The sequence below is a fragment of the Echeneis naucrates genome, chromosome 19, assembly GCF_900963305.1.
Source record: "Echeneis naucrates chromosome 19, fEcheNa1.1, whole genome shotgun sequence".
In the NCBI taxonomy this organism is placed as follows: domain Eukaryota; kingdom Metazoa; phylum Chordata; class Actinopteri; order Carangiformes; family Echeneidae; genus Echeneis; species Echeneis naucrates.
In genome coordinates this window covers 12,445,103-12,516,551 of record NC_042529.1, presented here as the reverse complement: position 1 = coordinate 12,516,551, position 71,449 = coordinate 12,445,103, and the positions used below count along the sequence as shown (strand labels likewise).

General features: G+C 41.1%; 5 protein-coding genes across 6 annotated transcripts; all 5 read left to right on the top strand.

Moving 5' to 3' along the window:
- Positions 1–13,444: 13,444 nt before the first annotated feature.
- On the top strand, positions 13,445–18,422 carry gdf10b (growth differentiation factor 10b). Of its 2 annotated transcripts, XR_003842241.1 has the most exons (4): positions 13,445–13,825; positions 15,300–16,225; positions 16,519–16,870; positions 17,123–18,422. XR_003842241.1 is itself a non-coding variant. In XM_029527843.1 (3 exons), exons 1-3 carry the CDS (start codon positions 13,531–13,533, stop codon positions 16,708–16,710), a joined length of 1,413 nt encoding a protein of 470 aa, XP_029383703.1. In that variant the 5' UTR covers positions 13,445–13,530; the 3' UTR covers positions 16,711–17,064. The 2 variants fall into 2 exon arrangements, 1 of the variants encoding a protein (XP_029383703.1); XM_029527843.1 differs by lacking the exon at positions 17,123–18,422 and having other exon boundaries at positions 16,519–17,064.
- A 1,589-nt stretch (positions 18,423–20,011) lies between these two features.
- gdf2 (growth differentiation factor 2) lies at positions 20,012–22,331 on the top strand. Its single transcript, XM_029528195.1, is given in 2 exon segments — positions 20,012–20,471; positions 21,412–22,331. Coding segments are annotated over 2 exon segments (1,380 nt in total).
- A 4,538-nt stretch (positions 22,332–26,869) lies between these two features.
- On the top strand, positions 26,870–29,653 carry irbpl (interphotoreceptor retinoid-binding protein like). Its single transcript, XM_029528401.1, has one exon. The coding sequence runs from the start codon at positions 26,870–26,872 to the stop codon at positions 29,651–29,653; it is 2,784 nt and encodes a 927-aa protein (XP_029384261.1).
- Positions 29,654–31,124: 1,471 nt separating this feature from the next.
- Positions 31,125–34,217, top strand: rbp3 (retinol binding protein 3). Its single transcript, XM_029528400.1, has 4 exons — positions 31,125–32,318; positions 32,617–32,807; positions 33,202–33,344; positions 33,880–34,217. Exons 1-4 carry the CDS (start codon positions 31,125–31,127, stop codon positions 34,215–34,217), a joined length of 1,866 nt encoding a protein of 621 aa, XP_029384260.1.
- Positions 34,218–37,038: 2,821 nt separating this feature from the next.
- On the top strand, positions 37,039–69,029 carry antxr1c (ANTXR cell adhesion molecule 1c). Its single transcript, XM_029527411.1, has 18 exons — positions 37,039–37,204; positions 46,161–46,232; positions 47,486–47,557; positions 48,230–48,311; positions 48,453–48,483; positions 48,582–48,655; positions 48,801–48,869; positions 49,706–49,786; positions 50,503–50,563; positions 51,832–51,930; positions 52,261–52,330; positions 55,974–56,052; positions 58,212–58,307; positions 58,461–58,499; positions 58,727–58,825; positions 58,916–59,083; positions 60,414–60,494; positions 65,790–69,029. The coding sequence occupies exons 1-18, from the start codon at positions 37,047–37,049 to the stop codon at positions 66,051–66,053; spliced, it is 1,695 nt and encodes a 564-aa protein (XP_029383271.1). The 5' UTR covers positions 37,039–37,046; the 3' UTR covers positions 66,054–69,029.
- The last annotated feature ends 2,420 nt before the right edge of the window (positions 69,030–71,449 follow it).

The following is a 71,449-nucleotide window of genomic DNA, read 5'->3' as shown; positions in this document are numbered from 1 at the left end:
CAGAGGGTGGAAGGTAGGCGGGAACAGGCCGCTCGCTAGGCCTTTGGTTTGTTTTTTTTTTTGTTTTTTTTTTTTTTACTCCCAAACCTGTATGAGCGATGAGATGAGGCTGATCTGGCTGTCTCTCCTTTTCTGCCTTTGTCCATCTTCTTGGTTGTTTTTGTCTCCTTTAGTTCTTCTCCTTACCTTCTGTCTCTCCTCCCTCGCTGCCTCCACTTATCTCTTGAGGAGCTTTACTTCTATCTTTCCTCCGTCTCTTCCCCAAGTGCATTTAAACTGAATGACCAAATCCTTTTTATTCGTGTGCAAGCCTGGAAATCAATCTTGCTGACAAATCAGAAACACTCCTGTTATCTGAATCAGTCTCTTTCTCATCTTGCGCCCATCACAGAGACATTCGTACGAGCTCAGATGTCGGGTTTTGGGATTCATTTCAGACGTGTCTGGGTCATTTCCACACGGATGTTGGTTTTGCCCGCAGAGCAGCACTTTCACATCGATATCTGATACATATTCTGTCATCTCGGATGTTTTTCTAACCCCACTTCTACCTGTCCTCATAAATAAAAATAAGCCGGGGATTTAACGGGGCAGCAGCAGACACTGATGGCATCCCACATATCTTTAGTTTTACGACTCAGTTTCACATTTTACGATGTGACTTGTGTCACCTGGATCCAAAAATAACTTCTTTTGCCCAGAGAAAGGTTTAGCTTAACCAAAGTATTACATTTTTTCTCAAACAAAGGCAAAGCTGTGACCTGATGAGATTGACTCTCGCAGGCTTGAGCAGCTAAAGAGAGTGACTTTTGTCCCACTATTGAAAACGTTTTCATTAAATGTTGCATGAATACATAAGACGCTGTGATGATTTCAGTGTGTGCTCACAATTTGATTTGTTTCCACTGTAAATATTTTCAAATGATGATCTGCTTTTTTAATAGCGACTGAAATCCTAATTTCCTGTTGAAAAATAACTTTATTAGTGTTGTGTTCTGATTACACAGTCTTTGGAAGGCTTCACAGGCTGTATTACAAAGGGCAGCTGTAAAACATTTTTTGTTTGTTTTTTGTATTTTCTTTTTTTTTTTTTGACATTGATTAACACTTCAGCCAGAAGCTTTTCTGGACCATCAGTTTCTGGAAATAATTTCTATTCAAAAAGTGATCAATAAAGCACAGCCAAACCATAAATGTTTATGACCTTTCCTTTTGATATTATATTGTCAGAACAATCTGAATTTTCATTCATCTACAAGTGGCCAGTTTTACCGGTCACATTTCTGTTTGGCATACGAAAGCTCCTATTTCACATCAGAGCAAAACCACACTGCTTGAAATCAGGCATTCATTTCTGTAATCCTCTTCACATTCTTGATAATCTTTTGAAATAACTGGTTATCCCAACAATGTAAATTTCTATTTGTTCAGTGTTGCTGATTTACGACACTGCCAAGTTGATAATGTGTCATTCTCATATTATTTATCGTTGTATTAAAGGGTTTTATTTCAAACCATTCCAGTTTGAAATTTCAATATTTATGAGTCCGCTGACACAGTTTCCACAGATGTCACAGGGCAGACGTCAAGGTTAGTTGTGAAATGACACATTAAGCTCAGTCCCTCTTGCCTCTCCCGCAGAATTATGAAGTAGCAGTATCGAATATCGCACGGAGTTTGGCAGAAAGCAGCAGGCTGACTTCACTTCTAAACACACATCTGTTGCGCAGAAAAACACATTGACTGACAGGAAGAGTGAAAAAAAAGAAAGTGGGGTGTGAGCTGGGAGTTCCGTTATGTCACTTTATGATGAGGTGGGGGGGGGTTCACTTTGGGTTGATAAATGCAGCAGTCCCCTTTTTACAATCACATCATTCTACATTTGCAGTATTTGATGTCAGAGGTTCAGGACTGGGTCATATAATCATTAATGGAAATCTGAGAGTGCACATCAGGTGGAGGAGGGCGCTTTCTGAAATTATTCAGTCGGAACCAGAAATGAGCCCGACTCATACCAGTGCTGAATTACTGACTACGCTGTGTGTGTGTGTGTGTGTGTGTGTGTGTGTGTGTGTGTGTGTGTGTGTGTGTGTGTGTGTGTGTGTTCGGCCTCACTGGGCCTTCACATGCCATTTACTCTGCAACAATAGAAATATGGGTTTATTAGTGCCAGTGAAAGGGGAGCCTCCACAGTTGCAACTTCACAATCCAAAGTCATTACAGAAGCTGACAGAGCAGCACCACAGCAGTGATGCCCAACGGGATAAATCTGCACATAATTGCGATGAAGTAGATACGAGGCACAAATCAACACCTTACAGACCGACAGAATTATCACGAGGTAAGGATCTTATTAAACATTAGCACTTAGGCATGTGGGCTGCCAAAAGGTCAATTTAACTGCGGCTTGTGAACGGCGTAGATTGCAGTTATAACCCAATTTGTCGACTGACAACGACACACTAACTAAGCTGAGACTGAAACCAGGAAATCAAATAATCTATGACTATATAATTGGAAATGAATGATTTGTAGCTACAGCAGAAACATATAATGGCACATAATCTCATTTAAATATAATTTGAAGCAACTGAACAGTCACCTCTTTGCACACTGTCAAACAGCACCAAGCAAACATTGTCGTTCATTCCTTTCTCTCTTTCTTTTTGGTCTAAATCAATTCTCCACCCTCACCTGAATTTTCTTCTCACTTTAATTCAGATGCAGAGAAAAATATAAGTATAGTAACCTGCTCAAAAAATAAGAAAAAATGCACGTGTTTTGAGTATTTCAACACATTACCTAAAAGTAATGGAATATTGTTCACATAAAACATTGAATATAGCAGCTTTAACAAATTAACAAAGAGCAGATACAAACAGTTAAAATCCATATTACTCGACAAAAGAAAACAAAGAAACTCTTTGGAAATCCTGAATAAAAAAGTAATTCATCAAAAACTAACCTGAGGCTGAAACATGGGCAGGTAATTGTTGTCTTTACTTTGCTTTCACAGTTGTGTCCGTGGTAAATCTAGACCTTTTTAAGGCATGGACAAATGCCTCAACAATAGCTCAGCACTTCTGTTAAACAATTTTTCATTCCTGGGAAATTCAAATATACCTCCTGTAGGGATAGGGGGTAACTGTGCATCAACTGTAAATGATGAAAAACATGAAATTCCAAAATAATTACGATAAAAATAAAACATAAGCCCAAAAATAATAGCTGGGAGAAAATATAATTTTGCAAACATTTCTGGAGTAATCCGACTGCTTGAGTTAAATGCCTGTGGGTCAAGTTGAAGACAGACAGACTGGGTAACTTAATATCACCTTAGGTTTTTCCCTCTCGGAGAGGAAGAAACCCCCAAAACCTCCAAAACCACCCAAACTCAAATAGCTGGTCAACTTACCATTGAAGAGCCTTAATGTTATATCAGTTTAGTTTGTGTTTGTACGGAGGGTTTTAATTCCATGCAAACGGACATTTTCAGTTTGATCAGTCCCAGCAGGAATCAGACCATATGAAGTATTAAGTTAGTTTTTCCCAAGGGAAAGTTTACAGCCAACAGCACAGCACTAAGCCTAAAGTTATTGTTCACCGGCGGAACAAGAACTAAACTGGAATACAACATTTCTGAAATGAACCAAGCAATGTTTAGCAATTTTTGAAAATACGCATATTTACTAACTTTAAGAAAATTAGATTGGAGGTTTCAGAGCTGAAATTTCATTTTAGTGTAAATATGGAACTAGTCCCAGTATCCAGTTAGCTTCCTCAGCGGTCGGGATACGAACTGGAGGAAACAAAATCTGCCACCAACACAGTTTAATCTCAGTGATGAACAACTACACAAACCCAGCAAGTAAAAAAAAAAGACCCAATATCTCTTCCTGGAGTCTCTAATGGTTTTGCTTATCTTAGCACAAAGTCTTCAGTGCCAGCGTCAGACAGCGATCATGGCTTCATGGCCTTTCACTGCAAGCGGAGCCCAGTTAGCATAATCCTCTCTAAAACCACCAAGTCGTGTTTAAACAATTCCGTTTTGGGTGAAACGAAAGTATTACTATGCGTATAACATGCAGCTACAACCCTTTTTTTTTTTTTCGCATGTATTCTCAGATCACTCCAGTGGTTTCCTTTATTTCCCTGCTATCTGAGCTCAGAGCGGCTGTTCCCTCCTTTTCTCTTTCACTCATCAGCTCGGAGAGACAGGAAGCAATTCACTAACCCCTCTCATCACCACTCCAGTTGTTCCCGTCTCCAGCACTTTGGCAAGCCATTTGATAAATACCATGACAATTCATATACAGCAAGTCCAGCCATTCCATATTACCCTCAATATGATAGAGTGTGTGAATAAGGAGCACAAATCTAGGGCCCCTGACTGAGTATGGTGCAGTATCCTCTTAAATCCCTTCAAAAAGCAAGCAAGCATTCCCTCATGGATTCATGAAAAGAGCCCATTTATAGACATGAAAAAAAGACCCGTTTCAACAGACTTTAAGTGCGGCGGCCAAGGAAAACAATATGCCTGGCCAGAAAAACTGAAGTCTGTAATGCACCGACTTAATTCCATTCTCTCGCATGAAAAGAGAATAAAAAGTTCAGGGCTGGCTGGAAAACTCACTGTGTCCGAATTGTGTGCGACTGACAGAGGCACTGACATACAAAGTATCACTCTGCACGAAAATCAACTCGAGTCTAAATCACACCACAGGCTGCCTCAGCGGGGCCAGAGTACGTCACAGTGATTTGACAAGTGATTTATGGACAGCACGGCCAAAATGCTGAAAACAGGATCGAGAGAAAACGAGAGAGGGAAGTGGAGAGACAGAGAGAGAAATAAGCAGGCGGGGGCGGGGGCAGAACTGGAGTGGTGGGGTGTGTGTGTATGTGGGGGGGTGGGGGGGGCTCGGTGCCAGTCGTCGGTCCATTTGGTCCATTAATGTGGAGAGTAACAGCCTCACTGAGTGAGGGATGATGGGAAAATGGCCCTTCCTGTAGGGTAGCCCTTGAAGTGATGTATGGTCGGGGTGAGGACAGGGCGCAGCACTCGACGGCTGATTCCTCCTTCCTCATGCCTTCTCGGGGGCATAAACAACAGGGGGGCCTTCACTGTACAGAGGGGGCACTTTCTCAGAGCGGAGCCAAACTAACCTCCAGAGTACGGCCTGTATTGCTTTCACACAATGACTTTTTCAATTTGCTCTGTGCCACCTCAAAAAGCAGCTTCCGCTTTGGACTGCGCTTCGCGAGTTGCATGTTGTCTGTCATTCATACGCTTGTACACAGCGCCATTCCTACGTTGGCAGGGAAAGATGTGCAATCATGGCTGGCTCTTAAAATCCAGCTGTTCCAGAAGTCTGAGACGCGAATAACAAGCGCAATTTGAGATCGTTGTCAATTTTTCAAATAACTGACAAACACGTCGGGGATGATTGTTCTCAGACGGGGGCCTCTGTGGAGGAATGGCCAAAACAACTCGCAAAGAGAAAATTGCAGTCGTGAAAACACTGGAGGAGAGTGATCATCATTTACTAATGAAAGCTCTTCTCATGGGGGACATTCAGACTCATCCGTCACGCAGTCGCAAATCGACACTTTATATGTTTTGGGCCACAGCTGTGAAGGCCCCCCACCACATGTTTCCTTATGACTGCTGAGAGTAAGATCTGAGTGAGCCCGTCACTCGGCTTAGTGGAAATCTGCCATTGGATGGCACAGCACACTCAGTTTTCAACAAGTTCATGTTGGTGTATCTTCAAGTTTTCAAGGCTTTCAGCGCTTGTCTGTCTTTGGTTTCTGAATCCACCACCTATAGCTTCAACCTTAAGATCTGGTTTCTCACTTTCCCTTTGTGCAAAGGGATTTCCCCAACTCCTTGTTCCTGACCATAATGAAACTAAATTTACCCTTTAAAGTCAATCCATCTTCTGGCCAACAGTGCGCCACATCAACCACTGGGATCAGACACTAAGACACAATGAGAACCTAGCTTTGTTATAGAAAGAAAAAACAACCCGCAAAACTATTTTCCTAATTGGGCTGCTTGAGAAAAAGCGTGTCGGGACTGAAATCCATCATGCTGATTGCTGGCCTTGTCTTTGTGGGGTGGTGCTGTGTGGGGTTTGTTGGGGTTCTTGTGGTTTTGGATTCTGCACATGCTAGTTGGATCTCGGGAGGGAAGCCCTCGCACGTCCGAGAGCCACTCATTACCTCGGTTAGTCATCAGCCCCGCTGTCTGCAGCGGGATGATAAATGAGCGGGACCTCATGTGTGGCTCTGACAGCCCCGTGGCAAAGGGTCAAGCTGACATCCATCGCGGGGCATAGACAGCGGAGAGAGACCAAGCGAGGAGCAACCACACTCAGAGGATTTGAGAGCCTTCTGGGAATTTAAACAGCCACCAGCAGCTACACTGGCAGTCTTCTCGGGTTGCCGTGGCTGAACAGTCCATATAGCTTCTAAGAAGAACTCGACCTGTTGTTACAGTGCATTCAGTGATGGCTGTGCTCACTTTTGGTTTTATCCCCAAATCTACAGCTATTTTGATAAAGCTGTAAACCTCTCTGATAGGTGACCACTTGTCTCCTTGTCCAAGCTGTTTAACTCATCCCAAAGTAATTTTGTCATAACACATAGAGCCACTCATCTTAAAACAAATGGAGTTTTCCCTAATTTCTCTCTTTCTGAAATTAGCCGAAACAGATTAAGTACAATGAGTATCAACTCCTGAGCTTTCATTTCCATTTGCTATTTCTTATTGTTGTTCTTGTTCTTGGTGACAGCAGCAGGAAAGGTGTTTAAACCATCCAACTTCTTTCTTGGGCTGCCCCGATATTTACATACAGGTAATTAGCAGCTTTGACTGGCTACTTGAACTCGTCTGTATGTGAAAATTGTTGGATGTCAATTGGCAAAATCTGAAGATTTTTTATCTTCCATGTCTAAAATGAAAGTTTGTTTTTTTTTTTTTTGCCTTCCAATTTATTAGACTCTGTTTCTTGTTTCACTCTGGCATTTTTTCCTTTTCCCTCCCAATTTGCACGACCACAAGGGAGTTCGTGTTTGTTCCAGCTTCTAGTATTTGTTCTTTCACACACACAACAGTAGCAGGACTGTGGGATTGTGGGGCACTGTGAGTTGTGTGTGTTTGTGTGTGTGTGTGCCGCCATTCGTGCATACACACAGAAAATGTCCTCACCAGACTCGTACGTCCTCTCAGCCACCAAGCCGGTGACTCTTCTACTAGTGAGCCGCCCAGGTGCCACATGAATGAGTAACTGTGGTCTCCTCGTGTGTCGGTTGTTGTTTTTTTAGCAATAAAGTTTGGCAAATTGCGGTGATTTGCTGTCATAAATTTGCCATGCATCAGTTTCCTCTCTGACTCCAGCAGACATTCCTCTCTCAGCTGGCACTCCTGCAGCTACTTGCAATACTAATGCATGAGACAACCGGATATCTCCTGGGGAGAGCCGGAGGGGTGTGTGTATGTGTGTGTGTGTTTGTGGACCTGTCATTCTTGCTTGAGTGATGCTGATGTGAGCTGAAGTGCCATGACTGTGGCTCTCTATGAGGGAGGTATGGCACAGAAGCCAGACTGGTTGTGTAGTGGGGTGTGTGTGTGTGTGTGTGTGTGTGTGTGGACGGTTTGGCAGACATCAGATGAGGAGATGTCATGGCCTTCACAGTCTCTCACACACACAAACACAAACATCCATATCCAACAGCAGTGTGCATGAATGGTCATTCAGCTCCAGCCAGCAGTATGAAAACAAGTCAAAAGGAGGAAGAGGAGGAGGAAAAGGGGGGAGGATGAAGGATGGGGTCTCAAGCCAAAAGAAACACGGTGGGCTCGTCTGTCCTCCTCCCTGTCCTGACGAGCACCCCAGGCAAATATTCTGTGAATGAGCGCATATTTTGGGGGGCTACGCTTCCATTTCACTCTGCAGAGGAGAAGGAGGAGGAGGTGGTGGAGAGGTGATTCATCCATGATGTCATACAAGATGAAAAATTTTAAATGAGTCTCAATGTGCAAAAGAGGACGTGATTTTTGGTCTGGTACTTCTATTACTGACCTCTCGTACTGTACAACAGTGCGGATTCTCAAGCCTTTTCAAGCTCAGTGCTGAAGTTCTCTGTTTGTTCACGTCTTTAAAGGCTTTAACAATACTCCAAGTGCAAGTTAAACCGAAACCTTGTGCTCATTATTTTGAATAATGTGTATTTAAATGAATTAGTTGTACAGTAGTAAAGAGGGGTTTTGGGGTTTTTTTTGTATATTTTTGAGTGCTCACTGTTAGCGGTTGAGTCAGCATCTGAACAAACTGTTCAGATTATATATTAGTTCTTTCATTCATCAGCTTCTTTCTTTATTTTTTAAGAAGGTCACAAATAAACAAGGTGCTAGTTAATTTGCATATTTATTTATTTCAGGGTATTTACATCTAGATGTGTTAAACATTTTAGGGCATACTACCTTCTGTTTGGCCCCCAACCATTTTTCAAGTGAGCAACACTCACCTCAACATGTGACTGACAAGTGTTTGTTGTTTCCCGGATGTTGTCTTTTGGATTTATTGTTCGAACATAGCTCTGAATGACTACGCTTGGTTTTAGCCTCATTTCCCGTTAAAAAGGATCAACCAACCAACATGAAGATAAGAGAGCTGTCTATCGGAGAAAGGCAAGCCATTTTGAAGCTGAGAAAAGAAGGAAAATCGATCAGAGCCAGTGGACAAACATTGGGCAAAGCCGACATAACAATTTGGAATATCCTGGAAAAAAGAAAGAAACTGCTGGTGTGCTGAGCAGCAGACATCGAACAGGTTGGCCAAGCAAAACACAAGCAGCTGATGACAGAAACACCGTGAGAGCAGTGAAGAAAAACTCCAAAACAGCAGCCGGTGACATCACCGGCAACCTCCGCAGTGCAGGCATGGTGGTATCACAATTCACCGTCCGATGAAGGCTTTGAGAGTATAAATATAAACTAAGGTGCAGAACCCTTATCAGCAGAAAGAATCGGGGGGCCAGATTTGAATTTTCAAAGAAGTGCAGAGATGAGATTATTATCTCATATCAAGATTAATCTCTACCAGAGTGGAGAGGAGGAAAATCTGTTTATGATCCGCAGCATGGTGGAGGTAGTGTCATGGCTGCTTCTGGAACAGGCTCATTAATATTTATTGATGATGTAACTCATGATGGTAGGAGCAGAATGAATTGAGAAGTCTCAACCAAAAGCATCCAAACTAATCGGCAGGAAGTTTATCATGCAGCGGGACAATGACCCGAAACCACCCAACAAAGGACTTCATCAGGGGGAAAAAGTGGAAGTCAATCACCGGATCTTACCCCAATAGAGCATGCATTTCACCTCCTGAAGGGGAGACTGAAGGGAGAAACCCCCCCGAAACAAAGAAGAACTGAAAGAGGCTGTGGTAAAAGCCTGGAAAGGCATCACAAATGAAGAATTCAACAGTTCTGTGATGTCACTGGGCCGCAGGCTTGATGCAGTTACTGGAAGCAAAGGTTACGCAACCAAATATTAGACGTTATTATACTTTAAGATCGCCTTTTCCTGTACTTTTGCTCATCTAAAATTGGGGTGTCCTAAGTTGTTGGACATGTGTAAATGTAAATGTGGGAAATACTGTAAAAGCCGAAAAAAGCTCTGACCTCTTGTCATCTTAAGGCAACACCAAAAACAAAGGTATTGGCCTTGCCGTTCCAATACTTTTGGATTTGAAAGCACTTGAAGTATTTCTTTAATTTTCTTTAGTTATCTGTAAGGTTTTGCTCGGGCTGTGCTGCCAACTTTAGCACTAAAGGCGGTTGAGAAACTTTGCAAGTTCACCATCAAATTCAAGGACTTTATTTACAAAGAGCTGTCTCCAGCGCTGGAAAACATAACCTGGGTAAACTCTTGCTCTCTGTCACAGCTTTTCTTGTAGCTGAAGTTAGCGTGCTCAGCGACTCGGGGTGGCCTCTAATCTGCCCCGAAGCCAAAGTGCTGCTCAGAGGCCGAATTACAACCTCTGGTCTCGCAGATAAAACACCTAAAACTCTCCTCAAGCAACAGCAGCCGCCACCCACTCCTGGCAAGAACATCTCATTTTGCAGCAGAGAGAGTGTACAAATACCCCCTTTAAAATATTAAGTACATGATGAGTTGAGAAATTTTGTGAGCTAGCAGAGAGAATACAACAAGAAAAAACGCCTTGGTTCCAGTAGTTCTTTCATAAGACTAGTTAAAAGCTCTTCGTGGCACATAAAGCCTTGACTTGTTTTAATATTTGTACTTGAACACATAATAATGGCTATTTTTGCTACGCTCACTCTCTCTCTTTACACTTTCCACCTTGTTTAGGGGCTATATTGGCCACCGGGCTGACGTGTGTGGGACTCTGGGCCTGGACACAGTCCTTTGATCACTGGAAGTAAATCCACCATAATGAGGTGGCTCTATGATCCCGGAGACTTTCTGCTCATTGGATAACAGTTTTCAATTCAACAAATTATGGGCCTTGTCGTTCTCAAGCTCGGGCCTGACATTTCCTCAACTTCTCATATGGCAGGCAAGCTGTTAAGTGAAGGCTCTTACGAAGGGTGCTGGGGGTGTGACGCGCACTCCCATGGGTTTAAATTACCTTTGAAGTGGCAGGTAATCACCGTGCTGGGGCGGTCTCGGCTCGGGGGATACAGCTGGTGAACGAGAGGAGACGATATGGAGCTGTGGCCGTCTACCTGACATATTTCCACAGGACAGGGCGACGCAACAGAGTCTGATAAGGGAAAAAGACAAAACGCAAAGGGTAAATGTTCCCTCGGACGGGATGAGCCTGGGCCTCTCTTCGCACCGCTGTGTGCCAGTGACGACAGATCACAGCAAGAAAAGATTTGGGTAGAACAGCCGTCGCCCGTCAGCTAAAGCCAGCTCAGCCTCCCTGGGCTGCATGAACAGATGCCACGCTCCGCTTTCTCAAGCTGCAAAAGACCTTGACCTCACATCTCTGATAACACCCACATACGTGGCTGAAGATCATGCACAGTAAAATTATTCACGATCAGATCAGAATTATTCAGATGAAAGATAAGACTTATGGCAGAATTAAGAGCTGATATCTAAACCAAATACTCCAAAGATACTGTCACCGTCATCCAAAATTGTCCATGTGGATATTTTTTGTCTGTCAGCAGGTTTGATAAAATTAAAGGCCATGGAAACATAAAAGTTAAAAGAAGGTTGTGTTGAACTATCCAAAGTCATGACCTTGCACCCTGTATGTGCAGCCATCTTGTCCGACTTTTTTTTTTTTTTTTTTTTTAGAGGTTTTGCGGCACAGTCACAATGTCAAGCTTCTGATTACAGCTGGTTGAAAAATACAGTTTTAACCATTGCTTCTAAAACAGAGGGGTCATTATTCACTGACCGCAAGATCCTGTGTTTCGGGAAAACTTTAGAATCCATCATTTTTCAGGTTTGATCAAATGATTAACGGCCTTTCTTTTATTATTTTTCTTTTTTTTTTTTTCTTTTTGGTAAGGACACTCCAGTTTGACCACAGCCTAAATGCAAAAGCATTATCCCATCAAAAGAAAACACACAGAGGCAGCATTAGATTTTCTAAGTCCATGAAAGCCAATTAGACAACCTCATGCTGAGTGATAGCAGCGTTTGATTACTCCCTGGGAGGGGACAGATGCTATCTGGCTCTTTCCGTTGAAGCTGTACGACCTTTAAACACACCAGCGTTTTACTGAAGGGGATCCCAGTCCCAGCAGAGTTCTTTATCTCTGATGTAGGACATGGTGGTGTCAAAGAGCCCCTTGTGATCCCCCCGAGGAGCAGTAGGAGGTATTTTAATAGCTGTCTGACCCATGGTGGCTCGAGCCCGCTGCCATCTCTCACACAGGGAAACTATTATGCTGCATCAGAAATTGAAAAAGCAGAGGAGACAAAAAACGTCAGGCGGCTCTTCTTCTGCTCTTGGCCGCTGATTTCTCTGTAAATGAAGCTGTAATGCTGCGAAATGACAGTGTCTCACCTCAAGGTCGGACTCCCTCCACACCCATCAGTCACTGGAGAGAACTCCCAGCGGTGCTCCGGTTGGCTTTTTGGGATCCCTCAGAGCTGATGTGAATCCAAGGCATTTATTTATATGTACAAATAGTCCTGTCCAGCCACAGCATTGCCAAATACACACTGTGTTTTAATCTTAACGGGCCGGCTCATTCAAGGTACAGAAAGTTTGTTGAAGTTTATTCTGTCAGTGTTTGAAAACTTGTACAATGCAAGCTGGAGAGACTGAGACTGAGGTTGCTACAGTCACTTCTCATTGTTATGATCATAGCTCTGGATGCTGCTTCTATTAGTTAATGTTAATATGAATATCATTATTATTGTTTTCATCCCCCTGCGCTCTCTCTCTCTTTCGATGATGATGGTCTACACTTACGCTCTTATTGGGAATGGCTGGATTTCTCTAAATAAGATTTTAAGGAAATAAGAAGTAAAGAAGCGCCATGAAATAGCTTAAAAATAGCTATGATTGGGATTTAGAACAATATGTAAAAAATAGAGAATAAAAAAGGGGATGATCTGATTGTCCCCAAAGGTCAGTCTCCTTGTCCTCTGACTAGATAACTTGTTTTCTTTTTCTCAATTTAATCATATATTTTAGTTTTTTTTTATTTGTTTCAAGGGCCTGACCACACAGCCCTTGTGTGCACGTTGGGCATGATATTGTTCTGTTAGTATATTTCTGGGGGAGGTCAGCCTTAATTATCATGCACGCAAATACGTTTTTCTCATCTCCCAGTTGCCAGTTTGATGTTGTCTTGAATTTGAATGTATACACATTTCTTCATTTATAGTTGAATGTCTGCATAACTATACTGGTCTTGAAATTAATACATATATTAGTACTTTCATTTCTATAATTATGTATGTTTATTTTCCTATAAACAATTATGAGGGAGGGCTTTTTTTATTTCTGATTTTGCCCGGCCTTGGAAAATAATCATTGCGCTTGAAAGGACATTTGAAGGATGATTAAGTGACAAACATTAAATGAGTAAATTATACGTGTTTATTGCAATCTTTCTTCCTTTGTTTAAAAAAAGGATTGCAGCTTGAAAACTTTCTGCATGGCCTTGATTGCTCCATAAAACAACACCTGACCCCCCAACAGTTGGGGTTGGTTCGTGTTGCATTTCTAAACTTTCTTGCAGTTCTGGGGGAAGCTGTTGGCTTTCTAAACTCTGATCAATAGTGCGCTTGGCGCCTGGTTTCTCGTTGGCTGCGCCTCCGCGGCGTCATCGGTTGTCATCCAGCGGGAGCTCTTCACGTCCTTCCCCGATCTCCTCCCCATTGTAGGACCAGCTGTGGACCGTGAGACCAGCAGCACACGGATTACCTGGATACCGGCCTGGAAGTCTGTCTGAGCATCAACCAATCTAAAAGCGAGCGTCCTCGGCTTCTCCAGATACACACAGCAAGTTTCCCAAAGTTTCATTTGAATGGGACTATTTCCTTGGACCCCAGCCATGACCAGCCGGCTTTTTCTCTTGCTGCCTTTGTTTGTGATTGTGGAGTTAAGCTCGGGGAAACTCGCATCTGTGTCGGAGGACCTCGGTGAAGTCGCGCGTCAGGCTGCTGATGGCGCGCCGGCGGTGGATCAGCGCGTCCTGACGCGTGAGAGCGCAAACCGGGACATGGTGTCCATCAACATGTTCAAAGTGTACGAGAGGTACAGCAAAGAACCGCAGAGCCAGAGGGAAGGAAACACCGTGAGAAGTTTCAAAGCTGTCCCGAGTGAGTGAGCTGTGTGATCAGGCTGAGCAAACCAGGGAAATGTGCTCACCATAACTGCTGCTGCCCTGCATGGGGAATTACGATGATGTCCCAAAAAAGCATAAATGATAGATTTACTAGCTGCTTCATTTAAAACCCCCTTTATTCTCAGACTCGTTTTTTCTTTTTCTTTTTCTTTTTCTTTTTTTTTTTTTTTTTGTAGTTAAGTTAGTGATCATTGATTGGGCAGGTTGTTAAAAAGGCTAAACGAGATCATTTTTCATCCTTTTTAAACACTAACATCCTCTTTTCCCACTGTGTTTTAAAATCTTCGTAACTAAAATCATAAAAATTCAATTGATACCCCAACACAGGTCATTGCAGTTTTTTCTTCTCCAATAAAAATAGATTTTATTTTATATCGTTCCCATTTTGTAGAAGTTACCCTTCAATGAAAATCTGGATGTAGACTAAGCCGGTTGTGTCACCTAAATTTCTCCCATTTGAAAGAGCACATAAAAAAGTACTGATTTGAATTAATTATTATTGTTTTTATTTATTCGTTCATTCTTTTGCATATCAATCTTTTACAAACCTTTAACCAGACATTAAACTCAGGAAGTAAATTGTATGCTTGAAATAACTTCTCACAAAAATGAAAAAAAAAAAGGCTCTTAATTATTTCGACAGTGGCACATCCTGAATGCACATGTTTTGTCAATCAAACTGTGGCTCTCGATCCGCTTTGGGCTCAACATCTTCGCCTCCATGCTCTGTCAGTGCTGTGATTTACTGAACGTGGGGACTTAAGACGCTGTTAGTTCCCCGGTAGCTCTAAGAGCCGAGGTGTTAGACAAGAGCCTATTATCACACCCAGACAGCGGCTGCACAGCGAACAGCCTCGGAGGAGCTCCTTCTCCTATAAGCATTTCCATATGCTTACTGCAGACCTACTGGACTGATCCAATGTTTGTCTTTCAGGCTGTGGTGGAAGTGTGGGAGACAAGGTTCAACTTCAAGAGTATAGCAATCTAGGATGAGGTTTTTGGTCATGCGTGAGGCAGCCACTTTACTGTGCCGCGCTTAATATTTTCCATGAGGCCACTTATGTCCGTCAGATGTGTTGAGAAACATTTTGTGGAAGATGAATTGGCTTCTGTTATTCATGTCAGTCAGTCGTGCCGGACTGAGATGATAAAGCAGAGAGAAGAAGAGGAGAGGGCGAGGAAAGGTTCCAGGCAGCAATTCGATCGCTGAAGTCGTCTTTTTTTTTTTTCGTTCATTCTGGAGAGAGCTACTCCTCCACGGTTTCAGCATCTATTTGACAAAACATTTGTATGATGTCTCCTTTTATAAAAGCCAGCAGACATTTCAATAAGCCTGGAAGACAGACTAAGAACAGTTTTTTCAGGTTTCTCTGGCGTTTAACAACTTGCACTTATTTTTCTTGCCTTCCTTTTCATTTGTCTTCTGATTTCTTTCTCCAACCTTCCAGGAGTCTCACATGGAAAAGAAGTGTTCCAGTTCAACCTGTCCTCCATCCCAGACTCAGAGCTCGTCATCTTCGCATCGTTTCACTTCCTCTACAAGCGGCCCCGCCACAACCAGCGGCTGTGGCGTTTCCGGAGGCCCCGCCACCCGTCTGGCGGCCTCCACTATCCACATCTTTCCTCCCCACAGCTCCTCTTCCATGGGACATCCCCAAATTCAGCTCTTGCCACACCGCTAGGAAACATAACTGGGGTTCCTTTCAAGAAAGGCTCTTGGCAGTCGAGGGACGTAACAGCAATAGTGAAACAGGCCAGAGATGTCCACGCACTTGTTGTCACGGCGGAGTTTGATTCTGAGTTTGGTATGGCCCGGGTGCAGCAGAGGAGCCCTCACGGACAAGAGCGCCTCTCACCAGCCAACCTGCCGTATCTTCTGGTGTACGCAGACGATCGAGCTATCGATGAGCCAAACAGCGTGGCCATGTCACTCCAGCGGTACGGGCCGTCCCCTCTAGGGGACGACGCATCCCCCTCAGCTTCAGCCTCAGCCTCACCCTCAGCCTCGAGGATCCGGAGGGAGCTCCATCTCCAGATCCAAACAAATGACATCCCAGAGGTCCATTTCAACACCTTGAAGAATCATGAACTGTGGCAGAACACGTACTTCCCGGCTAAAGCCAAAGCAGCCGCCAAAACAGGAAGGAAGCAGGGTCAGGAGAGCAGCGAGGGCCTGAGCAAGCCGCAGGTGCTGAGCTTCGACGAGAGGACAATGAAGAAGGCCAGGAGGAGACAGTGGAGCGAGCCCAGGGTTTGCTCCAGGAGGTACCTCAGGGTAGACTTTGCTGACATTGGCTGGAGCGAATGGGTTCTGGCACCAAAGTCGTTCGATGCCTACTACTGCGCCGGGACCTGTGGCTTCCCCATCCCTAAAGTGAGCAAGTCTGGATTCATGTTCAGTTAACCTAAATCATTGAGGTCGTGTTGAAATAAAACAGCATGCACCACCCTCACATCATTAGTGCAGGTGTCCCCGCAGCGTTTATAACATCAGGGCTTAAATAAACTGTTACTGTGAAAGATATAGTTGTATGTATTGGAGTGTGTATCCACATCCACAACAAATGCTGCATCATAAAGAAGGTTTTGTGTTGTTTACCAGTTAAATGGCTTTAAGCATTCTGCAACAGTTACTGCACAGCCTCTTGCCGTCTCTTATTTCCTCAGATTGTGAGGCCGTCCAATCATGCCACCATCCAGAGCATCGTCAGAGCTGTGGGTATCGTTCCCGGCATCCCCGAACCGTGCTGCGTCCCGGAGAAGATGAGTCCCCTCAGCGTGCTTTTCCTCGACCCAAACAGGAATATGGTGCTCAAGGTTTACCCCGGCATGTCTGTGGATACCTGTGCCTGTCGATAGGGCCGGAGCCGAGCGACGTAACAGCAGACTGAGCCTGCAGCGGGAAGGCGCTTTTCAAACGGGAGGCCAGTTGTGGTCAGATGCTGAGGACACACACCAGAAAATCTGCAGCTGAAGTGATACGACTGTCCAGGCTGTGCTCCCCAAGTCTCCGGCTGAGGTCTTATATTGACTTAAATGACTTTTTCCTGCTTATCTAACAAATGTCATAGTCTGTCTTTGCTCAGTCCACCAACACCTACTTGTTACCTTCTAAACTAGCCTGTATTTATAACTCCCTGTATCAATAAGGCAGAGCTCCTGTACATACATTTCTATTGTTTCTTAATGAGCCTTTTTCTGCTTTTTAGATTTGAAAAGCCCTATGTGGCTTTTTTTCTTTTACCTGTTTTTTTTTTTTTTTTTCGGAAAGGACTTGATTTGCTCTGGTCTCAGTCTGGACTGGATGATGTGGGATTCAACGATTTCTGAAACGTCCTGACAGCAGTATTATCCTCTGCAGATTGCCTCCGTCTTTCAAATTCAGACAAAGGTTTGGACAAACTGATGGGCTGCACATTGACTCACAGACTCAGTGGGAATTTGGACACATGGGCTGAATGGCAGCGCATTTACATTCCACCAATTTAACCAACCTTAGTCATGTACAGCAGCTACTAACACAAACTAAATGGTATTCGTTTGCAAGTGACGTGTCACATTCGACGTCGGTTACACAATGTTCATGTTATTCATGCATGAGAGGTAATATCGTCTTTGAAATATATTTCCATAGCCATTTGTTTATATCTTGTACATAATGAGTGTATTTTATCACTGAGAGTTTAAGTAACCGGTCCACTGTGCTGCATTTTCCTGCATTAAACAAAGATTAAAAATGGCGCCTTGCTGCCATCTCCTGGGCATTGTGGGAAAGTTAAATGGACACAATTCAAAAAGTTGAAAGCTTCCTTCGGCTATTTCCCCTCAATACATAAAGCCGTTTATCAAATTGTACAGTTTGTAATATACACAGAATATTTCCATCGTTCATGAAACTATATAATGTGTCCAACCCTCTATCGGTTTGTCTCAAGGAGAATTGGAGTAGTTTGATGCGTGTTTTAACGAATCACAATCATGATGTATGTTTGGTACAGAAATGAACTGCATTGTACATAGAGCCAAAATTCTTGGTGGCTTTATTGGCTTTTAAAAGTATATAAATCATAGACATAGATGTGTACATTTTTACATATACCTTACCATGACATATTGTATATATACATCACATATCAATACATGAAATTACATTTATTTTTATTTTAAGGCCGATAATTTGTTGTGTTTGTTGCTGTACTGTGCTAATTGTGATCTTTTTTTCTTTTTTCTTTTTTCTTTTTTTTTTTTTAAATAGCCGGTTTAATTAAAATGTGTAAAATTACTGTGGTTCTTCCAAGCGAGTATTCTAATTCAAGAGGAATGAATGAGTATCTCGGTGATGAGCTGAATGAGAATAACCACTGAGCAGTTTCACTCAGCCATTGTTTTGGTCGTTTGGCTTATAACTTTGATGTTCAGTGGTCAAATGTTGTCGGCCAACCAGCTGGTGAAGGGGACTTCCAGTGTTTGTGTATCTTTGTGTATCTGGGGTGAAAAGGTAACTGTTTTTTATATATCTCCTTTTCCACATTAACTTTACAAGGTTTGTGCCTCCTCTCAAATACCACCACCACCGGAGCTCTTTGAAATAAATGATGAATTGATTGTTTTAATGCTCCAAGATGGTCTAATTTCTGTTTTTCACCCCGATGTAAAAGATCTTTTTGACTTTATACATAAGGAGAAAAAACTGGCACATCAGCCACATCTGCCATCAACAAACATTAGTATCATCACTAATGGCTGTTGGACAAACTCTAACATAACTTCATGGGTTTAATACTTTTACCTCATATTTCTTAACCACATAATGAGATGGCCAACGTTTCACAACCTGCTGTGTTTGTTTTCATCCTGCATGCCTGCTTTATTTGCTGTATCCATGCCAGTAGACTTTGTTGTTGCTGTTCATCACTGATTGACTCCACCAAAGCACAGTGAAATGAAAGCATTTTTATGAAACGTGGCATGAGCCAAGCGCTGGCTGCATGGGTGAAAGACAAAAATTCCAAGATAGGTCAACGTCCCCCCCCCCCCCCCCCCCCCCCCCCCCCCACTATCCCATTATCCAGCCTGCCATCTTGGACTCACAGGGTGCAGTTGTGATGGCCACCACCTTCATGTCTTTGAATAGAAAGCCCCATTATAAATCCTTATCATTTATCTTCAACTTTTTCCATGTGCACTTCCAAACATTTTCTTTCTGGTTGTTCTTTGCTTTGAGGCATTCTGAAGTGGGACATGAAGTGGAATATCCTATGTTTCCTGTTTATCTGGAATAAACAGAGGGAGAGCTGAGTAGTTGGTGATGGATATCATGGATAAACAGAAAACTGAAAGGCATTTGCCCACATAAACTCAACTGCGCCCCTTGTAAAGAAAAAGGAGAATCATGGGAGCGTACCACCCTTACTGCTTAACTAAGGGTCACAAGTGTAGTGCAGAGAAAGGACTAGAACTTTCGGGGATCCCCTGACGTCTTTCATCGCACTACCAGCAGGTTTACATTTGAAGTTTTGAATTTAATTGTGGATGTATCCCGTGACTTTTCATCAAATCCAGACTGACACTTTATTGATGACAGAAATGCCTAGTGACGGCTGTTACACTCCTTTGGTGTGTTTTTTTCCTGTTTAACATGCCAGCATTTAAATAACCTCCTCTAAACCCAGTCAGTTGAGATTTGTTCTATATTTGACTGCTCCAACTAACTGATTGAGAGGCTTACAAAATGCTTCCCTCTGAAAATTGGACGGTCCTATCTGGGCCTCTCAAAGAAATAATCTCCCTTATCAGTATTAAAAGTGTGTGGTCGACGATGTTCAGTGGTTGGGGGCAAGTAAAGAATGCAATGTTCTGTTTTGTTTCTTTTCAGCAGTTTTGTTTCCACTGGCCTCAACATTTTCACCCTCTAGCTGGGAAAAGGCATTTTATGGAAATGTCTGCTTGTCAGTAATCTCACAGTTTCCACTGCCTCCCTCATTATCGCAGTCAAGTGTTTACAGTGTCTTCATTAGCAGCCAGCCCTCAAATGATAACAAAGCTTAAAAGAAGGCATCAATGACAGTGATAAGCGTGGCCAAGCTACTATTTTGGTTAACACAAGTCCCCCTGTTTACTCTGGGAGCATGGGAGCGGACCTCAGGACCGTTGTCCTTGCATGGGGGATCTCCATTTTCAAACCTTGCCACCGCAAAGTGTGTTTTCAAGCTGAGTAGAAGGTAAAGTTTGTGCCAGCTCAGTGGTTTGGGAAGGATATCATTTCAAAATGCTGAGCTCCAGAGCATTTTTGTTGGAGGTGTGTTTGAGCCTGGTGGTTTCTACTGGCTCCTGCACCTGTAAACCTCTCAACAATGATGTGCAAAGTGAGGACACTGAGGGATTCTTCTCGCAGCTGTCAGAGGTGGACATTCTGGAGGAGGAAGACACAGACTTGAGGATGGAGAACCTCCTGGGTAACATGAAGGAGAGCTTTTTGAGGAAACTCAACTTGTCAGATGTTCCTCAGGAGCAAAACAAAATCTGCCCTCCACAGTTCATGATGGAGCTCTACAACAAATACGCCTCGGACAACTCGGCAATCCCTCAGTCTGATGTCATACGAAGTTTCACCATCCAAGGTGAGCAGCATTTCACTGATGAGAATCAGCGAAATTAGATTACTTTCTGTCAGGTTGACGGAATAGAGCCCTTCTGAGTGACTGCTTTTATTGGAGGTTGCAAGTTGTATGCCGCCTCTGATCAAAGACCTGAGAGCAAGACATTATGAGGAACATAAAAAAAATGTAAAAGCGAGAAGAAAAAAAAAAACAAAACATAACTCAGAATTATCTTGCGCCTCCATGTGTTGGTTTTGACTGATTTGGGAGCCATTGCTTTAACATATCACAGAGCATTTCTTTCATTGTCTTTCTTACAAATGAACATGTGGAGTGAAATATAATGGAACCTGAAAAAAATGAATACATTTAGAAAACAGTAACTGAGCCACAGGCTCTTATGTCAAAATGACCATCAATTCGTTTGTTATGTGCTGTTAGCACTATAAGAAATCTGTCGAAAAAATCTAAATCATGCTGTGAAGTTTTCACATATAAATTAGAAAGCTAGTTGGCTTAGCTATCTAACAGTTTCCCACTTTTGGATCACATTAGTAGTATTTGTGTCTTTTGTTTTTTTTAGATTTGGATCTAGCTAGATTAGCTGAATTATCTTAGCAACTGGTAATTCAACACTTTGTGCAGTACTTTGAATCGACAACCCCCAAAAGTGACAAATTAAACAAGTTTATGCCCAAAACAGTTATATTCATTGGAATGGGTGAAATTTATTTTGTTCACATCTACACAGATATTGGACCAAATTACAGTAACGGCATGAGATTGGGCCATCGTGGCAGAGAAATAAACACACTGATATACTTCTTTTTAAATAAAAAGGATTGCGTTTTGCCAAAAGAAACGCAACAGTGTGCTGAATCTCCACTTTGACTTTAATGTGCAGTGGAAATCGCAGCAGTTTCAGATAACGCCCTCTATTCTCTTCATTTCTCTCCAACAGGTATCACTCTCTTTCACACGAACGGCACAAAGTCAAAACACAGGCTGCACTTCAATATCAGCATCCCCAACCACGAAAAGATTGCCATGGCTAAACTCCAACTCTTCTTCCTGCCGGATACTAGGGCAAAGGTCACCTCCATCACGTTCAAGGCCACGGTCAAGGTTTATGAGGTGTTTCACAGTGATTTAACACCCACAACCCAGCTATTGGTCGGCCAAGAGCTGACAGGCTCGCAGAGTATATGGACGACGTTTGACGTAACCACCGCCATTCAAAGTTGGATCAAGTCAAGTAGAGGAGCAACCGTTTTCGATGTAGTGGTTGATAGGAAGGACTGTGCGGCTTTTGGTAGTGGAGACGAACAACCAGGCTGTCTAAACATGAGCTTGTCTGTTGGAGATAACACTTCAGCAGCTTTAATAATCTTCTCAGATGACCTTGGCAGCAGGAGGCTGGAGATGCGGAAGGAGCTGAAAGAGATGATCCTCCATGAAGAAGAAACCATTTTACACTCAGGTGCCGACTGGAACAGAGGAGGGCAACTTCCAAATGAGATCGTGGAAGCTCAGCACCCACGGAGAAATAAAAGAAAGGCAGAACGGGAATACTGCCGGCGGACCTCCCTCAAGGTCAACTTTAAAGACATCGGGTGGGACAGCTGGATTGTGGCACCTCCAGAATATGACGCCTTCGAATGTCGAGGCCTGTGTTACCACCCGCTGACGGATGAGTCCACCCCCTCCAAACACGCCCTCATCCAGACTCTGATCAACATCAGGGACCCCAAGAAAGCCAACATGGCGTGCTGCGTCCCCATCAAACTGGACCCCATCACAGTCATGTATCAGGAGAATGGACGTCTCACTATAAGATATCTGTACGAGGAGATGAAGGTGGCAGAGTGCGGCTGCAGGTAGTTGGAGAGAGTCGGTCTGCTTGTGGTGGTAGCCCAGGTGATTGTCATGCACACCATCATATTTTCATTTGTGAGTTTGCAAATATTTGCTAGCATTAAATAAAAAAAAGCGGAGTTCATTCCGATGAGAATGTCGTTGTCATTGAGTTTTGCGGCTTGCAGGAATTTTATCTTTTGAATTTTATCAAAATTCATTACAATCCATTTTACAGTGGACAAGATATTAGAAAAATATATTGACCTGTTGCGATGGTGAAGGAAAACTCAGAAAATCACCAAAGCCAGTAGGAGCCGCCCTCTGGGGGGCATGACCGAAAAGAAGCACACAAATCCATCCTGTCATTTTTGAGATATTTTAGTGTGGACCAGCAGCATAAACTGGATGTATCGTCCACAGCTTATGCGCTTTCTGTGAAATTAATGCTAGCAGAGAAATACACAAGTCAACAAACAGTGAAACGTCTTGCTGCAGACAAACCACCAACAGGTCAACCATACCTCTTTTTCTGGTTTTTAGTATGTGTTGAAATAGATCTGATCTCTGTTAAAATGATTTCATGTGGTCACCTGGCACCGCCAAGCAGAACCCCCCCCCCCAAAAAAAAAGAGGTTTTTGACATTGTATATTTAATACTTGGTGTATGTACATAAAATTCTTGCCCTTGGAATATGTTTGCTTAATGTGGTTCACCTTTAAAACTAATATAAAATACCATAAAATGGAACAAAATATTTAAATATATATATTCTGTCAATTCTAAGTAGATCCACTATTAATGTTTTTAAAGCCAATACATTTAGCAGATGGTATTAATAGGTTGGCACTACAGGTCATCTGCTGATCCTATGCTACATATAATGTAAATCTGTATATTACTATTGTAAGTGTTTATATTAATATGTATTTTGTAACAAATTACTGTCACGCAGACTTGTACAGGAGGTTCAGCTTATACAGTGGCCAGCTTATGTCAGGAAGCTATCAAGAAACTGTCTTCTGTTTTTCTTTGCAGGGCAGCTGTTGCAAACTTGTGCAGTTCACATGACTCTATATGACACTCTCACAAATTGAATACAGTTTTGCGGATCAGTTTCTCCCTGTCGGTCTTTAATAAAATCAGCTTTCGTCTGTGTTAGAGTTGCTGACCCAAATGTTATTCAATCCATCTGGCTTAACGTCTGGTGTTTTCACTGTGTCGTCACAGGCTGTCTATGTTTCCATTTTGAGGTTTTGATAGAGCTTATCCCGCATTTGCTGCAAATTTCATAACGTTTTGGCTCGACTTAATGCCTTTCTGTTAAATTTTCACCACTTTAACTTCCAGCGTCAACTATCCAGTTGTGTACAAAGAGAGATCAAACTTCAACCGATAGAACCATTACAGAATGGCTTTCCAAATAGATTTTAAGGCCTCATGTGTCACAAAAAAAGTATTTGCTTCATTGTTGCTTCTTATGCTTGAGTCTATATCCCACTGAAGAATCACTGAGACGTTTTTAGAAAAATGAGATAGCCTAGTAATGAATATGGATATTAATATGGAATCACCAAATAAAAAGAAGGTTTTCCCATCAAAAAAGTTTGCATTGATACTGTGTACTAAGTCCATCCACACAGTGTATATGGGCACTGACTAAAGATGAAGCATTTTTCTTATCATATGATCATTTGCAACACATCCTGTAGTTTAAATGAACAAACTGTGAACTTTGTTCCTATATAGTTCGTAGAACTGATGGTGATCATAACTGAAATTTGAATATTTCAGAAAAATATTTCCCTATACATGATTTTTTTTTTATACAGATCGAAAGGAAAAAAGGCCCGATGAGAACATTTCTAAAACTACAGAGATAGTATGATACAGTTGAATAAATTTAAAGATGGAATTGAATTGTTAATGATTGAAAAAAACACATCATCACTTGTCATCGCTGCCTCCTGGATGTGGTGGTTTACAGACAAACAATGTTTTAAATGAATATTCCATAAAGTATTTACTGGAACTTCACGACTTGTATATTTCTAGATGAAACTTTATAGATTCACGTTACAAACACAACATCTTTGCACCGTCAGGTCCTCTCAACAGTGACTGGACACGGTCAGCTGTGTGAATGTCTTCTTCACAGAGTAGTCCGTGGTAGGATATCTGGAAACTGTTGAGTTATCTTATCCATGCGTCCACTTATCCATGCACATGTAGCTCTGCCTTCCTAAACCACTCAGCTGTGTGGAGCTCTGCTGGTAACTGATAAGCTATGACCAAATAAGCCAACCACTGACCACACCAGTCAGTACAATACACAGTACAATACATTTTGTGATTGTAAAACCAAATTGCGACAAACGTGGCTATAAGGTTGGAGAGTAACCTTGATTTTCCTGCACAAGCAAATTGAGGGTTTGGGGAAATACATAAAATGGCAACTGAATTTCAGAATTGGAGGATTCAAAATGATAATAGCATTATTGCATAATGTTGAACCAAGTATGAGGACATTTTTTTTTTACGGTACTGTATTTTTATTTGTGTTGAATGGACATCAGTAATTTTATTCACACCATCCAAGATTCACAGTAAATCGTGGATTTGAGTAACTTCTTCTCTGTAAGGAACATGCAACGATGTAGGTATTGTTTTTTTTTTTTTTCTGTGAGAGGACGGTCACATAACTTTTAAACCACTCAGCTTTTACACTTACACAACTTTACACTTTTACAACTTTACATGGATAAAATGGAAAAAACAAAACAAAACAAACAACAACAACCAAAAACAAACTCATCAGTCAGGACAAGTCCTCATCTTATTGCACAGCTGTGTAAATATTCGATGTCAGTGACACATCCTTATCAGAACTGGGAACAAGTTCATGTACAATGCATGCATGTATGTCCTTCATGGGCATCCCAAAATAGCACAAGTAATAAGGAACACAATCCCATTTTCATGCGTCTGTCACGATAAGACAATAATTGGCTCAGTGGTCTGTTGTGTTGCTTACAGTAGAGTGGTATTGAATGTTTTGATTATTATTGCTGTGATTGTCATAAATATTTTGAAATATATTAAACTTAAAATCTGCAGCAACGAAATCTTTAATGGGGGCGGTACAGCAGGCTGTAAAGACAACAATGACATACAATGAGTCGAGTAATAACTGAGTTGAATTTGTTTTTCTTTCCATCAGCTCTTTGTGATATATTTGTCTCTTTAATAAATACTCTGCTATGTTCACTTGCCTGTCTCTAAATCTTAACACGCCAACTGGCTTACTGGTATAGCTACTGCGCCCACACACGCAAGCTAACTAATTTAATCATTTAAGCTTCCAGGGACAAACTTTTAATTGCCAAAACTATTTATTTCACAAGTTGGCATTTACAGATTTACGGGCTGCTCATATATTTCTCACATGAGAAGCACAGGATTTCACTGGTCTTAATCATCATGCTGGGAAATGTCAGAGAGGGGATTGTGTTATGTAACGCACGAGGCAGTATTAAAAGTTAAGACATTAAGATTAGCTGTGCAAAGTTTAGCATTTGGACAGAGATTATGTCCGGCTGCATAATTGTGAGCTGCTGAAATGTCTGGGCCAGTGTGTTACGAAGTCCTGGACTGCAGCTATTCAGGTTCGGTTTCTTCAAATGAAACCAAATGGTTGAATCATGGCACTTAAGTGATTAAATGTTATTCAGGGGGAGCACTTTCCTTTTTACAACATCCACTATCCACCTGATGGAGATTACTTTTGAATTGAAGGTGGCTGCAGCAGAAAATTAAACAAAGAATTAAGATAAATCGTTCAATAACAAGTCTACATAAAAACATTTTTTCACATATCTAAGGTATGGCAGTTTGTTGTTGTTGTTGTTGTCTTTGGGGTTTTTTGCCTGACTCTGATCCTGCATGTGTTTAAAGAAGGCTTTGCCACGTGTCCATAAACTGTGTAATCATGTCGCCAGTAGAGTGACCCAGACATGACCTGCAAAGCTACCAATGGCACCGAAATACACCACCCTAAGCTTCATAACAGAGTGACAGAGTCAGTGCAATAGAGGGTGAGACTTTCTGGTCATGTTTTCACCTTCATCCCATATTTCTTACCCTTTTCTGGCCCAAATTTTGTTTCTAAGAAGAAATTTGAGGTAGTGTACCGTCATATTCTGGAAATAATAATTCAGCTCTGAAAACCACTATATTACAGTTGCGATTGGAAATTATGACAATTAAGCTTGGTACTTTGGACAAGGCAGACAAAGCATCCGCACAACAGTTAAAGAAAGAACCAAAACATGTATTGGACCATTTTGTGTTCTTGTCTCCTTTTGTCTGCCGGCTGATGCACCACAGAGGATAATGCGATTAAAGGGTTATTGGGAACAAAATCCTCTTATGTTTATGTGGTTTTGTCCAGAAAATAAAAAAAAACCTACGGGACTGACAATGTTCCCTCCTACAAAAAGCATCATCTCTTGACACAGACAAATGAACCAAAACGCCTCATTGGTTTTCTTTCCGTGCAGAGAAGATGAACAGAGTGGTGATGGAGCAGCACACACCACCGCTGCTACTGATGCTTCTTCTGTTTACCCTCTCTGCCAGCTCATCATTTCAGCCTGCCCTGGTGTTAGAAATGGCAAAGATACTTCTGGAAAACTACTGCTTCCCTGAAAACCTGGTTGGTATGCAGGAGGCCATCCAGCAAGCAATCACCAGCGGGGAAATCCTGCAGATTTCAGATAGGAAGACCCTGGCAGCTGTTCTCACAGTCGGAGTACAAGGGGCGCTGAACGATCCACGGTTGACCGTATCATATGAGCCCAATTTTGTCCCAGTGGTGCCACTCATGCTGCCATCTCTCCCTACCGATCAACTAATCCGCCTGGTGAGGAACTCTGTCAAGCTGGATATCCTGGAAGACAACATTGGCTACTTGCGGGTAGATCGAATCATCGGGGAGGAGACAGCAGCAAAACTTGGGTCCCTGCTGAGGGACAACATCTGGGACAAAATTGCTCATACTTCCTCACTGATTTTTGACCTAAGGTACAGCACCACTGGACAACTGTCTGGAGTTCCCTTTATAATCTCCTATTTCTCAGACACTCAGCCACTCATCCACATTGACACTGTGTACGACAGGCCCTCGAATACAACCATGGAGCTGTGGACCATGCCATCAATAAAGGGAGAAAGGTATGGAAAAAAGAAAGATGTGATTATTTTGATCAGTAAACGTACTATGGGGGCTGCTGAAGCAGTGGCATATACACTAAAAAACCTAAAGAGGGCCATCATAGTTGGAGAAAGGTCTGCTGGTGGGTCAGTAAAAGTCCAAAAGATTAAGATTGAAGGATCAGAGTTTTACATAACAGTTCCTGTGGCAAGATCTGTCAGTCCAATCACAGGCCAGAGCTGGGAAGTGAGTGGCGTTTCCCCAACAGTCAGTGTCAGCCCGAAGGAAGCCGTCACAAAAGCCAAGTCACTTCTGGCTGTGAGGAGCTCCATTCCAAACATTGTGCAGAGGATCTCCGTCATTATTGGGCAACTGTACGCTTTCACTGACAGAGTTCCAGCTCTTCAACAGCAGCTCCAATCGACGGACTTGTTCTCTGTCATATCTGAGGAGGATCTGGCAGTCAGACTCAACCAGGACCTCCAGACTGTTTCAGAGGATCCACGACTGACCATCAAATACATGCAGGATAGTAGTGCCACTGCAGAGGAGGAGCCTGAGCTTTACAAGGATACTGATGATCCCAAAGTATTGGCAGAACTAGTTGATACAACATTCAAAGTGAAAATTCTCCCAGGCAACGCTGGCTATCTCCGCTTTGACGAGTTCATTGAGTCAGCTGCACTTATGAAACTAGAAGAGGTTATGGCCAAAAAGGTGTGGGAACCCCTAAAAGACACCGACTACCTAATTATTGATTTACGCTATAACACAGGCGGATACTCTCCTTCTCTAGCCCTCATACTGTCTTATCTACAGGACGCGTCCCAGAGGAGTCATCTTTTCACAATATATGACCGAATTCAGAACACAACAACAGAATATTACTCTGTTTCCGAAATTACAGGCCCAACGTACGGCTCCAAACGTGGGGTTTACGTGTTAACCAGCTACTACACAGCCAGTGTTGGGGAAGAGTTCGCCTACCTGATACAGTCACTACACCGCGGCACGGTCATTGGGGAAATTACATCTGGTGCGTTAATGCACTCAAAGATGTTTCAAATAGAGAAAACAGACCTTGCTATCACTGTCCCTTCCATAAACTTCATAGACAACAATGGGGAATGCTGGCTGGGAGGTGGGGTGGTCCCTGATGCCATTGTGCTAGCTGAAGACACTATTGATCATGTTCATGATGTCTCACATTTTCATCAAGGACTCAGGTCCCTCGTGGAGGGAACAGGAGAACTGCTAGAGAAATACTACGCAATCCATGAAGTTGCCCTGAAGGTCAGCAAGGTGCTGATGAGCAAATGGGCCGAGGGATTGTACCGATCAGTGGTTGACTTTGAATCGCTGGCCTCTCAGCTGACAGCAGACCTTCAGGAGGCCTCCAGCGATCACCGCCTCCATGTCTTCCATTGTGATGTTGAGCCTGAGTCACTTCACGACATTGCAAAGATCCCTACAGCAGAAGAAGTGGGATTTATAATTGATGCACTGTTTAGAATTGAGCTTCTACCAGGTAACGTTGGCTATTTAAGATTTGATATGATGGCAGATGTAGAGGTCTTCAACGCCATTGGCCCACAATTTATAAAATTAGTGTGGAGCAAGATAGTGAACACAGATGCCCTCATTATTGACATGAGGTACAACACTGGTGGGTATTCAACAGCCATTCCCCTTCTGTGCACTTATTTCTTCGACGCTGAACCTTTGATACATCTGTACACTGTCTTTGACTGCACCACAGACACCATGACAGAAGTCATGACATTGCCTCAGGTCAGAGGTCAAAGGTATGGATCCTCTAAAGACATTTACATCCTCACCAGTCACATGACTGGGTCAGCAGCTGAAGTATTCACCCGCACTATGAAGGACCTAAACAGAGCAACAGTCATCGGAGAGCCAACGATCGGCGGCTCGCTGTCAAGTGGAACCTATCAGATCAGGGACAGCGTTCTGTATGCATCCATCCCCAACCAGGTTGTTTTGAGCGCCGTCACTGGGAAGGTGTGGAGTGTTTCAGGGGTGGAGCCACATGTTATTACCCAGGCAAGCGACGCCCTTCACGTAGCACAGAGACTTACAGCACCAAAGCCGTTGAAGAGAAAACAAGTGGAATAGAGCTCCTTGTACTGTGTTCTTTCCTTAAGCGAATCTTACTCCATTTCTGTTTAGCCACATTTCAGTGATCCGCAGTATGTCCCATCATAATATTATCTGAGTCACGTTTTATGAACGAGGCCTGTAATCTGTTGTGAAATTGAAGTCATTGCATCATATTTTTCCGATTGAGAGATGTAGAGTCACATGTTATGTATGCAATTTTAAATGCTTTACATAAGAAACAGTAGTGCTAGAAAAAAATCCCAGTAAAGTGTGTACAGGACTTAATTACATAATGACTTAATTGATTTAATATAAAATATTGATCATCCACAAATGGTATCTGCTTCTTTCTCTATCACAGCAACCAGCTGTCTTTACTATTAAACCTACCTTTACAATTTTGGAAGCTTTCGTTGTGGGCCATTTGCAGCAAATGGGAATTGACTATTACAAAGAGGAATCCGCTGTAGTTTGAATTCACATTTGAATCTACTTATCTACAGCATTAACAAGAAACCACGGGACACAATATCCTCACTAAAATAAAATAAGAATAAATCACAATACATCTGCTTCTGAAGTAAATTATGCTGTACCTTGTTATTTATATGATGAGCTTATGAAACCTGTCTGTATGTTTTATTTCCATTGTGTAAAGTTGCCTTTTTCTGCCTCATCTTATCATTTCCTTTCATTGCATTTTAAAGTCCATGTACTAGGAGGTATCTATGAATAATTATTTGATCATTAAGCAAATGTACGCTGATGTGCTATATGTTCTTATTTCATTGTGATTGTCATGTTTCATACCCATTATTTGAGTGAAAGCAATAACCCTTCTTCTGCCTCTTCTTCAGTCTGCTGTAGTGTCTGTTCCTTAGCTACCAGCAGAGGGAGCAAGCACCAAACAAAATGAAGCTGGATATCACTGTATCCACAGCATTTCAGAAAAGTGAATGAGCTAACCTACAGCAAAAGTATAACGTTCATGAAACAATAAAGAAATGATTTGCTCCGAATCTTTTTTTTATTTATTATTGTTTACTGCCAACAAAAACCATCTAAAATCAACTCATCCATGAAATTCTTACGGTTACTGACACCGAGGGGCTAAATGACTTAACATTGCAAGATGGTCATTTCGCAACTGTTATCCAATTTCTGCGTATTTGTCATTTGCTGAGCTGACCTTATTTGGTACAGTTAGCTTTAAATAGGTGTTCAAAATACCTTGTGTAAATTTAAGACTCTTTGGCAACACCGTCTTGTTACTACACCTACTTGGCTAAGTTGTTATTGCCTTACAGGAGCACTCGGTATAATAAGATTAAAGGTTTATTGTGGGATAAATCCTCTTATGTGTGTGTTAACAGAAACCTTGAAGGCAAAACAGTGCCATTTGACAGATCCTCTTGGGAGAAGGAGGTTCGGCTCTTCAGCAGCCACTTGCCATTTGCTCAGACTGAACCAAACTATACTGACAAAAATGGCGAGGGCTCTGGCTCTGGTGCCATCTCTGCTAGTTTTGGGAAACGTTCTCTTTATCCATGCCTCATTTCCCCCCAACCTCCTCGTTGATATGGCAAATATCGTCATGGACAATTACTGCTCACCGGAGAAGCTGATAGGGATGAAGGAGGCAATTGAAGCTGCCAGCAGCAATACTGAGGTTCTCAATATTCCCGATGCTGAGTCCCTGGCTCAGGTCCTCAGCTCTGGTGTCCAGACCACTGTTTCTGACTCAAGGTTGAAGGTCTCTTATGAGCCAAACTACGTCCCTGTGGATCCCCCGAAGATGCCTCCGTTGCCCCCCGAGCAGCTTGTTGCCGTCCTGCAGACTTCTATTAAGCTTGACATCTTGGAGGGCAACATTGGCTACCTGAGGATCGACCATATCCTTGGAGAGGCAGTTGCTGACAAGGTTGGGCCTTTGCTCCTAGATCTGGTCTGGAATAAAATCCTGCCAACTTCAGCTCTGATCTTTGATTTGCGCTACACTGGCAGTGGAGACATCTCAGGAATCCCCTACATTGTGTCTTACTTCACCGAAGCCGAGCCTGTGATCCACATTGACAGTGTGTACGACCGTCCCTCAAACACCACCACAAAGCTGTTTTCCATGTCCTCACTGCTGGGGCAGAGATATGGCATTACCAAGCCCCTCATTATCCTCACCAGCAAAAACACCAAAGGCATTGCTGAGGACGTTGCCTACTGCCTCAAGAACCTGAAGAGGGCTACAGTCGTCGGTGAGAAGACTGCCGGGGGCTCTGTTAAAATCGATAAATTCAAAGTCGGTGACACTGACTTCTATGTTTCCGTTCCGACTGCAAAGTCCATCAATCCAATCACTGGCTCCACCTGGGAGGTTGTTGGTGTCACCCCTGATGTGGAGGTTAATGCTGAGGATGCCCTTGCTACTGCCATCAAGATTGTGGGCCTCCGCGCCAAAGTCCCAGCTATCATTGAGGGATCAGCCACTTTGATTGCAGAAAACTATGCATTTGAGGACATTGGGGCTAATGTTGCTGAGAAGCTGAAAGAGCTTCTGGCAAATGGCGAGTATAACATGGTTGTCTCCAAGGACAGCCTGGAGGTGAAGCTGTCTGCTGACCTGAAGACCCTTTCTGGGGACAAGAGCTTGAAGACCACCAGCAACACACCCGCCCTGCCACCCATGGTGAGCGGATCATTGGTTTTTGGTTGAGCAAATAGTTGCCATTATCAATTTTTACCTCCAAATGTTAAGATATGGTTGCGTTTTTATTTTTATTGTTAGTTTTCAAGGTCTGGAGTAGAGATATAATTGGCAGGGTTTCATTATTTGCAGTTTACCGGATTGAAATTTATGAAGAAAATTTAATTTGAGAATTTCTATTATATGCATACATAAATGTATTATTATGTGGTATTGTTATATATCAAACATACACTCACTGGAAACTTTATCTTAAGTTTCTGCTTATTTTTCCCGCCAGAATTATTCTCCGGAAATGTACATTGAGCTGATCAAAGTCTCATTCCACACTGACACATTCGAGAACAACATTGGCTACCTGCGTTTCGACATGTTTGGAGACTTTGAAGAGGTCAAGGCCATCGCCCAGATTATTGTTGAGCATGTCTGGAGCAAAATTGTCAACACCGATGCCATGATCATCGACCTCAGGTTTGTAATCCTGCTCAGTGCAAGTCAGGGCTTCTATTAAAAAAAACCCTGTGTCCATTTTGGAATACAAATCATCCGCTAAAGCTGCTAAACCTGTGAAAGCTCATCAGTCGATGTCAGAATTAGAAGCCATTTCTTTCTATTAATAGCTTATGCTTCATTTTAAACATGAACAACCACTGAATCATTAGTTCTGAGAACTAACTCAACGAAGAAAAAAAGTTTGGATAATTTTGCCCTTTAGTTGCCCAACAAACTAATTTGACTGTGATATATATGAAAAAAAAAAACAACCTATAATATATATGTAATATATATAGCAGGATATAGTTTCACCAGTGTCTGCATTTTTAGGTCTCACGTTTCCAAAATTGTTCTGTAACTGTATTTACAGGAACAACATTGGAGGCCCAACAACAGCCATTGCAGGCTTCTGCTCTTATTTCTTTGATGCCGACAAGAAGATTGTTCTGGACAAGCTGTACGACAGAACAACTGGCACCTACACAGAGCTCCAAACCTTACCCGAGCTTACTGGTAATTTATTTCATTTTATTTGTTTTATCAGGTCATTCCATTATACCCATTATATACCGTGATTCATGTTAGCAACAAATGTACCAATTAGCTGGGAAACCTGGCAATCAATTGGTAATTGGGTGTGAGCATTAGCGTGGACCAAAAACTCTTTTGGACTAACTTACGCCTGATCAGTAACTCTAAATATATACTTGTTTTGCCTTTCTTAAACTACCAAATGTTTCCTAATAAGTTTGGCTCTTCAACTTAAAAGATGATAAATCTGTCAAGCGGGATACAATCAGCTACTTGAGTGTCACATCTCCATGAACAAGGATAAATCCATATTTTGAATTTATTTGAGGTTATACTCCACCATGCACCCTTTTATTTAGATTAATTAATTTCAAGAGTCATATAGTCTTATTCACAAAACATTGTCCTCTTTCCTCCTGTTAAAACTCAATCCTGTCCCAATCCACAAATTACTGCTAAAACGTCATCTACCTTACATCTCTATTCCCCAATTATCTCATCCTCCCTCATCCCTCAGGCACAAGGTATGGCTCCAAGAAAAGCCTGATCATTCTGACCAGTGGAGCAACTTCTGGCGCTGCTGAGGAGTTTGTGTACATCATGAAGAAACTTGGCCGCGCAATGATTGTCGGAGAGACAACAGCCGGGGGCTCCCACCCACCCAAGACCTTCCAAGTCGGTGAGACCGACATCTTCCTCAGCATCCCCACTGTCCACTCCGACACTGCCGCTGGGCCAGCATGGGAGGGAGCCGGTGTAGCACCCCACATACCTGTCTCAGCTGACGCCGCCCTTGAGACTGCAAAGGGCATCTTCAACAAGCACTTTGCAGGCCAGAAGGAAACAATGTCCTGAACTGGATTTTCAACTCTCACTTTTCCTTTGGCAGCCAAAAATGGTTTCAAGATTTAGAATCTAGACAATTTTAAGAAGTGATGAAGTACAAAGTGTAATCTGGTATTCATTTTCTATTGACTCCTAAGCCTTTTAGACTGTTTGTAATGTAGGTCAAAGGCTGAACAGGATTTACTCATATTTTATGTCCTTTGAATGTTACACTGTCTGAGGAAGGTTTTCAGAATGAGTTGCAGTAAAAGGCTGATGCAGGTCTTTTGTGACGTGGGTACGTCTAAGTATGTGTCAAAGATAAGTCGAAACAGTAATGTCATTTTTGAGAAATTGCACAAATGAGATGAAACACCCCAAATGCTTTCAAACTAAGTTTGGCATTCATTTATTATGTTGGATATTTGAAATTTGCATTTCTGAAAAGTAGTTCCCTCGATATTCTGGTGAGAAAATCATTATTTGATGTCCTCATTGCGTATGGGAAATAAGCTGTACGTCATGTCATGTGGACCTACTTGGGTTGCATCAATTCCAGTGGTGAGACACAATAAATAAGAACTGATACAAAAAAAGGTGTCTGTTGGTCGAGTTTTATTGCAAAGACATTGGATAAAAACTGGTTTTTCAATAAGAATATTATTATGAATAGTGTTTACTTCTTTCTTAACCTCAAAGAAAATCAAATGTGTCCTGACATAAAACAACACAGCTAACCCACAACTGCTCAGAGGGAACAAAACATTTCTCACTGCATTACTAAATGAACTAAAATAAAGGACAAAAGAAAAAGTTGCACTTGTAGATTTATCCAGCAGAAAAGCAGCAGGAAATGCAATTTCTGTAGTGAAAGTGAAAAATGCGACAAGTCTAATTTGTTATTCAATTGTATAAACCTTGTCCTTTTTCAGTGACAGTAAAATTTTTGATTTTAGAACGGTTAATTTAAGATTAAAATGTGTTTTAGGCCAATTATGTCAATGACAGCAGGTATCGGGAGGACTGTCAAGGGTTTCTAAGATTTATGGCCTGAATCCTAGTGATCCTAGTATAAAATAAATAAACATATAAAATATATATGTAAACCAAAGGACTAGCCAAGTGAGCTTATCTCTATATTACAATCAATTATGATTCAATATATATATTTCAGAAACAAAAACATTTAAAGGAGTAAATCATTGTTCTGTGTTTTGACTGGCGACCAGTTCGTTGTATATGAGTATATAAGTGGATGTGAGGCAGACCAGTGAGGCTGTGGGAAGACTTTCTTTTGTAAACAGCAAGGATTAGAGTGGATCAGTTTGAATGGGGATAAGTCAGGACACATCAACAACTTCTGAGACCTTAAACAGGGGCAAAAGGGTTAACAGGCATTGTAAGTGTGCATGGAAGGGGGTTGAAGGAGTCTTAAGTTTAAAATGTCAAAACAGGACTCCTCTTGTAAACAACTTAGCCTGTTGCTCACTTCGAGGAGACTGTTTGTATCTCTGGATTATGAATAAAATGTCCAACAGGAACACATCATTGCTCAATTGGACAAATATTTCCCAGAAAAGCGGCTCATCAAAAGAAAAACTCAAAAGTTGAAGCCAAAAAAAAAAAAAAACGATTTGTTTTTATAAGGCAAACACATTCCAAAATGTTAACCATGACTGTTTCTTTTTTTTTTTTTTTTTTTTTTGCTGTTATTTAAAGCCCAGACAGCCATGTCAATGATGACGTATTTGATATGATTAAATTACAACATATGTATGAATGGAGTGGTGTGAGTAAAAACTGTGGACTAACAACAAAACCTACGACGCTATTGATCAGTTATCAGTTATTGTAAATGTGGTGTTCTGAAAGTCTGTATGAATAGTTTGTATATTGACAGGAATTTAGAGTATGGAAGCTCTCAAAGACTGCAGATATTAGACAACAAGACAGATTTTAGCCCACATCATAGATGTATCTTCAAGGCTTCATTAACCCAAGTGTACTAAATGGATCGGTAAAATTGCTTGCTATATTGAAAAGCGTCTGTTAGTGTCATTACAGCGGATTTAACTGTTTTATGGCTCCTGCAGCAGCAATGAATACAAGCATATTAATCGAAAAATGATAAAACGCTGCACAAAAGAAGGAGCAACCCGACAAGTTACATCACCCACTCCTGATCTGCGCAGATTCCACGTAAATATGCGCCAGTGCGCCTCCCTCACGCGCGAGGGAGGCGCAAAATGGGATGTTGACCCATTTTCCCCTCGTCCTCTCTCCTCCTCAGGATGAAATATGAAACCTGGTCCATTTCAGCCAAGTCTGTCCCCTGGGCTCCCAGTTCCTCCAGCGCCAACTCTGCTCTGCATTACCTACGTCCATTTGGCTTTTTCGGACTCAAACCAGGTTTGACAGTTTGACAGGAAACTTTTATCCTTCTTCCTCTTTTCCTTTTTTTCCCCCCCATAACAAACCACCCACTCCATCGTTTCGATCCTTTCGTTTGTTTGTTTGTTTGTTTTTTTTTTTTTTTTTTAACTTTTGGATTTCTTTCTGCAAACTTTTTAAAGACTCTTATTTCTTTCTGCCAGCTGCATGTGGAGTGTGAGCGATCCGACGCAGTTATTTAGCGGTGTGATCCGCAGAGGGCCAGCATCAGTCCGGGATGCTGTAAACTGAGCCACCCAACAAAAGAGACGTGGGAGCATCGCCTGCATCCTATTGTCTCTGGGATGTAAGAAGCCCCTGGAGGATTTTTGGGTTGTTGCTTTTTTTTTCTTTTCTTTTTTTTTTTTTTTTTGAAAACATCTAAGGAATTAACTTTTTCCCCCCCTATACACATCACGAGGAGAAATAATGGCGTCATTTTTGTTGAACATGCGTCTTGTTCTGGTTTTACTCGGATTATTCTTGCTGTGGTCATCTGCAAGAGCCGAGCCGGAGCTGCAGGACGAGGGCGAGGAGGAGGAGAGTTCCTGTCAGGGCGCTTTTGACCTCTATTTTGTGCTTGATAAGTAAGTAAAACCACCTTTGTGAACTGATCATTAAATAAACTGCTATCCACGAAGATAAAGGAACAGCCACGAATCTGTTTGCAACGAGGGGTGGGGGGGGGAGTTAGCATAGCACACAAAAAAAAGATATTTGAATATGAATTAAAGTTTTTACTGTGGCATTTTTTTCCCTTATTTAGAGTGGAGGTGTAACTAAGGGGGGGGTCAGACAGTTTATTTATTAAAAACACAACGGAAAGCTACCAGTGTTTGACATGAACGTGTCTCAAAAGGTGAGAATAAAAAGGTTAGCCCGTTGTTTGACTTGCTAGCAACCGCTGCATCCGCGCGCGAGCGTGATGACGCCGCGAAGGAGGCTGACTCGCGCGGAGTACAGTTTGCTGATTAAGCAAAAAGATGAGCAACGATCTGGATGCTAAAGCACATTTAAAAAAAAAAAAAAAAAGATCTCTCCCTGCTTCCGAGCCTGAACAGATTACATCTTTTGAAGTTTTATTGAAGAGGGAAAGAGAAAATGCGGATTTTTCCTCTGGGGGGAAATACTGAGGGACTTTTTCTTCTCTTCGCTCAGTGACCGCTCAGTACTCACTCTTTCATTTCCACTCTGAACGCCCACATAGGAAAAATGCTGCGGTTATGTGACATCTAACTTCAGCAGCTGGACCCAGGCTGCTAGGGAAGAATATAAAATGTGAGAGAGGCTTCTAGGTTATTTTTAGTTTATGGACACCAAAAGCACTTTCTGTCATGCAACACAAGATCCACCTTTTGTTTTGTGTTGTGATTTAATAGCCTCAATGGAGTGTGCCTCAGGTCTAAACATCAATGCTGAATTCATGGGGAGCCATGGGGGGAAATCTGATGGAGAATCTGCTACAGCAAAGTAACAACCTTTGTTGTGAGTGTTAGTTTAACTGCCAGGCTTTTATCTTGAGATGATCCTACTTGGGGTAAAAAAAACAAAACCCAAAAACAACAACAACAACATATGTTTATATCAGCTCTTTTCCCTCCTCTTGCACTAATGGAGCAAAGCCAAGAATGGGGAGGCGAAACTAGAGGACAGGAAGCAACAACATTTATGGAGAATGTGGTCTTAATTTGGGAAAAAAAAAGTTGCATGCAGCAACTTTAAAGGCTTGAGTTGAGGGTTGATGAAACGTTTCAAAGCAGGTTAGCATCACTGGTGAACATTCGAATATCCCTGATTGGATTTTGAGATTTTTTTATTTTCTTTTTTTCTCTAATTGAGAGCTACTCCCAGTGAAGTGACAGTGTAAGCACCTTACTGTACTTACTGAACTTCACAGATCCATTTTCCTTCCCTGCATTTCAAAACAGAATGGAGGGACTGGACCCCAGATGTTTAAAGCTGCTGTTGGCTCGAGCTGTGTGGCAAACACTGACACATGTTGTAAATAATATCTGCATCCATTTTTTTTCTAATGTCTGATGTTATTGTTAGTTTCCCTGCGTGCTTGGGGATGACTAACAAAGTTAAGGTATCGTTTGTGGAGTTCAAACAGGAGGAAGCTCATTAGAAACCTCAGCCCTTATTCAGCTGTCCCTCAACCCCTCCCTCAGGCCTGAGCTGGTTTTATGAGACAGTCTGAACCCTGTGCCCTGTTTGATCCATATGGAGGGTGTAAAGATCGATGTGAGGAGGTTGTAGCGAGTCTGACACTGCCATCCCAGGATTTTGCCCATTCTAAAACATGTGAATTCATATTAATGCAGGGCTGTGCAGAATTGTTCAGCATCAACATGGTGTTTACAAACATGAGTCTGTGTGATTTAGAATGAGTAATGTGCTTAGGGTACTGTGTTTAAGTGGGAGTAGAGGGTCACAAGTTTTTGCTGGAACAGGGAAAGATAACTGGCTCATAAAGCTGACTCCAAAGGCATTTATTGCAGAGTCAGGCAGATGATGTCATTACATGGCTTTGACATGTTTGACAGTGTCCTCTGAAGCACGGGCCAATGTAATCTGAAGCATACAGATGCTGGGGAATGACTGCAAGGCTGCCAGTTTCAATCTTATTCCAACACCCTTATCACCGTCAGCAAGAATTTTGGTCTTTAGCAGGACCCATTAGCCTCAGTTGCTAAGCGGTGTTTATAGTTTTACTTGTATACATCAAGTTTTAGGAATACAGGGTTGTTATCTCACCAGACACTGAAGACAGCAACATGTGAGCAATCAAGAGACTGAACTAAGAAGTTGCAACCAAGTAAACAGAAGGTAGTTATCTCTTGAAGTAATTGAATTGATTGTTTGAATGAGCAGTAGAAAGGCATAACAGCTGAAGCAAACAAGACGTTGTTAAAGCATCTGATTGTGCAAAAGAGTGTCAAAACTTTTTCAAAATTAAACTGCCTTTGCATGGGCGTGGATTGAAAAAGCCTAAAGTATTTGGTGACAGTAGCAGAAAAGAGAAAACAACTGGGTTGCACTCAGGTGTTTTTAGCTAAATGTAGTGCAGAGAGTTAGATGCTTACAATGTATTACAACATGTATTATAAACACTTCACGGCTTGACTGTAGTTAAGTGTGCTGATATGATAACATTTTCTAGCTAGCATAAAATACTGACCAACCAGCAGACTTACTGATTGACTTGGAGACCAGCAGTGGACATTCCTAAAGCTAAACCACAAGCATAGAGGAAAATACAGGTATGAAAACAACATAGATTTAGGACTTTTGTACATAAACTTTTTTGACAGATTTTCATATTGGTTCATTTTTCGGTTAAATAAAGAAACCATGCGCCCAAAATATTTGCAGTAGGTGTATACCTTGAACTTCTACATTCCTGCATGTGCGTCTGAATATGTAGCCTATACTGTATGTGCTGATTCAGAGCAGACAGGGCACAGCATGCTATTTCATATGGAACAAAGGGTCAGAGGAATTTTGAGTGTGTTCATATGTTAGATAAAGGGATTCGCATATCAGCCAAATGTTCAGCTGCTGAGGAAGATGCCATTTAACCACGTTGCGTACTGCTTACCAATTGTAAGACACAGTTGTTCTATAGTGTTGCCATGCAAAGAAAGGCTGATCTGAACTTTTTATTTAAAAACATATTTTATATTATTTAGTATTCACATTGCTGCATATGTCTCCCCCCATTCACTTTGTGAGAATGTCTCTCAGCTTTTCATTTATCCTTTTCCAGATGACCTATTTTATTTGCAGCAGACCCCCCATTAGCTCTTCACTCTCTTCACATCATTGCTCCTACTTGTAATAGATGTAAAAATGCACAACTCTAACAGCCTTCATCTTTTCTGATAGGCCACAGTCAAAATGATAGCAATTTCTGCCCTGTTCAAATTTTCAAGACCACTAATCATTGCTTCAAAATGTTGTTGTTGATGTAGTCATGCGTTAGCCCTCCAGGTGGGCTTTCAGCCATGCTGCCTAAATCTAGACAGGTCAGCGGAAAAACCAAAACTGCAGCTGCAGTCCATAAATACTTTCAATCTGTCTAGCTGTGGAAAACGTTTGAGCTGTGGAATGACATGTCTGTGTAGTTTGGCCTTGCATAGTGTGATGCTTTGGTGTTTTCAACAGGAAGAAATGTCTTGTTAAAATGTATCAGTGTTTCACACAAAAAGGACAATAGGTTTTAATGCAGGTGAAAGCCAGTCCAACTCTTAACCAAATCTCCTGGTATGTGATACATGACCCTGCCTTGGTTAACATAAAAAGTATATTCCCTATATTTTTATATGGTTGGATTAAGACTGAAGAAGAAAAATCTGTATCTTTTGGCATGCATCTCAAATGTCTCTCCACTAACTAGTTATCCAAGGGCCAAACAATTCCTCACTCAGGTTTTGGAATAGATGTGCAGCATTAGCTTAGAAATCACGCAGTAAAGACTTTGACTTCTGCAATTGCTGTAAAAGTAGGTTAGCGGTTTTAAACAAATAAATCCTTGTGCCCAGTCAGTCAAATTGTAGCACCAGCATTGGATGCTGGCTTGGGTGGTGTGGGTAGGCTCAGATAGAATGGCAGACTGCCTCTTTCGCAAAGTTGTTCTTTTTTTTTTTTCTTCTTCGACACTTTGAACCGTGAGAACAAAGCTGAGAGCTGCTGAGCCTTCAGACCAAAAGAGCTTTTTCCCACATGCCGTCATCCCATTGCCCTCTGGGATAGAAGTGGCTGTTGGGTAGTTAATAGTGGACTTGGTTAAGCAATGAAAAAGGAAAAAAGTTACTCTTCATCAGTAAGTTGCTTTAGAGCTTCTTTGCTAGAGCTACAGAACTACAGGCATAACAGTAGAACAGCAAACAAGCTGTAAACCCAACAATGCCATATTGTGTCTCCGGAATAGACACTGATGTGAAGGGAGAGACTGAACCAAGGTTGCAGGCTATAAAACCCTTTGTTGAGCCCAGAGGAACTGAGTTTTGTCATAATCACCTTTTTCTCTTTACGCATAAACATTTAAATAAAAATAGAGAACAAGAAATGCAGGGATACAGTAGAAATGCAGCAGTGTTTTTTCTACTGTAAGCCGTTTTTGTTTCCCAGTGATTCTTAGCCATGCTAAAAGCAGGGCCTTAGCTCTGGCAAGTTCTGCAAAATTTGAAGAACTTGTACAGTGGTTGTCATTGTGAACACTGAGACATATTCACACTCCCCAGATGACTCAATTTCTGCAATCTCGCCCAGTTAGCAGAAAGGGGTCTTGTAAATGACTAAGGATATTTCTAGTATACAGTATATAGACTCTAGTTTCCTCTTTATATGGTCTGTTCAGAATTGTTGGACAGTAATAATGACGAGAATTACCTCCCACAGTGACCACATTTATTTTGAAACAACAAGATCACCACACTGAGTGATTCACAGGTCCAGGAACTGACAAAATTGCTGTATATCTGAAGTGGATACAATTTAGAAAATTAGAGGTGTTACTGGAGAGAGATACTGTTTCTGAAAGGAAACAAAACCTGAACTCCGTCAATGAGACTTTTTTTGATTTTCTCCAGGTATTTTTAGACAAATGACTCTAGTTGGCCTAAATCTTCCAGATTTTTCCTCATTTAGTTTTGGATTCATTACCAGCATTAAATACCTCCATCATTATTTTAATGTTGCACTCTCCAGCGCTACAGTGCTAGTTTGCTTGGGTTTGGTTCTGTTCTTTGTCTGGTTCCTATTTTGTTTGGCCTGTTTGTTTTTGCTTTGATTTTAAATGGTTTATAATATTGTTTAAAAATCTCAAATTGGCAACCAGTTGGAATTGGCAATAAATTTGGCACCACTAGCACCTCATCAGTAATGTTGATCAGTGCCATGAACCCAGCAAAAATAATACATGTAGAAGATGTACAAGAGTTTTAATCAGTTGGTTAGTTACTCCTTGTTTTGTTTCTTTGGTGGTGTCAGTCCACAAGGCTTTTTTGACATGCTTGCCATATGTATTAGCTGAAGTAAGTCAGAGAGGAACTTGGCCTTTAAGTTGGAGTTTTCATTGAATCATCACGCTGTTTCCTGTGGCAGACAAGTCTGCAACTGAGCCAACAGACTTTTTACATTATCTTGCTCCTACGCAGATAAATTTACTGTAATCTCTGTAATCTCAACAATTACGGTCTTTGTCTTTCCCTCACTCCCTCCCCTCTTCTCCTTTGTTCTTCTCTTCTCAGAGCTCCAATGGCAGAAAGCCAGACACATGCTTATTATCTTGCTCTGAGAAGCTGTCCGATCAAAAAACACTGTCACCCAGATTTGAGGACTTGCTATGACATAACTTTAAACTGTTGCTGGGTGCAATCACTGTGTCTGCAAATTCTACAGACCCTCACCTCTCCAATCCTTTATTTTCTCCTTCCAAAACCCAAAACCACTGAACTTCAGGGCTCAGCTCAGACTATTAAAATTAGATCAAAGGATTGAGGGAGAAAAAGGGCACCACATGAAATGAACAAGGATTGAAATGGCCCACTTCCTCTTGCAATGGTGTTTGAACAGGTGAGTGAAACTGCAAGCTAGGCCTCGATCCCACGACTTGAGCCACCTCAGACAATTGAACTGTTCCAAGGCAAACACGAGGCATTGTGGTTCAGAAATAAAGATAAGCAGCTGAAAACCAAAGGTGGGAGTCCCCAGATTCACCCTAATGTTAAATAAATACTCAAAAATTATCCCCACACCTCTTCATGACTTTTTGCTTCAGAAAAGTTTTACCAGACTTTATATTATTTTTTTCCCCTCAACTGTTGCTGTAATGGAACAATCTGCACAGGAAACTGGCTCCTGCCTCTCCTTAAGGTTAGAGGTTGTGTGTGTGTGTGTGTGTGTGTGTGTGTGTGTCTGTTAAATCCTTGTGTGACTATTTCTGTTTGTGCTGCACATTTTGTTGGGCATCCAAGTTAAACACCCCCGTCCTCTTTTTTTTTTTTTTTTTTTGTTATTTTTTGGGGGAAAAAATGTGTTTAGCTTGTAAGGTCTTGTCCTCTTTCTTTGCCCTGTCAGCCGCCATAGGAATGTGAAATCTTGATGTGAGGGAAAGCCATGTCATCAAAACAACAACAAAACTTAATAAAAATGAATACAATTCTAATGTGGTATTCTTAGTTGACCAGAATTTGTATGCTTGTCTTTATTTGTTGAGACTAGATGAGGGAAAACACTGAAACTAACATAAGGTATATGTTACATTGGATGTTTTAGCACATTTGGATGAGAAATCCCAATATGGGTGGCCCTTAGGAACCCAAACCTGATTCCACAAGCTTTGGCTTTTATTAGTGCAGTAGTCAACTTATGTCTGCAAAATTCTTGCGTCTTTGTCGTGGCTCATCTTTTTCTGAACAATTGATCATTGTCTCGTCTGGATGATCTGCAATTTACGTTTGAGTGTGAACTGGTTCTCTTCTCAACTATGACAGGAACTGTTGCTCATCATGGGTGTCCTAAGAATATTTGCAGCTGTAGAGTTTGTAGAGTTACTCATTTCAGCCTCTGCAAACTGAATCACTGTACTGAATAAATGACCAACTACATTTATCTATTAAAGCTAATATGAAAACTGTGGGCCAGTGGGGATCTGTCTTGTAGCTACTTCAAAGATAGAAGAACACAGTCTAGTTCATGTCCATTCAGCCAAACATTTAATGTAGATCCATGGTCTGGTTTGGCAGGAAAAAAGGCCTTAAATGTCTGAGGCATGATGGGAAAGTCCCTCCAATTGCCCGGCTATGGCTACACCTCGCACCCCACTGCTGAGCAGTAACACAAACACACCACTTGGTCTGACCTCTGTTATACTTCATTGTAGACAAATACATTTAGTTACAATTCATTTCCACAGCCAAGTTCTCTAAAGCAACTTGCAAGAGGCAAAAGTCCCTGTTGGTTTTTGTGCCTCCAAATACCAAATAATCAAAAGGCATTGTACAGAAAATTTGATCAACCTAATTTGTTGAACAAATGTTTTCTCATCAGCCTTCTAGGGATATAATGCTCAAAGTGGAGAAATGGGCAATACGTATTCTGCTTATTGCATTTTAATGTGATTCACAAACAGATATCTGGGGCTCTCATACACATGGAACTGATATAACTAAAATGTAAACTAGAACAGTCATTGTTTTTCTCTCATTTCTTGTGAAACACCAGTGAAGCACCAGACAAGTTTGCCTGTTTTCGAACATATATATATATATATATATATCATCTTTACATCAAGGCAGGCTTCTGTCTAGGTACTGCAGAAAAAATCTTCAATGGGCTGCTTCACCCTAAATGGAGGTTCTTCAATAAACCCAGCTAATCCCTGTGAAAAAAAAGTGGTGCTGACCTTTTGTCCAATACAGGAAAACAACAACTCATCATTGCTGGCCAGTTTGAGTGTGTCTAATGCTGTTACATCAGGCAGTCGCCACCTACAATAACACACAGTCGGCATCACTGTTTATTCCAAGTAAGCTTCATCCTCTAAACAGGCCTCTAGTTTTACCACAGCCAATTAGCTCATTTCCCATGTGCCATCTCTGTGGCTCGGCTCGTTCGTAAGCTAACGGGTGCCCTGCTGACTTGTCACTTTGTGCCGGAAGCCCTCTCTTCCCCCCAGACACACTTAATGAAATTCTTACAAATCCAAACACACACACAGTCTGCCCAGAGGATATTAAGGTTGCACCATGGGGAGTTTTTTTTAAATAATAGTCCAGTTTTATGGATGATCCCCCCGGGAGACCAGGGCCTATTTCCTATGCCTGCAGGGGCTCATTGAGGACACAGAGGGGTGTTAAATTAAAAAGCACAACACACCACCAACTTCTTTTATCTCACCAGTGCATTACAGGCCCCAAATGTATAGTGCAGGCTAATTGTTTTAAGAGTTACCCTCAGTGGTGTTTGCGATATCTAAGTGAGAAGCATGTGCTTTATGAAATTTTGCTTTAACATCTTGGCCTCCGATGTAATTTATATTTGTTAAGCAAACAGCCAATTATCATACTGGCTCTTAGTAACTATGGTAATATTCCCTCTAATAGATAAAAAAAAGCCAGTTACCAATAATGTGATAGATATAGCTGCAGTAACAAGTCAAGTAGTTGTGCTCTGCCCTGGACAAACTCAGCTTGTGCTTCATGTTTTGGAGGTAATGACTCTACCCCCTGTTGTCTTTTGGTAGCAGAGCTGTATTTTTCTTGTTCACTGTTACGCCATATGGAGATTTGTGTGTGTCTGAAAAAGAGTTTAAGCCATGGTATTTTGTTTGAGTTCTTCCTGAACAAATCATTTGTAACTAATAGAAAATCCATATTGTTGAAATCTTTCGACCATGCTATCTCATGAATGAACGAATAGTAAATAAAAAATGATGTTTGACTGTTATAGCTCGGTTTCTGTATGGGTTGTTGGGATGGTAAATTACAAAAGTACAACTTCTTTTATTTTAATGGTTTTCCATTGTCTTTGTCTCAGGTCTGGCAGTGTGAAGCATCACTGGGAGGAAATCTACTACTTTGTGGAGAATTTAGCTGAGAAATTCAAAAGGTGAGACCAAAAAAACAAACATACATTGTGACACAGTTAATTAATCAAATATGCAGGAACAGTGGAACTACATAGACAAAAGATTCAGAAGTAGACTCTAAATCTCTAGACGCCAAAAGGTTTGTTGCCTCTGTGCTTGACTTCCTGGACCCTGGAGATATATTTTATTGAAAAGAAACCCACACTTTACCCAGCAGTCATCTCAGTAAAATAAAATAAAATCTGTGCCATATGTTAAGTTACTCAGTATCCACAGTGATGTTTCACTCTCTGTCTCTGTGACACCAGCTGGCATCTGGTGTCACTGAATTCCCCCATAAGTGACTACAAGCTACAGGGCCATTTTACGGACAATCAGTCTTGGTTTTGACAGACATCAATTTCTTCGGTCATGTCATCCTCTGATTTGATGTAGCACTGGAAAAGTAAGTGTGGAATAAAATGAAATAGTTAACTGTGTCGTATGCTTCAGCTCATGGGTGGCTTTGTTCAGTGCCCTTGTAGCCATGCAAACAGCTGGAATTTTGCGGTTCTGCCGAAAAAAACTAACAAAAAAACCACCTCAAAGTTTTAGTTTGTAAGAATCATCAGAAAGTCTTAACAGCAAAAATCTTTGTTCTCACAAACAACACACTTTTCACCTCAGATAGTAAAGGGTGTGTGTGTGTTGCGTACATGTATGCAATTCTTTTTCTAATTAAAGTGTTTAACCAGAAAACAAAAATAACAAACACGTTTATATCTGTGAATGCAGTTTAAATGTCACATAGTTGCTGTCAACACACATCCACAAAAAGTAGTGCAGGATTCACTCTGTCTTCATGCGTTTTCAGCTGTGTTTCAAAACAACAAAATAACAATGAATGAGACATTCATTGCTTTAATAAAAGGATTTTGGCATGAAAGTAAATTATATGAAAAGTTACTTCCTGTTATTTAGTTAATTGTAAGGCTGTTCTCTGAAAAAGAAAAAAAAAACAAAACAGGAAAATAATGTTGAGGAGTCAGTGGAAAACAATTTGTTGCTTTCAGAGTATTCCTACAAGTGTTGATGTGATTGTGATGATCAACCCCAGATTATTATGCTATTTATACCACATGTTGTGCAAGGTGGGAAACCACCAACCAACCACCAGTCACCATCGGTCTTTGACATATTATCAGCAGCATCTGCTCAATACAAAGACTGAATGATTGTGGGAAGCTGAATGTTAGACGTGACAAAAAATATTTTTTCCTTTTTTCTGTTCCAGTCCATTGTTGAGGATGTCCTTCATTACATTCTCCTCCAGAGCATCAACCATCATGAAACTGACGGAAAACAGGTAAATTCTGACTGTTTCTCTCTCTTTATTTAATAGTGGAAACCATCACAGGTAATGCCATTAATTAACAGCAACAAACTTGATGTAAGAATCAAAGTAAACATAAACAACTGGAGTGAAGAACATAAATCTGAAAATGGTATTAAACAGGACTTTTCTATTGTTATGAGCCACTCAAGGCTCTGACAAGTTCATACATTTCTTACCATATATACATTCAGACAATAATGATACATCAACAGCAATGAGAGGTTCAGTATCCCACTTACACCACAAAATGTAGACTGGAAGAGCAGTGAATTAAACCAATGACCCCTCTATCTGATACACCACCCTGTTAGGCTCACTGCACTGCACTACAAAAGGGCAAAAAACAAAATATACTTTGTTCTCATCTGTAGGAAAATGTCTCTTTTGACTGACATCATTTATTTGAATGCATCAGTCTGTAAATTTTACATTTAACAATTTACATCTTTCTTCAATGTTTGCTTTTTTGGAAATATTGGATACTGTTATCTCTTTTCTCTTTGTACTGTACTGTACTGTAAAAGTACAAACTAGCATTAAAAAGTGAAAAACTGTTCTATACATCAGTTTTTGAGATAACCTGACAAATGTGACCAAATGTGTCTACATCAAAATCCATTCTGCTACATTTCTTCTCTTCAGATTGGATATCAGAAAGGGGCTGAACGCTCTGAAAAGAGAGATTCCAGGAGGAGACACGTTCATGCACCTCGGATTGCAGAGGGTAAGTCTTGTTGTTTTTTGTACTAATTTCATGGTAGCTTTTTTGAAGCTAAAAGCAAGTCATAGCCCAGTGAATTACTTGGTTATGTGTTTAATGGAATTTCCTGATTATCTGACCTTCAATGTGTTCTTTTATTTCAAGGCAAATGAGCAAATATATCATGAAAACGCAGGTAAGCAAAAATTGTTCATTCTTGTGAACACGGTTTTCAGGCTACATTGGATAGTTACACCACACAATGTTTTGTTTGTTTGTTTGTTTTTTTTTCAGGCACAGCCAGCGTGATTATTGCTCTGACAGACGGAGAGCTGCAGGAGCATCAGCTCATCACCGCACAGCAGGAGGTAGCAACTTTATACTGAGGCACATTTCCCAAACTACTGTAAATAAATTTCACGTGACAGAGCTGTTGTGGGAGCGGATGTAGTCTTACTGTTTCAGTGCCAGATTTTTTAAAATAACACATTTATTATCTCTTTCTGACAACAGGCAGAGAGAGCCAGGTCTCTTGGAGCTATTGTGTACTGTGTTGGTGTCAAGGACTTCAATGAGACGCAGGTAATTGCCTTTCATGTAGATTATTAAGTATTGTTTAGTACTTTCATTAAAAAATGATGTATATTCCATGTATTCATACATCTGCATTCAAATAAAAATAATTATCTGAACTTGTAACTGTAATTATCAAGCCAAGCACCATATACGTACTGTAGTGCCTGTGCTGTGGAAACATCCTAAATGGTGTTAATTCCATGGCACATGCTTTAGTGTGTGTTCAGTGGCCCCTTTTCAATTCGGCCAACCCATAATTTAAAATTTCCTGAAAACCAATCTGAGTGATTTTTCACTCTGAGCTGCCTGTCAGGCTGGAGAGGATATAACTTGAATAATCCTGAACGGTTTACTTCAGCGTGACAAGGACGATGATTAAGCTTCCTGCATTTAATGAGATGGATATTTGAGACCGAAGAGATTTTTCTGTCATGAGAGCAGTTCACCTTCAGTAACCTGAGACTGTTTTCTTCCAACAACTTCCACAAGTTTACTTCAAGGCCCAATTGATTGATGGTAAATTGATTTGATTACCTGATGTACCTGAATGTTTAATATTAATGCGGACGGAAATGTGAATTGAAATTCAATACTTTCAAAGTGCAGAGATTCCTTTTTTACAATGTTTAAAATTGTATTATGTTTTATTTAAGGCCAATTTATGCTTGTCATAATAATATCAAGTATCAGCCAGTCAGTATGGGCAGTTTATTCAGTTACCGTAGTTTCAGAACAACAATCCTGACAGTGGTGGAGAAATTTATTTTTCCATAATTAACCAGTAATGCTTTTGTGAGTTCATTGTTTAATTTTTCATCCACAACTCTGTCTGTCTCCTGTAGCTAGCCACCATTGCAGACACCATTGAGCATGTGTTTCCTGTCCTGGGTGGCTTCCATGCCCTCCGGGGAGTCATTGATTCGGTAAATAAACGCATGGTCCTACAAGTAAAGCTGATGGAAAGGGCACCAGTGCAGTTGTCCATGTTCATGTGCGCTATGTCAGCAGAACTAACTTTTACCTCTAACTTGGATAGAGTTGGCTTCAGAGAGTACAAATACACATTTTATGTAGAAGTCGCTGGATTTTTCTGGAATGGGAATATATACCCAGTGGTCCTCATCAACCACAACACTGGCTTTTCCAGTGCTGGTACTATCAAACAATGCGCTTTCAATGTTAACAGTAGACAAGAAAATGTTATGGGTGAGGAATGACCAGTCTTTTTCGTGAATGGAATCACTGTCAAAGCTGCAGGAGTGTAAACCAAAACAAGTAGCACTCTAATGAAACAGGTTTACACTAGAGCTGCCTTAACAGCAATCCCAGTGGGGCTGATAATGTTTGCTGTATCTCTGAAAGTATCCAAGAACAGCTTCTACACAGAGTGTAGCAACTGCACCAGACACAAAGACCCTGTTCCTGTAAGAGGATTATGACTGGATGAATACTTCACGGAAGGAGTTTGTGAACAGTCAATTATTGTGAATACTAATGAGAAATACAAGGTTGAATATTTTTGAATTCATCTCTGTTCCAGTAAAATTTGAAGAAAAAAATGCTTCAAGAGCAGAGCAGAGGTTGTGATCAGTAGGCCTGCATGTGTGGAGAAATGATGACTGCCTTTTTTGCCCTCCAGATCATTAAGAAATCCTGCATTGAAATTTTGGCAGCCGAGCCCTCCAGTGTGTGTGCAGGAGGTGAGAAACCAGAAACATACACGCTCACAGACACACAAACTGAAATGGGTCTCACTTGAGTCAAAGACACTGATGCTATCATTTCTTAAAGCATATGTATTCATTTTATTACAAAGTGCCTCATTTCTCTTTTTCACACCTCAGTAATGACAATCCCAGACTGGAGAATGACCATGTATGTGTAGGTGGAAAATGTATGGGCATCCAGGCCATTTGGAGCATGGGACATGGCGCTACAGTGGGAATATCACAGGGTCTTATTAGGTCTTATTAAAAAGATCAACTGTGAGAGAGTAGCAGTGGTGACGTTGGCATCAGCTGAAATATAGAGTAGACAACATCCTTTAGTGTCCTGCCAAAAGAAAGATTATCACAGCTAAAGCAACCTTAAATGGCCATTAAAAACCACAAATGAACAGATAAAAGCTGGGGTTCATTAAACATTTCTGGCATAAGCTAAAAAACATCTGCTTTTGGCTTTTATTAAGCAATGAGTAACTTTCAATTTTAAAAAGGGAACAGATTCCACTTGACATAGTGTGTTGCATTGACTGCTGTTATTGCAAGTGCTAAACTATGCAGGTTAACTCCTATCTTTATGTATTTATAGCTGGCACTAGAGCATCTGCTTTGTGTTTCAGGCAACACTGCAGCCATTTAAGATAATGTCTAGCAGTTATAGAAGGGGCAGCTGTGGTGCACGAAAGTTGACTTGTATTCTTGTGTTTTGTTTATCCACCCAATTTACAAGCAAATCAGAGCTTGTGAATGCAGGTCACCTGAGTAGTTTGTTCAATGGACGTGGATGTCTTGACAACCTTTCACCCTCTTTCCATATTTCTTCCATTTCACAAAATAACTTAAAAGTAGATTCCCAGATGTGCACATATCTAAATTAACAAACTAAAAGAACGGGGTACTTGTGAAATAAAGGTCATACTAGTTAATAATATATGTTCTGTCATATTATTTTAGCCCTTTTCCGGCTTCGGTATTGAATTTTAGTATCTTTTCCCATGGATGACACTTGATGTTTTTTTACTCCCAATAAACCAGAATAGAGTTCTGAGTGACAAATTTATTCAAGCAGCTCAATTGAGCAAATAAACTGAGTCATTTTAAGTATAACCTGTTTGGTGATGGGTATGAAAACTAACTGTGCAGCCTTGATGACCCTTCATGCGTAATAAATAATGCCAAATACTTCGAAGTATTATATATGAAAGTGAAAGTGTTTGTAATGATGTCAATGTTTGTTGTATAACCAGAGTCTTTCCAAGTGGTGGTGAGAGGAAATGGTTTTCTCCATGCCAGAAACATCAACCAGGTGCTCTGCAGCTTCAAAATCAACGATACCATTACAATCAGTGAGTGGAGACACACTTCACAGTTTCTTCCTGTTATGTTAAACCCAGTTGTACTGTAACAAGGTCCTCGTCTGCCCCTGTATGAACCTTTGTATTCATCACAGGAAAATGTGCAACTCAGGGTTGCATGTAATCGTAAGTAATACATGTAATTGTTTAGCAGGGAAATGGCCACACAACGTAAAATTCCAGCTTTTGAATACCTTCTATAGCTTTTAATTATCAAAATCTGCTGTGCAAGTACTTGTCTAGTGTTTATAGTTATCAGTAAAAGGCAGCTAAATAACACCAAGTTGTATTCTGAAAGAAAATACTCTCTCTGTATCCTAGATGAAAAGCCAGCTGGAATACAAGACACATTCTTATTGTGTCCAGCTCCTGTCATTGGTGAAGTTGGGAAGTAAGTATCTCTTCTTTTTTTGACTTAACAATATAATTTGCCCCCTGTTTAAAGTGTTTAATTTCCACACTCAGTGGCATCCACGTGCATCTTAGCTCACGTTCTTCTGCCTCAAATACAGAAAACCACATGCATGCATACATGCCTATGTGCACAGACCACATGAAGCCTGCCGTACATTAGGCCTTTTTATGATCCCTATCCATGGCCGCATTCCTCTTTTCTAGATCCTGGTTCAGCTTAGCAAAATATAAACTGTTCTACAGCCACGCCAGCACATGCACATGCAGTGGTAAATTTTTCTTGTTTAGAAGTGAGAGGTGAAAACAACTGCAGGAGTTGTCCCACAGAAAGCCAAAACTAGAAAGTCACAAATCTTAAATTACCCGGCTGATGGCAGACTGAGTAATTTGTCTTAATTTCCAATAAGTGAGAGCATACAGTTTTTTGTTATGGACTCATTTATCTTGGTGCAGAAGTTAGCCAGCAGCTAAGCATGTAACTAATTAATTTCTTCTTAGAGCTATACTCAGTAATCTTTTATATTAACAGCTGATGTGTGATGTGAAAGATTTTGTTCATTAAGACAACCCCTCAGGGAATTATCACCACAGCATTTCAGTTCTCATCTAATCATTCTTGAGTTCATTGCTTTGGTTTAGTCTTACTGAGCACTCACTGCCATTTCCAGCCAAAACAGGCAGCAGATTTCTAATAAATAAATAAATAAATAACTAATCTCTAAACCATATCTTTCCTATACCTGCCCAGCTTGTTAATATGTTGCCCATAATAACTTTATTAACATTGTGCAAAGACAGTTGTAGGAAAACCTATTTAACAAACCTTTTAAACTACAAGATTAAACATAACACAATTCAAAATGTGTCATATACAAATGACATACAGAAAAAAACAGGCATGATTGTGAGAGAGTCACGTCAGGTCCTTGTGTTGACAATAATTGATCGACCCCTAACCCTTCTACATTGTGAGAACATGCAGTTGCATCAGACTGAGATAAAGTCTGAATATGGTGGAGATAATGACAATGGCATGTGCAAGTGTACAGTTTTGTGTAATCACTTCATTGTTTCTGGTTCAGGAGAGGAGAGCAGAAGGGTTATTGGTTGTGAAAACTCTAGACAGCTGAGGTTAGTTTACGCCAAGATTCACCACAGGACGGTCTCACAGTTGACTGGTGTAACCGTACCGCCGGCCAGAACTGTTCTTCATCAGCTCACCAAACTCTCCTTTTGAAGCCCAACCAGTTCCAACATCAACAATCCACAAACCTCTTTAACCTTAGTCTTTATAGGAGGAAAAGTACACCAGGCCACAGAATATATGTTTTACTGGATGGTGGTTAAAGACTTTAAACACATTGAGAGACAAAGAGAGAAGCAGAAGTCCCGTCTTTCTTTGCACACTGTCTTGACCTTGAAGGGTAATTATGATAGAAATTCCTTAATTTTATTCGCCATCAAGTTGTAAATCAGATCTGGTAAATTTTTTGGTACATAAATTCAGTTCAGCTCTGCTTTTGTGTATTTTCTTAATTTTTGTCTCTGAAACATTCAATCACTTAAGCTCTTGACTTTCCAACCCACACTCATCCTTCCCCCTTTTTTCTCCACCTCTGTCTTTACCTCTAGTGCCACAGTGGCTCTTTTTACTGCCTCGCTGGTTGTTTTCCAGACCCTGCACCCACCCACCTTCCCTGTCTGCCTGTCTGTTCATTTTTCTCTCTGTATCTGACATTTATTTATCTTTGTCACGCTGAAACTCCCTCTTTCATCCCCCATCAGTCTTCCACTGGCTTTCAACTGTTTCCTGGTCCAGTTTTTGGCTGATCAAAGCCGTGTAGCACCTCGTCTGGTCTTTCAAGTGCGTGGCCATGTGTGTTTGTATGCAGCCTGATTCTCGGCAGGGTGGAAAAACCTTTGAGACAGTATTTAAGCTGCTCCACTGAAATGCAGACACATGACCCTGATTTTTGAAGGATTAGTGGTTGTTCATATCACAAACCAGTGATTTAGATTTAAGATCAAATTTGTGTAATGATATCATCCCTGTACTAAAAACCACACTTTGTTCTGTGTACTCTATAAATTGGTCTTCATGTCTCCTCTACCTCTATTTTTTTCCTGTATGAATGTTGAATGTTGGTGCTAAATATTATCTTCAGGGAGAAGGCTATTTTATTATGTGACGGATACCAAACCTGGCATCTGCTGTTGAGGTTTTAAACAATCTAAATATATCCAGCTGGAAATATCAGGAAATGGCATAATGTTGTCTGTGTTTGGCCAGAAATAGACAAGAGACAAATAGACAAGACAAGTGAGTAGGAATGTCTGCTTTGTCAAGGTACTTATTTAAGTGTTTTAATGTAGGTTCCATGGCGACCCACACCACCTAATGAGGGGCAGATGAATGTCTGTCTCTTTCAAGTGTGTAACGTGTGTATTCATGTTTGAACTCTCTGCCCTGTCTTTTTATTTCCTTGCTTCAAGGCTATCAAACAGTGGTCACTTCTCTTCTTTAATCCTCAATAAGATAATGTATTCAATTGACCCTAGAGGCTTTTGGGAGAAATACAGAGAGTATGGAAGCTGTCACATTTTGTATTGAGTCACTTTTCAACTTCATAGATATTTATCAAACCGCCACCTCTTTAATTTTAAGGTCCTCTTAAACTTTCAGTCCTTCGGCTGTTTCTTGTCAGTGAGATACATATGCTGATCGTGAACTTCACCCACTGACCCAACTCTTCTCTCTCTCTCTGCTCTCCGTTTTTTAAGCGAGACAGCTCTGTCAGAGTCAGAGCAAAGACAGGTTTATCACATAGTCTGCTTTCTATCTGCCCAACCTCATTCTCTTCCACTTGTGGGGGTTAGGAGAGTCTGTCTTTCATCCAAATATTTTGAGGAACTAAAAGAGAAAAGCACATCACGTGAAATTCTCAGAATTGTTTTTGTCCTCTCAGAGGAGGAGGGATTCAGACCATCAAAAAAGACTCTTCGAGTTCCAAAAACCATAAGGGGCCAGAATCCACAGTATTATCTCATCCATCATCATCATTGTGCAAGTCAGGCCATCACCAGAGATCATAGAGTGTGTCTAAGAAGGATGAGTGTACGAGATTGTTGTCATTCCTTAGAGTGGCTCAAATTCGCATATGCTTCTTCTGTCATGTGGTTTTTAGCCAAAATGAAACAGAAAATCGCATTTGATTCATTTGGGTTCAGGTTGCTCAATTACAAGCGAGGCAAAAACTTGTAACCAAAAGTCACAATACTGAGGTCATATATTGGACAGATTTTGGTCCTCACCCCAACCCAAACATCACTCTCTTCAGAGCCTGAAAATTTGCCTCCTTTGACTCATAGTATATTTTCTGTGGTTGTTTGGTGGTTCAGATGACAGCATCAACGGATCAACTCACAGTTTGCAGGCAGTTCAGTGACTACTTAAATGACATCACTCTGATCAGATAAATTGAGGAAATGTTTCAGACTAAATAAGCTAATAAAAACAAATACTGACTTAGTGTTAACTGAGTGTTAACTCTTTCAGAGATGTTACATCCCCACGCTGACAAACTAACCTGACCTTTGGGTGTGTTGTGTGTTTGTTTCAGGGATATATATCTCCAAGTGAGTATGAATGACGGTCTGTCCTTCATCAGCAGCAACGTCCACATCACTACCACTGAGTGTGTAAGTGTTAGCTTCTTATACCATCCCTGACTGATGTATTTAAGTACTGGACACAATGAAATTTTCAGTGTCTGGCTAAGAAGAGTCATATAAGTGTATCTTCTATGTTTTAAACATCTGATCAGAGATTGAACTGCTCAAACTTAGCATTAAACTAATGTAAATATGACCAGGAGTAAAATGAAAGCATATCTTTGAATGGCTAAGGTTTTATGTTTTTCAACTTTAAAAATGATCATAGTTTTACTTTTATGAGTTAAGCAGATATATGTGTATTACTCTCTTTACTGCTTTTCTCTTCACCAGCTGTTTTTGCTCTCTGCACAGAGTTTCCTTACCTCTTTTATCTTTTTGATCTTCCCTTTCTCAGTTTTGTTATTTTCCTCTTACTTTGGAGAGTGAAACCACAGGGGTCTTTAAGTCATGATCCACCCAAAAAAGACCATCTCAGCCCCCTGGGGTGGCAGGAGATGAGGTTAGAGAAACTAGTTCATGACCACAAAGAGAAGCATTTTGTAACAGCCACTGTAGTGCCCTTGTCCAAACCAGTTGAAGCTGCTCATTGGTGCACTGGAAGAGTACTATAGGTCCCAGTTGTATGGCTGCATATGGCTGCATGAGATTGAGACCAGGGTGGAGCTTCACTGTCTACAAACCAAGATTAAAAAAGATACAATTTAAGACAATTTAAAGCAATTTAACTAAGTAAAACGTGATGGAACATATGGGCCTGAGCCGCAGCAGAGAAAAGAATATCTTTGAAGCCATTTTCTCTCAATCCATGTGACATGTGCAGGAAAATACTGTGAATTAAATCTGCTGTGTTGTGGGCAGTGATATATAGAGCTCAATTAAACATACCAGTGCAATTAGCTGCTTCTCACCACTAAACTAAACCATATAGGCTGAAGTCACATCAGGCTAAGGATCGCACAACGAATTGCAAACTGTAAAGAGGGGTATGGCTGGTCCAATAATTAGTATGCCAGCTGAAGTCTACTGAAAAATCAAGTCTGAAAACAAACTTCATGAACCCAATAAACCCTAACAATCCCTCCACAAACTCAGTGTGATCCATTTCAGCCTTTGTAGTTACCCTCAAATTATACCCATGTTGCATGGGAAAATGCACAAGCTTCATATGTGCATAAGCCGAGCAATGCAGATGTGGGGACTGTTGAGATTTGCTGCATTGTTTGCTAAACCATTACCCCACAAAATTTGCAAACTTGCTGATTAGGAAATATCTGAGAAAGTAATTTGGTCCCCAGTGACATGCCTTCCTTGACTGTCCTGCACGGCTGAGTCCACATTAATCCCCCACGCCTTTACCATAATATAGATAGGGGAACGTCTAGCTACAAATGATCTTCCTCTGTGGTCTATAATGGGAACCATGTTTGATCCGCAGATGCCTCCTCAAAGTGAGCAATGATAAGTGATGGATTTATTCAAGGATCACACAACTTACATTAACTTCTTTCAAAACAAAAATATTAACACTGACAGTCTGCAGGCTCTTCCTTTTCTCCAACAATAATTATACCGCTATCGCCCCTGCCACCAGTACTATCACTACTGTCAGTACTGTACTTCTACTGCTACCACCTTCTGTTGTGTTTATTGCCACAATGACTACTGCTGTGACTATGATTACTGCTCGGTTCATATGGTTGCTTCTACTATTCCTTCTAGTTACTGTTACTGTACAACAGAAATGTTCAACTGTTTCTGTAGGCTTTGTTGGAAGATGGACTCATACTTAATTTCAGGAAAAAAGTGGGAATACCACAGTGTATAAGCAAGAGAAAGTTATCCCTCCAAAATCTTAAAGTTAAGGAGTCTCTGCATCTGCATACCCTTTAAGTACATTGGCCCTAAGAACTCAGGAAACTGGACAACACGTGTTACAGATACTTTCAACACAATTACTTGTATAGGCAACAGCAGTGCTTCCAGGAGACACAAAAAACTGATTAGCACTGTGTTGCAGTTTTTGCTCAGTGCTTTTTGAATTTTGCAGCTAAAAGCACTGAACAACACGAAGATCCAGACAGGTTCATCACTTATGTCTGTCAGCTCTGAACACCTCTGTTGTTGTCTGAGTGACTTACAGCACATTCCTCTATGTGTTTGTGTCATGGGTTTCCTCCTAACAGTTCGATGGCACCATCCTCCTCATCACCCTGCTGGTGCTGTTCTTGCTCCTGGCCCTGCTCTTCATGTGGTGGTTCTGGCCTCTGTGCTGCACCGTGGTAAGAAACACAAACACCACACAGCCAGCTACCTCTAAAAAAGCATTAAACCATTAAAGATCTGAGAGTTGGGTGTCAATGTGATTAATACGTTGGTGACACAGCTAAACACAGACTGTTGTTTAAAATGTCATGTGTCTTATGTTTCTACAGGTGATCAAAGAACCCCCTCCTCCACCTCCACCTGAGCCTGTGAGTCAAAATACACAAACAATGAAGTGTTGCGTAACTGATTACAACTAAACACATTTTATTGCAAATAGGACAAATTTCTAAAACAAAATTCTGTGTGATCATATCAGAAGTACTTGTGTGAAAAGCCATGAATACATTATATTGTAAGTTTTGATAGCCTCTGTATGTTAGAAAATGCAAACTACAGAAAGAAGAATAAAAGGCTCTTTTTGTTTGATCATCAGGAGTCAGATGATGAAGATGGCCAGCCTAAGAAGAAGTGGCCAACTGTGGATGCTTCATATTATGGAGGAAGAGGAATTGGAGGGATCAAGAGGATGGAGGTACCTATTGAGCCTGCAAATTCGAAAAGTTTAAATTACATCCAGTGCCTGTATTTCATTGTACATTCATGTCTTATCTGCCCCGTGTAGGTGCGCTGGGGAGGAAAAGGTTCCACTGAGGAAGGGGCTAAACTGGAGAAACCAAAGAATGCTGTGGTGAAAATGCCTGAGCAGGAGTATGAACCCTTCGAGCCCAAGCCTAAGAAACCTCAGAACAAGAAGCCGCCTCAGAGCCGGAAGTGGTACACACCCATCCGGGTAAATACAGCCTTGTTTTTCCCTCAGTACCAGCAGACAATAATAGATACATAATATAATAGCATCATTTAACTTATGTAGACAATCTACAGGAAAACTGTACTTCAACTGTACTGTAGGAGAGTCCTTGCTATGCTGAAACAATCCTTGTTTACAGTTAAAATTGGCATATTTTAGTTGTTGCCCAGCGAATGTCAAATAACTGAGGGTGGCAACATTTTTTCAGGCCAATCTCTGAAATCCTTCAGTCAAGGTTAAAATATGAAAATCACCTCTAGTGGCACTGCTAAGTTTGCCTCTAGACAGCACAGAGAAATAAAGCCTGTTCATGTATAATGTACTGCATAAGCACAAAATGCAATAACTGTCAATGCAAACGCATAACTAGTGATACAGCATGTAATGCAGACAGTCAGACATTATAAGACCTGGCGTCAGAGCTGTTTATGTTTAAATCACTCACCATAATACAGCTCTGTGTAGCAACATTGGCCCTTTATACAGTAGCAGTACTGTTATCTGTTCACACTGTAACATACACCATTACACGGAGAGCACTGCAGTGATTCATTGTGAAAGTTTACACTCATCCCAGGAAAAAGGTGAATTCATATACTGACCAGTCTGTGTGTGTTGGGCTGTGGTGGGTCCATGCTTCAACACCTAAAGATCTTTTCATCTACAATTTAAAATCTGTTTAAATTAGAACTTCCCTCCTCTTGAGGCCAAGCAGTCGTCTGTTTTACAGTTCAAGCTAATATGTTACAAGTGCACTTCATATGTAAGGAGGAAGGTTTTTACCCCATAATCCATTCATTTATTAGACATCAGTTGAATGTTCAGCCTCATCATCACACAGGTCTCACTGAACCACATTTTTTATTCTTGTCAGGAATGTCATGAAAGGATCATCATTTATTTCCTGCCAGGCATAAGCTGCTGCTTAGTTGTAAAATCTTTCATTTGTATTTCATCCCTGCCAGTAAATGTTATTTTTGGAAGCACATTTAAAGGGAATAAAATGCTTGTGCATGTGTGCATCAGGAGAATTGCATTAAAATATAAATACAAACCCTTGTCTTGTAACCATTGTGACTAATCAATCACTAAAAGGCTTCAGCCAGAGAGGAAGGAACTAATCAGTCAAATCAGCTTGTTGTGCTCGTTTTGTTGTAAAAACCTGCAGAGTTGGGACCTTCACTGGGAACCGCAGACTGAATGTTTGCTGATCCAGTACAATCTGTATTAAGTAATGCATTGTGGTGTGGAAGACGCTGAGGTTCAGCTGTGGCCAGCTGTTAAATCTTTTGCTTTCTCCTGTCCTGTACAGGGTAAACTGGATGCTATCTGGGCCCTGTTTCGCCGCGGGTATGACCAGGTCTCTCTGATGAGACCCCAACCTGGGGATCACGTGAGTACCACAGCAGTGCACTGTGGGAAACTTTTATACAGTCAGATCCTCTCACCCACATCCAATCTCCCTTCACCTTCCCATTTCACATTTGTCATCCCTCCAGTAGTGCTCTATACCTGCAGTAACTCACAACCTAATGTGGAATAAGAGGGGGTTAGCTCACTTTAAGTAGCAGCAGGTTTTCAGTCCGGGGTTTCTTTTGGTTTTTTAAGGGCATAAAAAGACACCACCCTCCAGCTGCTCTTTCTACATAGAATTGCTCCAAATAAAGTCTCATGTACATTACTTGAACTTGGAGAGGAAGCCAGAGTCTGACAGACTTGTTGTGTCTGGCTGTGACTGCTAAACCATTATCGTTCAATCAGTGTTTAAGGGAAGGGTTTAGTCAGACAAGCTGACAGTTCCGCCTCCCTCCCTGCTAAAACTGCTACATGTTGAGGTTTTGTTATTTATCATAAAACAAATCTCAGAAGTGTTTTAGTCATAGTGCTGTGTGTGACGGTCTCCCCAAGGGTGAAAAACACTTTGTCTGACAAAAAACCCACAGGAGTCCATTATTATACTCCAAACTGGCTCTATTTGGAAATGTTTTCTGTGCATAAGCATGAAAACGTTCGGTCATTTGAGCGGATTACTCATCCTGCCCTCTGCTCCTCCAACTTTCTCCCTGTTCCACTCAGCGTTGGTGTTCCTGTGCTGGCTAACACCTCAGCTGCCCTGACTTCATCCAGTTGAACCAGCCTGATTCCCACACCTGCTTCACATTAGATGCTATAAATCAACTGCAGCTCACTCTCAGACACATCCTCATATTGTCTAATGTGTTCATGTGTGTAGGATGGTAAAAACAACCCCTTCTCACATCAGCCACATGTTTTAGGTTTAAAATCCAAAGCTTTTACTGAAAATAATGGCCCAGACAACAGAAAACAAGAGTTCACTCAGGCTCTCAAGGGTTTTAAATCTCCCTGCCACATTTAGCAAATTCAGTTTTAATGTGTGATTATTCCTTATAATATTTTCACTTTTATGACTCATACTTTGAAATGTACAGGGACAGGCTTTTGTTAATTGAATGTATATGATCAAACATTTTTTCTGCACACCCTCTCTTGACAGCCAACTCTCCTGCAGATCAGCTCTCATCCTAAACTGTAGTTAAAACTACGCCTTAATAGCAGAAAATGTTCCGATGATCTTTTTTAATGGGAATTCCACATTTAAGAGTTTGTTTCCTTGGCACCACGATCAGGTATAGAGGCAGAATTTGCCGCCAGATAAGCTCTCAGCTTCCCCTGAAAATAAAATAAAAAACACCCCATTAGCTTGGTGATACTTTGCCAAAATGAGCTGGCAGTTTGATAAAAAAAGATTTTGGATTGGATTTCCTTCCTCAACAAATTTCTCTTAACCAAAGGAGCTTTTAGCAGTGGCTGTTCATGTAAGCTCTGCATGACGCAATTCTTAGTCTCGAGAAGAAATCGTGCGTCTCTTTCCACTGAAATAATTTCATCTTCAAGTCATTTGTGGTTTCTCACGAAGCAGCAGAAATCCACCAGGCCAGCAGGCTGTTTCACTTCTGTGTTTCACAGAGGAAGCACCTATTTGCTTGCTTTAATATTACCTGATACACTGTTAAATGTGAAATGTCCTGCAGCTGTCCACTGAAGTGTCAGTAAAGTCACCAAAGCACCAGACTTTCAAATTATCACAAACACTCACTTTCTCCAAGTTGGCTGAGTTCAGTTGCGATCATTTGTCGTTCTGTCATAAAGGTGTTTCTTTCTGCACAACAACAGTCATGTCCCTTCAGTGATGAGTTTTAAGCTTCAGTGACTGTTTTAAAGTCAACTGGGAAAATGCATTTATTTAAATATATTTCATTATAATATATATAGATATATTTTTTATTTATTTTATTTTATTTTTTTTACATTTTCTAATAAAAAATAGCTATTGTAGAATCAGTTCAGCCCATGTCCAAATAATGAAATCATTACATTTCCTGTCTGAACCGCTCCCTGTGTGTTAACTCTGTGCGGGTAATAATCTTCTACCACGCAGGAAATTAAGCATTTTACACTCAGGCTTTGTCATGTAAACATGTTTACTGCCGACTTTAACTTAACTCTTAATGTACAAGACATGAGTCACAAGACTCGCTCATGAATTTGACTCTTTCTTTTTAAATAGAAATTCAAAATAATCTTCATTTTAACAAAAGTGACTCTGGACTTCATTGAGACTTCCTACAGGGTCTGGGTTAATTACAATAATCAGTAGTTCTTGGAAATGAATCCAGCCTCACGAACACAAAAAGGTTCGGCATGAATGGTCTGCATTTACTGCACTGATTACACACACAGACAGGCACGCACACACACATTCACCTCTTTCTCAGTAATGAACCCCATAACCTCTCTTCTTGTTTGCTTAGCAGGCTCTGCACAGTGCTGTGTGTGTGTGTGTTTGTTTGTTCTTGCTGTGTCTTGCATACTGTATTTTGCATACATACATAACCACATAATTGCCCGTATAGAGACCAGAGTTGATGCCTCTGAATTAAGTTATCTAAATTGAAGACAGCAGTTCATCATTATGAGTGTGTGTGTCACCAAACCACATCAGTTACTCTGATGTCAGAGCATACAGTTTGAGGTAGAGCGAGTCCACACACTCTCTCCATCTCTCTCTCTCTTTCTTTTTCATATAAACACAATCCTCCCCAGAGAAGCACTTAGCTGGCTATGGGGCATGAGGTAATACCTAAGGCAGACGACTGCCAAGGCTGTCTCACCCACCAACTGACCATGTCTCACACACACATGCGCGCACACACCAGGCCTAGACAATTTTATGACCTTGGTAAGACTGTAGACAGTAGAGGAGATCACCACAAGAGTGTGGCTTTATTCAGGAAAATGTTCAGAGATTTAAACCACAGATGGGCACTAACAGAACAATGTACATGAAGCAAAAAAAAAAAAAAAAAAACCCTGTACAAAACATGTACATGAGCTAGAACAGTATCTGGTTGGTTAAAACGTGCAGCCTTTCTTTCTCAGAGGTAGATTAGACTGAATTGCAGGTAGCAGGGCCAGAGCTAGTCTAACTACCAGCACCCCCAAAGCCAAAGTCATTAAACTCTTCTTGCACTGTGTGATAGAAATTAGTGTTACCAAACTCTAACATGTCGACAGTCCCAGCTGAGCTTCAGGGGAAGACTAAAATATGTGACATTTTGTGTTACTGTAAAACTAAAGGAATGTATTACAACACATGACTCGGATTCGACCAGCTCCCCAAACCGTGAAATAATGCAGAAAGTCTGCCTACTCATTAGTTTCTGAGTAAATTCTGTTTGGGATGGAGCCAGAAAGACCACAGTGCAGCATTAGTTCACAAAATACATGAAACTGGGAAGGAGGAAAGAGTCTACTTCAAGCAAGAAAACAAATTTAAAGAATTTGAGAGAAATATTTCTTGTCTAAGTTTTGGCATGCTGGATGACTGGATAACTGGTGACAGTCCAGTAACTGGGGGTCACAGCAAATTCCTGTCCTTTTTTCACCAATGTTTATTCAACTTCATGAGTCTGCTCTCGGCAGATTATTTACTAGTTGGGATGACTGGAATGTGTCCCCCAAGACAGTTTTCACTGATTTCCTGCCAAAACGTTGTTTCAGTAGATGTGGTACAGACAAAGACATTCTTCTGCATTTACCTAATCTCTGTACTGTAGGTGTTTCATTTTCTAAGCCATTGATCTCTTCTAGCTTCTAGCTAATCTACATTTGATGTGAGAGGCAAGTTTAAGTTCAACATCAGCGGTTGAGCCTGTGGTAGAAATGCTCAGCTAAATAGAGGACAGGAATGGTTGCCTTGAGAAGAGGGCAAAAGTTTAGTGTGGGATGTTGAAGAATTCCCTCAGTTCATCTGAAGCTGTTTTTGTGATCTGTTGGACTCTATCATTATTTCATTCATGCTTTTTCTCCAAAGACATTTCAACAGATTAAAACATTTTAAAAAATATGAGAACATTTTGGTATAACACATTATGCATAATTCTTTTTTAAGAGGAAATGAACTGTGCTGATCCCTCAGAGTCTTAGAAGTGACATCAATTCTGTTCTCTCCTTTTCCGCTCTGTACTGCTCAGCCATAGTTCTGTGGCTGCAATCCCTCATACTGCTTATTAGCAGATTAAAATTACTGCACTCCATTCTGGCTGCAAAACGTATGCAACTGTGGACTGGGCAGGGTTGCTATGGTAACAAAGACATTGATGAACTTGGGTGAAGTTTGTGGTTGGTGTAATATTTTACAAGAAGCAAGTGAGTAAAATGTTATTTCTGCTGGAACAAATTAACTTATTTTACAGTGTAACCCTTACACTGATGTAAGGTCCAGATCAACTGCCCCCCCCCCCCCCCCCCCCCCCCAACCCAATCACCAGGCACACACACACGCACACCAGTTTCAGTCCCACTATCTAAATTCAGTCTTTCCTTGGTTTCTCCTCCATATGGCATCAGGAACAAGAGCTTTGAGTGAGTCACAGTTGTTGGGACAGATCATTGGACTAAACGGGATAATTTGAAGAGGGGGGGATTTCAGTGTAATCTGCAGCACCAGCTGGCCACACAAACACACACAGAGACACACACATACAAAGTGGTAATTGTATGTTGATCCAGTGACTGATGTCACTGCCTTCTTAGCCCAAATGTATTTCAGATTAGACAGCTGTGTCGTCTTTACCTGCAAGTGTGTGTGTGTGTGTGTATTGTGTCTACTAGACTACTACACACTACTACTACTACTAACTGTGACTTCTCTGTCATATCACATAGACATTAATATTCATTTTACATTTTTAGATGATACTCTTATTGTTCGTTTTTTAGATCCTTTATAAATCACAAATTAATTCCTTCCTGTAGCAAAAAATGGTTCATTAGAGTTACATTTTTTTCCAGACAATGCAAAATATGATGTGATTTGAAGTGAGTTTACAGCCATTACTGTTGCAAACAGCTTGTGGCAAAAATTCTCCACTCAAGTGTCATGAAATCATTGCAGCACAGTGTAAGCCCACTTGGAGAACAACATGAAAACGTGACATTTCTGTCAACGAATCTTGAGTGTTTTATGTTTTCTGCTCTGTTTTTATTTGCTTTTATCAAACATGACACATTCCGACTGTTTTATAGAGATTTTTTAGATTTTTCTGTATTTTTGGTGTTATCACTTGCTTTTTGTTTTCATACGTGTCTCTCTACTTGCCCTTAGGGTCGTTGCATCAACTTCACAAGAGTGAAGGAAGAGTCGGCAGCAGCCAAGGCCCCATCTCGCATTCCAATGGACACGCCTTCGCCCCCTCCGCCAGACTACCGCCCGGTGGCCCGCACCGCCTCCTCATCTCCCACCTCCAGCTGCCCTCCGGCCAGATCACCCCCGTCAGGCCAGGTGCTCCCAGGTCCGCCCCCATCGCGCACGCCTCCGGGGCTTCCATGTCCACCGCCTTCGCGTCCCCCACCCAGCCTCCGCCCCTGAATCACATAGACAAACCCTTACTCCTACCCCCCGCCAAATGTACCCACTTTGATACACAGACTTACCGCTCTGTTGACCAGTTCTTTCAGTTTGAAGACTGTCGTCCTCGCTGCCAAAGATACTCCTGCTATAAGCCAAAGATTTTGAATCCCAGTCATTGTGTTCATCTTCTTATGTGGGAAAGAGTGTCAAGTTAAACTTCAAGCTGCTTATTTAGTCATTCCGCACATCTAAACCCAGCTGGATGAATGCTGGTGGAGTAAAATGTTTGAATGCTAGAGAAACTTATGAGGAAAACTGAAATTTTACTAACCACAGCAAAGAGTTGACAATCATTGGAAAAGGACGTTTTAATTTCACTAATAAGCAAGAAAAAATGAATGACAGGCAATTTGACTTGACACTTGGTCCTATACAAAGTGAATGGGGTGATACTGGGAAATATTTTACTTTGTGTCGGCGTTTGTGAGATCAGGGAGGATTGTTGCTGGACAGCAAAGCATGTTGGGACAGGAAGTCCACAGAAGATATACTGCAATAGATGAAATTTCTTTGTTGTTCTTATCAACTACTGAGTTATGCCATCGTTATTGAAAATTAAGGGTGAAAGTAGGTCATACATGGAAATCTGAGTAACCAGGTTAAACTTTGGGCAGAATGGATTGGCTTATTTTTCCATTGCTGTGAGGTTTTGTGGGGATTTCATTTCCAAACAATTTGAACGAGTCATGATGTTATTGGTGTTGAGTAACAAAGACAAAAGAAGTGATTTCCTAAAAACTGAAGTTATGGTTCTAAATGAATATAACCTGTTAATCCTGTGAGGGAAAATTTCATAGCTGATTTTTTTTTTCTTCACCTTTTTGTAATGTTTATTTAGTCCAACATAATGCTAAACCAGCAAACTCTAATCATTTAATACAGAAACAAAACAGTTGCATGATTTTGTGGTTCAGTCTTTGTACCAATCAGTGACAGGGAAGTGTACAGATGTTATTTGGGAGGTACGTTTTTACTTTGAGGTATGTTTTTGAATGCTACGTTGGGTGATGTCTTTGAGGCTTTGGATATTGTCCTTAATCATCTTTTCATGTAGTTGAATTTAATTTACAGCAATATTTTTTTTGTTGTTGTTGTTGTTGTTGTTGGTTTTTCTTTTTTCTTTTTTTTTTTTTTGTGGTATCTGCGCACATTGACTGCTGGGCAACTACAGTATGTATTTGTTTTTGTTAACATTTGGACATGAAATCGAGCAAACAGAAATCAGGTTAATCTCTCCTCACATTTTTTATACACAATCCTGATACTGTACTTTGATACCATTTTGTGTTTTTTATGTCTTCAGTTTTATCATCGCCGGTCACTTTGCAGGTCACATTGCAACTGCAGGGCAGTTCAAAGAGCATCTAATTTATTTTACTCCCCGAGAGAAATAGAGGAGAGTACTTGAATAACGACAAGGTGTCCAACCTACCAAGATGGACACTGTGCGCAGAATTTAGAGACACAACAGCTGTCCTACCAGCATTTCTCAACCCCTCATCTACATTGAAATAGAAACATTTTTGGAACTGAAAGTGATCAAGCTACACTTAAATTGGGTAAATTGTGGGTTAAAAATGTGTATGATTGTTGGTGTGCATTATGCCTTCATTGCTATTGTCTAGTAGGTGAAACGCAACCTGGTGTTAAATTTGTGAAAATAGTGACAAATCACGCCCCCAAACATCAACAGCAAAGAACAGAAATATGAGTCTTATTTCAGAGTGTACGAAAGCAGTTGAAAAATGTTGGTACTCTTTTTCTATCTAGTGCCTTCTGAAGTTTATCTTCTTTGATTTAGATGATTTTTTTTCATACTTTCATTTTAATGTACGTCATTCATCTATGTCCTGTGCCATTGTGTTACTACATGCATTCATAATCAGTAGCCGCGTCTTAAAAATGGCTCCACTGCTGAGTTAAAGGAAAGGTCCATATGCTTCACATTCGAATGTTCATGATCTACAAGCATGCCTTTTAAGCTCTTTTGAGCAATTTAATCTGCCTGCTGGAGTTGGGGAACTTTTAATAACAAGACATTTACAGCATCAATATTTGACTGTATTTCTATCAATCTTTTAGCTTCTTATCAATGAACGGATTTTTTCATTCTTCATTACCAAGAAGGAAATTAAGCGTCGGGGGTTCAATTTCTTTTCCAATTCTGGAAGATCATAATAATTTCCCAACAATTATCTTGCTCATAGAAAGAAGCGTGGTTTTGTAACTAGAGAGGAAAATTGTTGCCGTCGAGTAAATTCCTATCATCTTTATGACTGTATACTAATACACAGCAGAAGCTGATTGGCTGACAGACTTTTCATTTCTCTAAATCATAAAAAATCATTTCATAAAACTTGGTCACTTCTCCCTTCGACATGGCGCCGCCAAGCCCTTAAAAAAGCCGACCGTTTACCAGATCCCACGCAAACCCAGAAACACAATTACAGTGCCTTACTTTGTAATTTGCTGCAGCATCAAACTTCACCAATTCAAGGTGGAACGAGACTGGAACCTTTGGCTGGAGATGTGATGCTATGGTACCTTGGTCTCAGCAGTGCATCTTTGCTGATTTGCTCTAATAATAACATTAACACCCAAGACGGAATTACAGTATAGACACAAGATCAGTGCTTTAGAGGGAACGTCTGCAGTTATCACTGTCAGATTTTTCATCCCAAGACGAGTTGAGATTTTTTATGTTAACCAGTGTGTGTTGTTGTTGTTGTTTTTTGTTTTTTTACATGTATAAACATCAGTACGGAAGCAAATATGAAAGATGTACAGCGGGGTCCAAAAGTCTGGGAACGCATCACCGGTCATGTGAAAGTGACACAGAGTTGTGGATTCAACTGTATATGATTTTCTTTGTTGGTTGACGTGACTTTTTTTTTTTTAAACAATATCAATAAAGGTTGACTTCCAAGCTTCTAACAGAGAGTTTCTGTGTCTTTGTTATGTGGGAGTCAGTGGTCAGACTCATTTTCCCCTCGCAGCTCCAAGTTTGGAAGCCCATTATGAAACCTTTTATTCAAACTTTCAACACAGCTCAGATTGTGTGTGTGTTATTTTTAGGTTATTTCAGCTCATTGTGTCTAATGAGCGCAAAAAATGTTTTAGTTTCTTTGCAATAGCCACTTAAACTCACGACAACAGGAAAAGCACAGGTTTAAGAAATAACTTCCTGCCAAACAAGACAACATGCTCAGTGTGGTTGGGCCTGTATATTTAACACCTAAATGTAAATCAGCCGTGGTTAATGTTTGTTACAAGAGTGTAAGACATTTAAACAATAAACATTCATCATGCTTCAGTCTCTGGGTCCTGATGTTGTGCTGGCTCCCTGTCATGGCGTCATGGTGCCAACAGTAACGCCCGCTGCAAATCACAAGGGCAGGAACTAAAACCAGAAGGAACCTGACCTAAAGGGGCAAGGATTAGATGTTTAATAAAGGTACATGTCAATGGCGCAGATCTGTTCCTGAAGGTTTGTGTATTATGGAATATAAGGTGGAACGCCAACTCAGCAGTTTCTCTCAACGCCGTGAGACACTTTGGTGCCTTTCAGCTCTTTGTTTTTGAATTTCCCTGTACATCAAAAGGGAAAGGGAACATAGTGGGGCGTCCGAAGAGCCACGTGTCTCCCTGAAAGTATATATTATGTAAGCTGCTCTTTGCTAATATTTAAGCCATGAACTTCATTAGGTGACATCACAGATGTGGTGTGTTTACAGCTTGTTGTGCAGCCAAAAAAGCACCCATAAAAACTGTCACTGCCGGGCATTGTATTATTTACTACTGTACGTTTGATCCAAAACAAACAAAAATGTTGTGTAACCGTGAGCTCTTTACTATCAGCACTTATCCGCTTCTTGTGATGCAGCCCGTTCACTTCACTCCCAGCTAGCATGTGATGGAAGCTCACGGTGGAGGATCCTGCCCATCCTGCAGATGGAGGACGGCTTTCCATTGGGTTTCCCCAAATGCTTCTTTCCATGCATGCGCTGGCTTCACCGCTGGCTGCTTTCCGGTCACTAACCTTCCGACCTCTGCTTCTTCAGACTCCGGCATACACAGGGGGGGGGGGGCAGGTTGGGTCTGCAGTCCAGCGCATTGGAGCATCCCCCTCCAGCTCCAGGGATGTCGCTCTGTAGCTGGCCATCAAAGTGTCACTTATAACCGAATGCGAATGAAAACACATTCTGCGCCGGGAGAGTCTTCACAATCTGTTTCTCTGGCTGGTAATGAATTTAATACGGCCAGAATGGCCCCATGAGCAGTTCCAGCTGGATAATTACGGTGGAGTCTGCATTTTTTCCCCTCCACATGCAGAGGAGAGGAGGATGTGGTGTGTTGGAAAGAGTGGGCTGAATCAGAAAAAAAAAAAAAAAATGGAGAAAATGAGGCAGTCAGTTCTTCAAACAGATACATGAGCAACATTAAACAGCTGGGATTCACAGCACCGTCGTCTTCAGCAGCACCAGCTCCTGCTCGTCTTCCATCACGCTGCAGAAATGTTGGCGTCATCTACAGCCGGTGATTCTATTTTTACAAGATGTCGAAGGGTACATTTTTACCAAATAATGGCGTGAAGTTACGGTGATGGAGGCACACACACACACTTCACTGGTGTTTGCATGGTTACCGTTGGCAACTGGAAGACTTAAAGCTGCAACGTGCAACATGTTAAAGTGAGCCGCAGGGCAGACTCTGCAACAATCTGGAGTTTTCACAATATAGATTTATGACCAAATCTGTCATTCATTCATTCATCTTCGTTGGGTGAGGGCAGGACAGGTCACCAGTCCATCACAGGGCCAACACACAGAGACGCACAACCTCTCACACTCACACCTACGGACAATTTAGAGTCACTGTTTAGCCCAAACATGATGTCTTTGGATGGTGGGAGGAGACCCACGCCAGCAAAGGGAGAGAATGTAAACTCCACCCAGAAAGGCCCCAGGCTGGGAACCGAACTCATAACCTTCTTGTTGTGAGGCAACAGCGCTAACCACTAATCTGCTGTGCTGCCCCCCAACCCTGATAATCCAATACAAAAACACACAGATATCCCATACAGGGGCAGTATGGTGGTGTAGCGGTTCGCGCTGTTGCCTCACAGGAAGAAGGTTCCGGGTTAGAACCCTCCTCACTGTGGCTGCAGGTGTTCCAGCCTCCCCCAGCCTGAAAACCTGCCCTGTCTCAGTCGCACCGTTCACGCCAAACATGTTACGAGAAGTGGTCGTCTGCGATAGCTGTAAGCTCTTTGTCTTTAACTACTTTCTACGAACGAAACTAATAACAACTTTAGGAACTGAACCACGTGTTTTTTTATTCAACTGGGGGATGAG

Excerpts from the sequence above, each read along its gene's own strand:
- gdf10b (XM_029527843.1), top strand. The coding sequence starts at position 13,531 with ATGGGACTATTTCCTTGGACCCCAGCCATGACCAGCCGGCTTTTTCTC. Across the intron at positions 13,826-15,299 it reads AAGTTTCAAAGCTGTCCCGA|GAGTCTCACATGGAAAAGAA; the intron begins GTGAGTGAGCTG and ends CCAACCTTCCAG. Across the intron at positions 16,226-16,518 it reads GTGGCTTCCCCATCCCTAAA|ATTGTGAGGCCGTCCAATCA; the intron begins GTGAGCAAGTCT and ends TTATTTCCTCAG.
- irbpl (XM_029528401.1), top strand. The coding sequence starts at position 26,870 with ATGAACAGAGTGGTGATGGAGCAGCACACACCACCGCTGCTACTGATG.
- rbp3 (XM_029528400.1), top strand. The coding sequence starts at position 31,125 with ATGGCGAGGGCTCTGGCTCTGGTGCCATCTCTGCTAGTTTTGGGAAAC. Across the intron at positions 32,319-32,616 it reads CACCCGCCCTGCCACCCATG|AATTATTCTCCGGAAATGTA; the intron begins GTGAGCGGATCA and ends TTTTCCCGCCAG. Across the intron at positions 32,808-33,201 it reads GCCATGATCATCGACCTCAG|GAACAACATTGGAGGCCCAA; the intron begins GTTTGTAATCCT and ends CTGTATTTACAG.
- antxr1c (XM_029527411.1), top strand. The coding sequence starts at position 37,047 with ATGGCGTCATTTTTGTTGAACATGCGTCTTGTTCTGGTTTTACTCGGA. Across the intron at positions 51,931-52,260 it reads CAACGATACCATTACAATCA|ATGAAAAGCCAGCTGGAATA; the intron begins GTGAGTGGAGAC and ends TCTGTATCCTAG. Across the intron at positions 59,084-60,413 it reads AGTGGTACACACCCATCCGG|GGTAAACTGGATGCTATCTG; the intron begins GTAAATACAGCC and ends TGTCCTGTACAG.